The sequence below is a fragment of the Calidris pugnax genome, unplaced genomic scaffold (genome assembly GCF_001431845.1).
Source record: "Calidris pugnax isolate Ruff unplaced genomic scaffold, ASM143184v1 scaffold75, whole genome shotgun sequence".
Classification (NCBI taxonomy): domain Eukaryota; kingdom Metazoa; phylum Chordata; class Aves; order Charadriiformes; family Scolopacidae; genus Calidris; species Calidris pugnax.
In genome coordinates this window covers 646351-715647 of record NW_015090908.1, presented here as the reverse complement: position 1 = coordinate 715647, position 69297 = coordinate 646351, and the positions used below count along the sequence as shown (strand labels likewise).

The 69297-nt window shown below is 49.9% G+C and overlaps 2 protein-coding genes across 5 annotated transcripts in view; one reads left to right on the top strand and one right to left on the bottom strand.

The window, feature by feature from the left end:
- Nucleotides 1-27701: 27701 nt before the first annotated feature.
- On the top strand, nucleotides 27702-54480 carry COL6A2 (collagen, type VI, alpha 2). Of its 2 annotated transcripts, none has more exons than XM_014949220.1 (27): nucleotides 27702-27810; nucleotides 29443-30041; nucleotides 30635-30655; nucleotides 31123-31188; nucleotides 31769-31822; nucleotides 31937-31981; nucleotides 32152-32178; nucleotides 32469-32495; nucleotides 32599-32643; nucleotides 33939-33992; nucleotides 34652-34714; nucleotides 34986-35048; nucleotides 35958-36047; nucleotides 36832-36894; nucleotides 37287-37349; nucleotides 37493-37555; nucleotides 38098-38160; nucleotides 38676-38726; nucleotides 39110-39145; nucleotides 39506-39568; nucleotides 39973-40035; nucleotides 40327-40362; nucleotides 40615-40660; nucleotides 41591-41743; nucleotides 42002-42454; nucleotides 43680-43718; nucleotides 53648-54480. In XM_014949220.1, the coding sequence occupies exons 1-27, from the start codon at nucleotides 27705-27707 to the stop codon at nucleotides 54253-54255; spliced, it is 3060 nt and encodes a 1019-aa protein (XP_014804706.1). In that variant the 5' UTR covers nucleotides 27702-27704; the 3' UTR covers nucleotides 54256-54480. The 2 variants fall into 2 exon arrangements, with proteins under 2 accessions (XP_014804706.1, XP_014804707.1); XM_014949221.1 differs by lacking the exon at nucleotides 53648-54480 and adding an exon at nucleotides 48083-49631.
- A 7960-nt stretch (nucleotides 54481-62440) lies between these two features.
- Nucleotides 62441-69297, bottom strand: part of FTCD (formimidoyltransferase cyclodeaminase) — a 7874-nt gene continuing 1017 nt past the window's right edge. Inside the window, exons 2-14 of one of the 3 annotated variants that reach the window (XM_014949214.1) lie at nucleotides 69237-69297; nucleotides 68754-68882; nucleotides 67657-67745; nucleotides 67235-67414; nucleotides 67009-67146; nucleotides 66559-66690; nucleotides 65841-65902; nucleotides 64282-64411; nucleotides 64002-64163; nucleotides 63708-63751; nucleotides 63488-63626; nucleotides 62785-62880; nucleotides 62441-62588 (exon numbers count right to left, since the gene is read on the bottom strand). The exon at nucleotides 69237-69297 is cut by the window's right edge and continues 123 nt beyond it. In XM_014949214.1, the coding sequence (XP_014804700.1) occupies nucleotides 62502-62588; nucleotides 62785-62880; nucleotides 63488-63626; nucleotides 63708-63751; nucleotides 64002-64163; nucleotides 64282-64411; nucleotides 65841-65902; nucleotides 66559-66690; nucleotides 67009-67146; nucleotides 67235-67414; nucleotides 67657-67745; nucleotides 68754-68882; nucleotides 69237-69297 (1449 nt within the window). In that variant the 3' untranslated portion in view covers nucleotides 62441-62501. Of the gene's footprint in view, nucleotides 62589-62784; nucleotides 62881-63112; nucleotides 63404-63487; nucleotides 63627-63707; nucleotides 63752-64001; nucleotides 64164-64281; nucleotides 64412-65178; nucleotides 65241-65840; nucleotides 65903-66558; nucleotides 66691-67008; nucleotides 67147-67234; nucleotides 67415-67656; nucleotides 67746-68753; nucleotides 68883-69236 lie in introns of those variants that run through there. The other 2 variants (XM_014949215.1, XM_014949216.1) reach the window with 2 other exon arrangements.

Below are 69297 nucleotides of genomic sequence, written 5' to 3'. Positions count from 1 at the left end.
TCTGGCTTTGGGCTGGTTTACAACTTCTTGCTAAAAAATCAGGTAGCAGGAGGGATTTTTTTCCATGGGCTTCCCCCTCTCCCTCCACAACCACACCCTTAGTTTCTCCCTTTACTGAAAGGGGAAGAAAATCCCAGACCAGCAAAAAATTCCAGTTTCCAAGCCTCAGTTCTTGGAGTGTTTGTAAGTTTTACCCATGAGAAAAATTTAAACATTCCGTTTAAATTCCAGTTTGCCCAGAAGAAACAGTTTTAAACAGAGCCTGCTGAAGAGCTGTCTTCCCCGGAAGACAGGGACCAGCAGGGATTTTTCAGCAATGCCCAACCCCTTGTGTTTAGGTGCTGCCTTATCTCTTCCCACACTTGTGCACTGTCCAGGTAGGATTGTGGGAGCCTTTGTCGGGTGTTCAGGCCAAAGTTGGCCCTGATATGCTGGATTCAATTTTGTCTTCCATTTTGGGTTATATTTACTCCTTTCTTTTCAGCCCTGATTTTTATGCTTCCATTACAGGGAAGGTCAAAAATGCCTCTGCCTCTGGGCCTGCTTTGTTAAACTTCAGATGTTCTCCAGATGTTCAGCGAGGGGGTTTATGTAACAACAACAGAATTTGGGCCACATTTTTCTGTTTTCCTCTGACTAAATTCTACTCATTTGAGGCTACACTGACTCACAGCCCTTCATGGGAAGTTGGTGGCTGGGAAAGGAGAGGATCACCGAAGCTACGTTACCAATGTGGTAGGACTCGTAGAACACGTACCTTGCAAGCAATGCAAAAATCAAACAATGCAACAGGCAGGGGCAGTACTGTGGGACTGCAATCCTAAAGAACAGAGTAAAAAGGGATGTAAGAGAGGTAAACTGGTAAGCGAGAGATTAATATCCTGTCCAGTTAGTTCTTGTAAATGAGAACATAAGCTCACACCTGGGAAGCTACAAGAGGTTCAGCTACACCCACCCACTGGCACTGATCACCTCTGGAGACCTATCCAGCTTTGCAGCTGCAGCTCTTGAGCAGATCTGCAGATTAGTTGATTGCCCTGGTCATTGTTTCTCTGTGGGCATCAAGCGTGGTACAAGGCCCTGCACGGCACCATATGGTTCTCCGTAAAGCCCTGAGGTCTGAGTCATTTCCCTGCACTGTGGTCAGTGCTTGGTCCCACCACAGGTGGGACACCAATGGGAACACCATTTCCACAACCCTGGGCAGCCCCATTCCTCAGAGGCACTGCCCTGGAGAGCATGGGGCTGCTGGAGACCACAGGGCTGTCAGGGCAACTCTTCCCACAGCTTACAGCCCTGTAGCCCAGCCAAATTGCTCTTGATGATGTTAGCTCTAGACCTCAAGATGTGTAGCAATAAATAGTTGCTCTAGGATGATTTTGAATTGCATTTTCAAAAGTATTTAAGAGCCTTTCCTGTGCCTTTGGTTTTCCCAAGGAGCAGAGGTCCATTGTCTATCCTCTCCTCTCCTAGCTGTAACAGCAGCATAACTGAATGTTCAAATGCCTCTCGCTATCCTAGGGTTTGTGGTTTGTTTTAACTCTACTATTCCCAAATGTGTTTTAGCTTAAGCTTTGTGATATTTTATCCAATTGCATGGATCTCCCCCTTAAAAGAAATCACATTGTATAAGGAGAAAGAATCATGCTGTACGTAAGCTTGTGGGCAAACAGCAGAAGAAAGACTGTAACCCATTAAGAAATACAGGGTTGACACAGAAATATTTCTGAGCAAACTCAAGACCACAGAGGAAGACCATGCCCTCCCCCACAACACACACTGTCGTCATCGTACTTCTCCAAGTAAAGGATGTGAGAAACTGATGGCCTCCCATAATGTTGCACAGCACAGGGGAGCATCACGAAAGCATGGTGCAGCTCTGGGAGATCTGTATATAACAGTATTAGAGTTTGATAATTCCTATCAAGAATTAAGTCATTTAGAGTCTAGGTGCCTATATAATAACTAGACTAAATAAGTTTTTGCATTCTATTTAGGCTAAGACCTTAATTAGACAGTGAATTTTTAGATCTGCACTTAACAGTGTCTTCTTTGGTTCCCCTTACCTAAGCCCACATGCAATAAGCACACTCTGCCAGGGTCTTTTCCCTGAAACTTACTCCTCACTGTCTGCCAGGAGGTTTGGCTGGGTCCAGAGTGTCTGCTTTACATGCTTTTCTGCAGAAAGCATATGTTCCTTCAGCCCAATTCCTTGGATGACCCCGGCAGGCTGTGGCTCCTGGGAACTGTGGCAGCAGAAAGCTCTGGAGATGTACGGCTGGGGGGAGCTGCAGCCAGGTGGTCCAGCATTGCCTCACCAAGGAATTGAGACACTGTTAATACACTTCTGAACTGAGCCATTGATGCAGTTTTATTTCTTTTGTGTTTGTTTGTTTGTTTTCCTGTTTCATTTCTTACCCATGAGGTCATCCCTGTCAGACACGGAAACTGCAGAGATGCTCCCAAGGAGAACACGGAGACAATGACACGGCATTTCCAGCGAGGACTGGGAATGTCTGGAGTGACTCATCCCCACGAAGTATCGCTGCAGCCCTTCCACCTGACCACCATCTCAGCAGAGCAGCGCTCCTGGTCCCTCACGTTGCTGCAGACACCCACGAGAAACACTTCTCAGCTTTGTCATCTCTGTGAAAATGCTGGAGTTCGACGTCCAAGTCGCCGAGCCAAACGAAAACGCAGCTGGGGTATCTCTTCTTGATGGTAATATATTAAAAGGGAAAGTAGAATAAAATAACAGATGCTGGAGGCAATGCAGACAGATCTTACACCATCCTACCCACCCTGCTTCTTGAGAAATTTTTTTGTTCTTTTTTCTTTGCTTTTGTTTATGGCACGTCATTCTGGGTGACTCCAAAGGTCTTGGGAGATAAACTGTTTATTGAAGTGAGGTGAGTTTTCTAGTGGGAAAAAATCATGCAAGAAACTTTGGAGGCCATCTATTTTTACAACATCATCTGATTTGACTGCAAAGTGTATGCTGTAGAAGTCCTGGTATAGCCACGGACTAAAGCCTCTGTCTAAAAACTTGATTATTTATAATTATTTTTTTTTGTTATGATCTGTTGGCCAAATAAAAGAGGCTGCCTCACCAAACTTAGGTTTCTTTAGTCACTGAAGCACCAAGGCACGAAGAGGTCATTAAGCCCATTTTCTACCTTAAAAGTACGTTTTACCCCACAGGTCGCATATTTATTCTCCTGTCAGATGGGTGTTTGTCCAGTCTTAGAGCTCTGAACACGGAGGCTTTGACATGTCTGCAGACAGTCTGCTTTAGTGCAAATCACTGTTGCTATTTACAGCCCTACAAATAATGGAGCTGGTGCTACTTCTGGAGAACACATCCCAGTGTTCAGCCCAAGTACCTCTTGCTGCCATTAAGCCTGTTACTTCTTGTCATCTCCACCGTGGGCACAGAGATCATGTTCCTCCTTCCCTTACGATTCATTCACCAGCTGAGATCTCTTACTTGTGGATTTATTTTTTTTCTCATGACCTGAACACCTGGTTCTTGTTCATGGTGCCAGAAGCCTGTGGGAGCACTCAAGGGTAAGGCTATGGCAGAAAGTCCAGAGGGCTCTTCCCAGCCATGGCATCTATGGAGAAGGTCCTGGTAAGCAGACATGGTCATCACAGCAGAAATGTGGAAAAACTTCTCCAAATTGGTAAGGGGTCTCATGGCAGTGGGGGTCCCCTTATTCCTTACTCCAAATATGGGGTTGTTTTCATACGTTATCAGTCTGCATGGGCAACCTTTCTTTGCCAGCTGGCCCATGGGTTAGTTACATGATTAAATACTAACAATTATCTAATTTTGAGATCTCTACCCATCATTAAAGTATTTTAGGGATGGGGCAAAGCCTTTCTAAGCCCCCGTAGAGTAAATTAATAACCCAAACTAGACTTCTGGCAAGAGAACCTCGAGACATCTACTTTGCACAGTTGTCCTAGAGACTAAAAAGGGATTGAGGCACAAATTATCTGTATACAGGCAGCTTTGAAACAACCTTAGTGGAAGGCAACTCCTGGTTTACGTATGGATCAGCAGAACATGCTTAGAGTTAGCTATCTGCAGTCACAAGCTTATGCCAGCCAGCAGCAAATCATTTCTGAAGCTGAAATTTGAAATCGGGCCTGTTTTCCTGGAAAATATGGACCTCAGAGAGCTCCCAGTGACAGAGGTGAGGCCAGGAGATGCTTGACAAAAGGAAATAAATAGCATCCTTCTGCAGAAGCAAACTGAGGAGGAGAGACAGCCTGCTGCACCTTGTGGTGCCCACATCCCTCAGATGTGGGGGTGAGTCTGGCTGCTGCAGCAGCACACAGGGGTGGTGGGGACCAGAAGCCAAGGATCAAAAGCTATCAGTGGGCTTTGTGTTTCCTGAATCACTTAGTTTCAAAGCAGCCAGGTACAATGACCCGCGTGTCCCAACGCTCCCTCTCCCTCCTGTCAGGGCATGGTTCCCTACTGGGGCTGTGTCCCGTGGGGGAAGGACCACAGGTTGCTATGACATGGAGCATCGGTGCCAACGGCCCCAAAAAACCTCTGCAAAGAGGATGAACTCTGCATGACACAGAACAAAATATACGCACCTGCAAGTTTTTACATTAACGTGTGAGAGTCCCCAATGCCACACACTCATTTCAGGAACTTACCAGGATTCTTGTCCTTCCTATGTATGCCAGTTTGTGCTTTGACCCCTCAGGAAGACATGAAATGAAATAACAAAGTTGAATTATGTACTTCATAGACTGGCTGGGACAGGCATCGGCAGCTACCCACCCTGCCCTCATCCAGCATCTCTGGTGGGAGGACAAAGCCACTCATCTTACCAAACCCTGTCTTTCAAGCTCCCTCCCTCTAAGACCCTATCCTTTCTCGAGATGATCTCAGGATTATCCCTGCTACTGCATTTTTTTTCCTTTTTCCTGAGGATGCTCCCTGTTGGCTGCTAGGCTGAAAATCACTAGTCTGCTGTCAATCCCTCCTTGCCCTTTGTATGGGGGGGTAATGGCTCTTTGATGTTCTTCCAGCTTTCCAGAAATAAGCTTTTCTCATGTTAGGACAGGGGGATTAACTTCTACTGGTGTATTAGACCTCAGATGCTGCTGTAAGCCAGAAAAGCAGTTCTGCAATGTCACAAATGCATCTCTTGCAGTCAGACTGAACCAAATCAGGTAACAGAAGACTAGCCTCACATTGTGTGACCTTGTACCACCTTCAAGGCACATCCAGCACAGACACTGGCTAGCCCTGGCAGCAGGAGGTCCTTGCCCATGGAGGTCAGCCAGCAGTTTCAAGATGTGTCTTGCAATGGGTGTTACAGTCAAGCAAGGAGCCTGCAGCCCCCTTTTGCTTGTGGTGCTCCTGCCCCGGTCCTGGCCTGAGACAGCTGATGTGGAGAGGCAGTGGAAGGACAGACTGCAGACAGTGGGGGTCTGGAGCCCCCCATTTTGAAAGTAGGCTTTTCTACATGGCACAAATCTGGTGTAATGTGACCCTAAGGATCCTAAACCTGATCCTAAGGTTGCCCCTAATGTTTTTGTCTGTCTCTCTTTTCTTCTGCCCCAAGAACCAAACCCCTCAACTAACATTTTTCATGGCTTAAGAGAGAGCAAACAGAGCAGGAACAAGCCTGCAAGGCCAGCACCTAGATCCCACAGTTTTTCACTGCTTCGAAAGTACGGGGAAAAGGCGTAACTCTTAGAGCCTGCTGGACTTTCTTTCCTGATTCAGTTCCAGAAACCTTTATAAACATGGATATTAACTCAAAGTGCTTGTCTATAGCTTCTGAAATCCCTGAAAATCTCTCTCTTGCCCTAAAGGAATCCAAACCCTCATGAGCCGCAAAGCATTCGCTCCTTTGTCTGAGTTGTGCTTATTTCTACCTAAATGGGCAATTCAGCCCGGAGTATTTCTGAGGGCTCTGGATTTCGGATAGTATCTCTGGTGATAAAGTTATCGCTGCGTATAAAATTATGTCTTGATTAATGTGAGAGCTAAACAGAATTACATACAGTATTTTCCACAGGACCTGAAGTACTTAAGATTTTTCAAAGGCAGCTTGTAAAACCAGCATGTTTCTTTTCTAGAACAAGCCCGTCCCGGATAAAGCTGAGGCCATGAGCAGCAGACTGCAGTTCCTCCTGGCTCCGAGAGCCTAGTGTGGAAGTGCTGGGCATGTACTTAACAAGACACGGCCGAGAGCGGCTGGATGAGTCCCATCTGGAGCTCTGCAGCTCCTTTGGAAAGTGTGTCAAAAGGGGCCTGGCATGCCGGGGAAATGAGAACATGTGGCAGATCACTGCACTTGAAAACAGCCATCCCGACAGCAGCCTGGGATACAACCCCCTTCCTCCCCCCAGACACTGCCCATGGGGTCTTGATGAAAGTCTCATTTACTACCTTGCAAAACAAGGCAGGAGCAGACTAGACCTACATAAATTTCCCTCTGCAATAGCCCTGGGTGCCCTGGTAAAACAGAAGAGACTAGACCTACATAAATTTCCCTCTGCAATAGCCCTGGGTGCCCTGGTTTCAGGTAAAACAGAAGCAATTTTCTGTTCAGTAATTTTACTTTTCAGTTAAGCTTCTTCTCACTGACTGACCTCTCTGAAATTAACAGCGTATTGTGCAGGCACTGCTCAGTCCCAGAGTGGTAGGGACAGATTGTTTAAAATTTATGCCAAGGAGTGGTGTGCAGAGAGGCTCCTGCTTATGCTTACTGCTATAACAACCAAGGTCAGCTAATTTCATTATTTGCCCCGTTTGAGGGTCGGAAGCGGGAAAGTGTAGAGGGGTCAGCACCTGCAGGGAGGAGGGGACAGGAGAGGTGACCCAAACCTGACCAACAGGGTGTTCCATCCCATCTGCATCATGCTCAAAGGATGATCCTCTGAGGGATCAAAGGGTCAATCCTTTCTCTTCAGTGGCCAGCGTCCGAGGAGCACTCTGTCTGCCTTTGATCCCAATATGTGCATTCTCGAATTCACATCTGGAATCCAGTTCCTGACCATCACTGAGTCCAGTCTGGGACTTTCCCAGTGCCTGTTGGTGACGTGACTCATCCTGGGAGCTCCAAACTGGTTTTATATGTACAGTATATATTTCATTATTTCATTTTTATCATTTTATTAATATTTCATTAAAGTAATGTAGTTTCTTTGAAACTCATAAGTCATTTTCTCTCTGTTCCTCCTCTCCCTTCAGAGGAAGGTAGGGGAGAGCATCTGTCATTCGTCTCAGTAGCCAGTTTGACCCAAACCATGACACTGGGTCTCACAGGTCAGATCCCATGGGGAGACCCATACTGGGTCTTGGAAGACCACATGCCTGCCACGGTGCAGGAGGAGGGCTGCATGCAAAGATGGCAATATTGCTCTGAGGCTGCCTCTGCTTCAAGCTTGTGCAATCTGGCCAAGGGCCTCAGGATCCCCAGGGCTTCCAGTTCCAGTTGATGTCTCATCCTCTAGCCCACACCGTCCCCTTTGCTACGCAAGCTGGTTTTCTTGCTGCTTCATTTGCAAGCCGGTGGGTAGTAGGAATTTAGTGCTGTCAAACCCAAATTGAGAGGCTCCACTCTTCGTAGTCATGAGGGGATTTGGGATTTCCTGCAAATCCAGGGTCCCTTGGGTTCACATTGTGGTATGGTCTGTGCAGGGCCTGGGAAGCCCCTCATAGAATCATAGAATCATTCAGGTTGGAAGAGACCCTTGGGATCATCGAGTCCAACCATCTCCCCTACTCTACAAAGTCCTCCCCTACACCATGTCCCTCAGCACTGCATCTAAACGGCCCTTAAACACAGCCATGTGGCAAGACACGGCCAGGAAACAGCTGGCTGGTAGATGCTGCACAGCTGGATGGTGAGTCAGCTGTGGCATTCTTTAAGCAGAATATAGGCATTGCTACACCCCAGGAGTTTTATCATCCCGTTGACGACAGGCTGCTGTGTGGGCACCCTGGCAGACTCAGTCTGGCTGCTAGACAGGTACCACTCAAGCATGGAAGGTAGAAAGTGTGCAGTCTGGGAAACTTTTCTGTATCCTCTTTGGTGTAGGGAAGGGAATTCTCAAGAAAAGGCAATTTTGTGTGAGAAACTGTAAAACAGCAGTGTCTGGCCTGCATAACATGGGATCAGGAAGGTATCACACAATTCAAACGTTTCTGCTCGGAAATCAGAAGATCAGTTTCTGACAGTCTTGTGCCTGGTCTGCGGGTAATGCCAGAAGATACTTTAAACAAGGTGGTTAACAAAGCTGTTTGTGTAATATTTGTTGCTTGTGATGTCTGGTGGGTTATTTAGGTAAAGACAAGAGCTAGAAAAATATTTGGGCAGCTATTTGCGTGGTGGGGTGCTGCAAAACAAAGAAACTAAGGGTTTGCCCAAGACCAAAACTGTGGGAGAAATGGGAACTGAACCTCTCTCCCTTGATTTCCATGTGCAAGAGATTCTGTGAAAACCCTCCTGAGTGCATGGTGGACATAAGGCAAAGGCAGCAGTGCATAAAAAAGTCAAGGTCCTGTTCAGACATACTTCTGGCTTAATGATTTCTGCTCTCTCTCCATTATGCACGGAGTATGTGAGCACCCCTTGAGATGCCAGCTGAATCCTGTACATCACTGCCAGGCCAGATGCCTTCTTTTACAGGTCTTTTGGGGAGGTACTAATTTCCTATAGCTTCAGCTTTCTTCAGTGAAGACACCTTAGTCTAAGCTAATTGTTAAGGACCTCTTCGCAGCAGGGACAAGAAATAAGCATGTCTGAAGTAAAACTAACGAGAATCGTATAAGACTGGTCAGAGGATGAGAAACTGGTCCATACAAGTCCCATTTCCCTCCACCGGCTATAAAGGGGGTGATGGTGGCTGTTTCAGAAGTGCACGGCTACTTACAATGCGAAAGCAGACGCTACCCTTCAGCAGTTGTACAGTGTTATCATGTGGTTTTGCGCAATTTTTCGTAAACTCAGATAGTTGAACCAAGCCTGCAACCACTCTGTCTCCAGGTTTTTTAGACTCCATTGATTTTGATAGCCAAATTAGAAGCATGTGTTCACTGCGCAGTTGCGACTTGGAACTGAAGTACTCAGTTGACCCACAAACACTGTTTTCTTATTGCACTTAAATGATTGGTTGTTAGCCACTGGAGAGGACGTATGTGCTGCATTACTAAAACCAGATTTATTACTTTGCATATTTTTTCCAGGAAACTTGCATCAAAACAGTCCAATAAGTCCTTTTAATTCTATTAAAACACTTATATGTAGTCTTATATGTTAAATAATCATTCAATTCATAAATGAGAGATTCTTACTGATTAAGAGAAATTTAGTAAGCAAGTAATTTTAGTAGGGTATTGTAAGGAACTCACTGCTGAATTGAAAACAATTTTTCTATCTGAATATTTTTACTCATCTTCTTTCCCAGCCTGGATGGTTTCTAGCAGAATTAGGTCTATGTCATGAAATATATTCCAATTCTAACTTTGAAGGTGCCCAACATGATGTGATGAATTCTGTAACTGAACATGAGGCAGCAAAGTGTCCTTGCAGCCAAGAAGGCCAACAGCATCTTGGGCTGCATTAGAAGGAATGTTGCTGGCAGATCAAGGGAGGTGATCCTTCACCTCTACTCAGCACTGCGGTGCTGGGTCCAGTGTCTGGCTCCCCAGGTCAAGAAAGAGGTGGGCATCCTGGAGAAGGTCCAACAAAGAGCCATCAAGTTGATGAAGGGATTGGAGCATCTTTCCTAAAGGGGAGAGGCTGAGAGAGCTGGGACTCTTCAGACCTGGGGGGTGTTACCCATGTGTATAAACACCTCATGGGAAGTAATGAAGAAGTGGTGCCCAGTGACAGGACAAGAGGCAACAGGCACAAAATGAAACACATGAAACCCCACTTGAACACAAGGAAACACGTTTTTGACTGTGAGGGTTGTCAGACACTGGAGGTGGTTTCCCAAAGAGGTTGTGTAGTCTCCATCTGTGGAGATACTTAAAACCCACTGGACATTGTCCTGGGCCTGTAGCTGACCCTGCTTGAGCCAGAGGGTTGGACTGGATGATCTGAAGAGGTGTCTGCCAGAATAAAACATTCAGCTGTGATTCTGCTGGTCCCCATTTTACCAGAATGGTAAATTTCTTTTTTTAATAGAAAGTCATCTGCTTTGCCTCTCTGCAGGTCCCTGGGCTAAGGACAGTTTCAGAGGAAAGCATTCCACAATCCTAAGGCATTGTATGAGGCAGAGGAAAATTCAAGCAGGATCTTCTCCCCTCTTTAGTGCATCAGCCTGGCTCAGAAGGGACTCAGAAAGTTGGGGGTAAGGTTTATAAAGTCTGAAATGGTTCCTGACTCCTTATTCCAAGCCAATCGTGCTGCATTTGGGACTAGCCCTGCTTCAGAGAGCACCTGGAGCCTGGCTTCAGGAGCCAGGGCACCCTGGTCTTTACTATCTCCTGGTGTGGTCGTGTTTCTGGTTACCAGGCTCTGGCTGGGAGGGTGAGGAGTGGAAGGGGAGCTGCGTGGGTGCTGTCTGTGTGAAAGAGCAGCAGCTTATGGAACGTACAGTATCTTGTGCTGACTTTGCTGCTTAGTCATACTGCAGTAACCGTAGCTTGGCAGCTGGTCTTAACCCCTTTCCTTTGCAAATGTTTCCATTTATGGCTGCAATTTTTGATTTCCCTTTGCCTTCAATGACCACACAGATGAAAAGTCTCCAAAAGGGGAGAAACCTTTACATCGGGAGATGTAAACCTTTACATCAGGAGAAACGTTTACACTGGGAGAAGCCAGCTGTGTGTATTTATACCTTGCATTTCAGGTATCTCTTAGAGAAGCACACCACCAAGTATGCTCAAGGGATTCATTAGGGATCATTTTGGCCAGAAGCAGGTGCTGTGCCTATCTGGTGGCAGGAGCACGGATGTCATTGTGGTTGTAAATATTTTCCTACCCCAGATATACTGAGAAGGAGAAAGTGTAACCATTTGACCTGGTTGTCCATACTCACAGCTGAGTCCTGTGCCTGGTCCTTCCAGGGACACTGGAGAAGGGGCAACCCCACAAGCAGGCTGTGCCGGAGATCCTCAGGGCTGTGCCCACCCTCTTTCGAGATCCATAGTCCCTGAATACTCCTTGTTGGCCTCCAAAAGGAGAGGATCCAGTTAGAGAGAGAGAGAGACAGCATGTGGGATCCACCTTTTCTCCATGCGTTACAGATGTGCAGGTTTATGATGCAGTGTTCTCCAGCCAGCCTATGGGAAAAGAAAGAAAAAAAAAAAAAAGAAAAGAATTCCCAGCTTATGAAGAGCTTTAGAGCAGATAAAGCAGAGTTGTGACCTGAGCTGGAAAGGGATGTGCCTGCTGTGAGCTTATCGTGGTGGCTGGGTTGGGAAAAAAAAAAAAAAAAAAAAAAAGAAAAGCATTCCCAGCTTATGAAGAGCTTTAGAGCAGATAAAGCAGAGTTGTGACCTGAGCTGGAAAGGGATGTGCCTGCTGTGAGCTTATCGTGGTGGCTGGGGCCGAAGCCTCTGGAGAAACAGCATTAGGATATGTCACCCCCATCTTGCTCTCACACCCCTTCTTCCTTGCTGGTTCCCTACTCCCTGCTCCATTCCCTGAGAAAAAAAAAAAAAATCATTTTCCTTACCCAGGGCACTAGATTGGAAAAATAACTGATCTTTAATTTAAGGCCAGACTTCAGCAAGGCACTGAAAACCCCATGCTTTTTGCTCCCACTCCAAGTACTTTTGTGGAGATTAAACACGTGCCTCAGGGAAATCTGGACTGACCAGCCAGGGGTGGCTGCAGAGTAGAGTGGGGCTCCCCTCCTGCCCCCAGCAAGGGTGCAAAAACTGGAGCAGTGACCTGGCAGCTGTCTCTTCATCAGGTTATGGATAACTTCTCCATGTCTGAATTGTTTCCTTCCAAACGTTTGGTTCAGTTCTGTGTATTCCGTAGAGACATGTGATTTCTGCAGAAATCTTTTATAAAACAGACCATCGACTTTTCCAACCAAAAAAGCCTAATCCTTGCCAGAGCCGACTCCTCTACAATCAAAGCATTCAGCTCCTATGAACTGAGAGTCGCTGTGGGAAAAACAAATGTGTTGTTACTGCCCGGCCCTGCTGATGAAGTTCTATCTACAGCTGTTGGCTTCCTGGCCTCCGTTATGACAAGGCTTCAAGAAAAGAAGACAGGAGCCATTTATTACATCATATTATGTCACGGTGTAATATCCCTCACCCCATGCCTCAGGATGCAGAGCATGTGCATTTCTGAGAAGCTCGAGTCCTACCAAGTTATTGCTTTGCCTAGGTAGGGAGAAGCATGGGAGAGAAGCTCAGGGATGTGGGAGACCACATAGAGCTCTCCCCAGATGGGAAACCAGACCTGAGATGGGTCCTGCTCCAAGCCCTGTAGCCTGGACCATCACCATGTGCAGGATGCAGAGGCATGAGCCTGGGAGCCACAGGGGGGCTGCTTGGCAGGACTGAAGAGTCCAACTGATGGCCCGAGGAGGTGCAATGAGTTGCTAACAGGGGCACTGGTGGGGGCTTCTGGTTGGGAATCAAGCACTGAAGCTGCCCCCATAGCTTCTGCAGTGACCTCCCAGAGAGGGACCCCAACACTCGGGACAGAGAAATCGGGAGATGCTCCTACAGTGGCTGCAGTGGCTGGAGCTGGTGGGGTGCAGCTGATGTCTCATGAGAGCAGGCTGGTGGGGCCCTTGGTGTCCTGTGCAGGGGAGGGACTAGTGAAGGGTTACGTGGAACAGTGGATCAGATACACGTGTGGAGGGACAGCACATGGTCCCTGCAATAAGTGAATATTCACGAGGCTGTGACGTTCTGGGATGTCTGCTCTGCACAGGCAAGGGACAGAGCCTACTAAAGGGTAACCTCTGTATCCTGCTCCATAGGGGTGAAGGGTGGAGATTATCATGTATATGTGTTTAAATTTGTAACCTGCTCAATTTTGGTGTTCTGTAGGGTGAGGGGGGCTGTTTTCTGAGTGCATGAACACAGTGTCTATCTGAACGGCCTGGGAGGAAATCTAGAGTTTGTGGCACGTCTATGTTAAGGCTGCGATGATGTTAAAATACTATGTAATAAATGTATATTCAAATGACACATCTTAAATATTTGTTCCCCCCAAATGTGGACTTCAGGCTGCATGAAGGCAGCTCCTGGTTCTGGAAATATGTTTTCCCTGAAAGCAGGACTCTTAAGTCATCATGATGCTATTGAAACTGGGGCTGATGCTGCTCGTGGATGTCAGCAGCTCAGAGGTAGCAAACCCAGGCTGAAATATTTAGTGGCATTTCTGGTTCAGGTGTTCTCTGGTGTGTGCTCCATCCCATCCAGCACCAGCCCCTGCTCTTACTGCTGGTGGGCAGGGAGCCCACACAGGTTTCTGTGGTGGCTGCAGCATCTACAATCAAGGCTGCAGAGGGACAAGCGTAAAGCTGGAGCCTCCCGTGCTCCCCTACCTCTTCCCAAAGGTTTCAAGAGCAAAACCCTGGACCAGAGGCAGACCCTGCTGCCCCCTCACAGAGACGAAACATGACAGAGGCTTTGCCAAAACAAACTGCTGTCTCCTGTTGCCAGATGCTGCCAGCCCCGAGTCCTCTCCCAGGGAGATGTCTGTACACCACCAGCCAGGCTGCGGTCTCTCAATGGGATCCATGTGTTCCTGATGAGGGGCCTAGAGAACTTAATTGTGCCTGGTCTGGGGTTTTCTATCAAGCACTCCTACAGCCCTCAATTATCTGGATTCTTCAGAAGGGATGTGGGAGGCTGACTTTCCCGCAGAGTTTCCAGCACCTCCTGCAAGTCCTTCTTTCCCCGTTTCCCCTTTTCCAGCATCCTTCACCCTTTTTGACTGTGCTTGTCCTTGTGCCTCCCTGAGGGTGGGCTGTGCTGGATCGTACCTCCATCACAGATGCACCTGGTATTTCTTCACATCTGACAGAGCTGTGCTAAGGAGGCAGGACATCAGTTCTGCGTTTGCAAGGCAGCAAAGTGTGCAAATGTGATGTTAAAACTGCTTTCAAGGATGCTCACCTTTGCCTGATCTCATACACGGTTCAGCTGTTAAGCCTTGAAGCTTCTCCTGTGAGCAGAGTGGTGAGCCTGCCACAGTTGCCACCACGATTTTAGGGTAGGCACAAACAATTTCCTTTGTGACTTCATGGCAGGGCATATTTTTAATGCAGTTACACTAGTTATGCTGCAGTGTGAAGAGGCACTCGGGTAGGCAATGTCAAAAATTTCAGGGCTATTCAGACTGCCAGAACGATGCAGGGGAAATCTCAGTGTAAAATGAAAATCTGATTTCTGTGCCCAAGAAGGTAATTATAAAAGAAAAAAAACAATGCATGAATTCTTGTTCATTTCTGATTCTCTCTTTATATTTTTATCTTTGTAAATGGAGGCCGTCAGAGTCTGGATGGATGAGGGACAGGAGGGAGGCTGAAGAACTGTACATAAAAGACAGCAAGTGCATGCCTGCACTTTCACTTCCCCACTGTTAATTTTGTTTGTTACACACCGAAGCTGGAAAATCTCAAGCCTCTTTGGTCCCTAAATAAGCATTCGAGTTCCACTGGCAGTCTTAAGGGAAAGTAGTATAAACATGAGATTTTATTTATTGTGCGCATGTGATCAAAATTATTTCATTTGATGTTGGGGGTTGGGCTTACATTAACGATTAAATGAAGAGCACAGATGTTCAGTTACCCCAGTAAAAGGGTGTGTCAGACTCCTGGCAAAAATATTTTTAACTTCCTTGTGACCCTAATCTCTTGGGCTGATTAAAGGTATCATCAAAAAAGAATCCAAGGAAGGATGAAATATTGCCCTCCTTCTGTACCTCTGTATTGCCTACTTGCTCTGCGGAGCATTTGCCTGTTTTGTCTCAGAGGAATACAAGTTAATAATGCAGCATATTTTGGGGGTTTGGGCCTTTTTTGTTTTATTTTGTAGAAGGATCTTGGAAACCAACTCAGATAAGAATCTTTTTCTGATTACATATTGATTATGTATCTAATTATATTTCTTTTCTTACATGCATAAAAATCCTGTTCAAATTTGTATTACACTTGGTGCAAATACCATTTTCCTTGACAGTAGTAGCCAGTTTGCCTGACGATAGAGCAGAATTGTATTAGGATGTTGTATCTGGCCAGGAAGTAACTTCCTTACAGAATTATATGTTTCTTGAGCACCAACCTATAGCTACCAATGAAATGAGAGCCACCTACGTTCTGCGTTAGAGCTAAAATTCAAGCGTATGCGTGAGGGAAGGAGGGGTGTTAAGCACCGTGCCAAGAGCAGACAGGCAATCCTCTGCTGTACGTGACCCAGGCCAAAGAGCTGCACAGGGTTCCCTGGATTCACATCAAATATGTGAAAAGCAACAGCCATCGAGCAGTGGAAAAACTCTGCAACCCGAGGAACAGCAGCTGGGTGGCTGCCCGCCACGGTTCCCGGCACAGGGATGTCTGGAGAACAGGACAGCACCCTCAGTCTCTTTCCCAGGGGAAGAAATCAAGTCCCAGGAGGGATCAGCACATAAAACCAGTCCGAGGAGGGCTGAAGACATGCTGGGCTTTCTCTTCGGGACATGGTAGCTGAGGTGGGCACAGATTTCAGAGGTCTCTGTGGCTCCAGTTCAGAGGCACATCCGTGTGCCTGTGGCATGCACTGTTAGCAAGACTTGAATTAGCCGCAAAATTTTGGTTTTTTTCAAATTATTTTGCAAATTATTATGACTGCAAATTTGTGCAAAATTTTTGCAAGTCATTGTTAGCTTAACCCATGACAAATTTGGCCCTGCATTCAGGTTATGAAAAAGGTCATGATGGAATCCCTTGCTCCAGGACTGCACTTGTCTTCTTCAGAGTTTGGGGGTGATGTTAGTGAGCAGCTAGATGAAGTTCCTCACCACAGCAGAAAATCCAGAAGATATTACTGTTCAGTCTTACTCACTGATCTTTACCTGTGCAGTGTCTTCTGTCCGTCAATCCACTGATTCATGTGAGCATCAACCAGATGCTCTTCCAGACTGCTGTTGGCCTCCTTGCTGCTTACATCCAACAGCTCCTGTGGTTTGGAAAGCAAGGGATTATATTTTTCTTTAACCTCTATAAGATAAATACTAAAAGCTTACTGCGTTGTTAGGGAGAGACTCAAGGGAAGGATTCTCAGCTGCTTTGTGCACCTGGAAGGCAAGACAAGCCAACTCCAGGTGGATTTGGAGATACTGCTGGCAGTGTACCAGCACGGTGCTACGCTGGCAGACCTTGCCTGCTGCCTTCAGCATTGACCTGGGCTCATTTTTGACTGCTACGCTATTGTCCCAATGTGCTAAAGCATCCTAAACTCATTTCTCAGCACCCCCTCCACAACCTGGGGGTTTGTGAGGATTACTGCTTTTTGAGACATTAAACTTAATGCTTTCTCTTGGTGAGCATCTTTAGTTACAAGTTGCAGCCTCGAAGTCCCAGATTGTCATTTAGGACCTGAATCACAGGTCCCTAAAGCCAGTAAAAAGCCGCTCATTGGCTTCAAGGTTTGTGGTTTTTTCACATTTTCTTTTTAATTCCTTTTTACTAGTCCCATGTAAATGAGAATTACACATAATCGATCCCAAGGATCCAGCTCCATACAAAGGTTGAGGTTGGAAACATTTAAGACCTAAGAGCAGGAGAACAGTGTGGTTACAGAGAGACAAAGCTGGGATTAAAGAGAAGATTAGCATTTGAAATAAATTAGCTCAATTGCTGAGCCCTAATGTGTCCTTGCCAGGCCACCAGACTCCTGAGGGAAGTGACTCCAACCCAGGGCCAGCCTCCTCCCTCCCCAACAGCCCACAATGCTGTACCCCCACATTCTGAGGAAATACGTTTTTTCCCTATCTGGTCCCTTTCAGCCCCCTCTTTTCCCAGGATAAGGCACTAATTAATTCCTTTCCTTTCTATTTATACCCGTTAGTCATTGCAAAAGTGTCCCCCAGTAGATTTATGGTTCAATATAATGAGTATGTCTTAAGGGAATATTATTCATACAGTTAGTTGAAATCTAAAAGAGAAAGTTTTTTTTGTAACCTTTGCCAGAGTAGTCATTTCATGTGGAGACAGTACCTCCAAGCTCCAGCAGTGAAATAGCAAATGTTTAGACAGAAGTTCAGCAGAAGAAGGAAACTGAAATGTCTTTCTTAGGTCTGTACATGGTGTTAAGGACTGTGGGTGGGGTTGGACGTGACTAAGTTTAAAAATGTACATTTTTTTGAACCATCACTGGTAAAAGGCTAGGGAGAGGAATGAGGTTTCCTCTATAAACTATGCGGGTTTTTTCTCTCAATTTCATGGAAACACCACTGCAAGTTTTTCCCTCTCGTTTCTCTGGTGACAAGAAAATAAAACAAATACAGCTGGGTCATTCTGCTCCTGCTGTATTTCACCACGAAGCTCCAAAGAAACAAACTGTCTTTTAACTCTTTCCCTACCCTGAGCTGTGAAGCTAAAGATGGTTTGACATCTCCTCAAAGGTAGCTTGGCATTATCCAGCATGTACTGCAGACCACGGCGGCATCAGCTGCCTCTCCAAGGTCCTGCCTTGCCAGGGAGCTGGAATGCAATTGCTTCATTACGCAAAGGCTCTTCCCAAGGAGCCAACAAGTTTTGGGACTCAACCATCTTGACTGTCTGCCTGGAAAAAATGTGCCGCAAGAGATGAAAGACACAAAAAGCAAGGATTGCAAAACTGGTAGAAGGGGGAGTATGCTGGGAGGAAGGGTGTCAGTCCATCCTTTCCCTACTCACTCTGCTCTCTGTCCACCCATTTTTTTGCTTGCTGGGTTCACTTAAGATCTTGTGTTGTTGCTATATGGCACCCCCCAGGCATCCTCACTTCCCCTTGTATGGAAATGTCTGAGATGGCTCTTCCACCCACGGCACGGTGGAGAGGAGACCCAGAAATGGTCAGCTGGAAGCTCTGAGCTTTCACACTGTTGGAGCACTGTAGAAAAGTTGACTCCAGGCAGTAAGACTCCAGACTAAGCAACCGAATGTAAAATACTAACAAGTTCTTAAGTATGGCCTCAGTTCCAAAAGGGCAAACTTCAAACACCCTAAGAAAGAGCCAGGAGCACGCTGTTCCCTTGGGTGGTTTCTCTCTACAAAACCTCTGCTGTGCCGAGCAGAACCAAAACTGGCCCTTGGTCAACCAACAAAAGCATGCTGCACCATGACAATGGTCTGCTGGTGGCGTTAAGGGTGGCTCCTGCAAGCTTCTCTGGAATCTGTGCGGCATGGGACCAGCTAGAAGATGGAAGACCACCACCTCCATTTCTGGCCGCTCCTTTTCCCCGCGCTGTATCTAACAATGTATTGTCTCTGGGATGTCTTTGTCCTCTAAGGATTTTGAGCTCTAGTGAAAAAACACAAGGTCACAGATATGGGCCTGCATCTGGCAAGGCTTCAATAATCCTGTAGGTTGGGAAATCCTTGAGACTGTTTAAAATAAAAGTCTAGAAACTCCAAACAGTGCTTCCTTATGTGTTAGCAAACAACAATTTTCAAGTATGCAAATGCTACATATAAAAGCAGGGAGCTAAGTAAACAAGAACTGCAATAGCATAGGGGACTTAAAAGTTAACATTGGAAAAAGTATGCAAAGGCTCAGATTGCACTTGTGTGTTCATGATGACTCTCTAAACATCCTGGAGCAATTGGCCTTAATGGCCTAAATCCCAAGAAATGCTGCTGAAATATGGTATCAAATGAACATCTGCTTTTTTCTTCAGAAAGATGCACCTTTGTGTCTCACTTTACCACAACTGAACATCAAACACAGTGGGGGCTGTTGTCTATGTACATGACCTGAGTTAATCTAGAAAAAGAAATGTGTTTTTTTCTTTTGTTTCTTTAATAGATGTCTTCTCCTGGGCACCAGTGACGATGAGCAAGACCTACCAGGAAGGTCTCAGAGCCAGCTGTGCCTGCACCCAGTGTCCACACAAAGGATGGTGAGGATGGGAGGGTGGACCAGCAGAGATGATGTTGTAGTAGGTGTCTGCTCCAGACCACCCGATGAAGAAAAGGAGGTGGATAAAATTTTCTTTAGGCACTTGGAGAAATCCTTACAGCCACCGGCTTGGGTACTCATGAGTGGATTTAACCACCTTGCTATCTGCTAGGAAAGCAGTGTGGCTTTTGACCACGACAAAAGGTTTCTGGAATGGTTTCAAGGCAATTTCATGATGGAGGTGATGAATGAACCAACTAGGGGAGATGCTCTTTTGGACCCTCTATTAAAACATGGGGAAGAACTGGCTGAAAGTGAGAAGGCTGGAGGCAGCCTTGTCTGCAGGTACTACAAGACTGGGGCACTTCAGGTACTGAGAGAAGTCAGCAAAGCAAACAGCAAGAATTACAACCCTGAGCCTCAGGGGAGGAGGGGATTGCCTGTTGCAGGGGAGGAATACAAATGCATTGTACATATTGAATTAGGAATTAAGAATTTCAGACAATGGCATATATAAAGGAACATAAAATCCATCCTTTCATTTGTCATCAGTGAAAAGGCTACAATTATCAATCACGTACTTACAATTGTTTGAAAACCAGCATTCATTATTTTCACTAAGCACTTAACAATCTCAGCCTCTTTTTTCTCTTCACATATTTAGGAAATAAGACCCTTGGAGATGACCGTATAATCTCAGAATCACATGAAGGGTGGATGCAATTGCAGACAGACACAAAGAAACTACAGTAGCTGTTTTCCAGAGAACCACAGCAGTCCCATAAAGCTGTTTCAGATGTATGTATGTGATTTAAAACTAGGAGATTGCTTTTTATTGGGGGCGACAACTCAGATGTAAAAATAAAAAAGGAGCAGATGCACGGTTTAGAAAGTAACAGCTAAACATACCATAAATCACATTTAAGTCTAAAGGGGATGAAGGTAATGAAAGGTAAATGAAATGGTAGCCATCCATGCCTGTCTGACTCCCTTACTCGAAACTCCATACAGAGTCATAGAGGACAGCAGAAAATCAAGCTGTTTTTTTCCTTCCTTCCTTCCTTCCTTCCTTCCTTCCTTCCTTCCTTCCTTCCTTCCTTCCCTTCTTTATTTCTCTCTCTTTCTTTCTCTCACTTTCTTTCTTTTTCTCTTTCTCTCTTTCCCCCTCCATGTCCTCTCTCTCCATTTAAAAAAAAAAAAGCAGCATCTTCTTTTGAGGTTATTTTGTCCAAATTTCTATGTAAAAAAGACATACTAACACTTTGCTATGCCTGTATGTTAGACCACCTGAACATAAGAAACGAACTCACCATTTACAACAGAGATGTGATATATTCCTACACATATACATTCCTACACATTCCTACAGATAATATTGCTACAACTGTCAGGAAAATTGATGCTGAGTTAGGTGAGAAAGACCAAGTTAGCCTTTTAGCCTTTTTTATTGAGGGAAAGGATGCAATAAGTGGTTGTTTTGTAAAATATATGAGAACCATGTGGGGACAAGGCGTTATGTCATGTCAAGCTGTAGGAAAAGGTTTTGATTTAATATGAGAAAATTCAAGAAGCATACATAGAAAGTTAAATGTCTTTAGGTCCTTTGGTCAAGCAACCGCAGACAAAAAACAACATTCACAAGACTGCGAGGAGGAAGATGGAGATATGGAGGTGTGGGCCTGTGCTCTTCTCCTTTCCACACTTTGGGCGCTCACCAGCAATGTGGGAGACAGAGGTGCTAATCAGTTGCTTGTGATAAGACGTTTTGCTGGAGAAACAGCTTCTGTAGGGGCAGATTTACCTAGAAACAGAAATAGGGAATTTGGATTAGAAGCAGCATTGATGGTGTCCCAGGGACAGGGTTAATTTCCACAGGCTGGGGCAGGGACAGGGACACAGGTATTCCTTCACGGTGGTGATCACAGAATCACAGAATCTTCTAGGTTGGAAGGGACCTTCAAGATCATCTTGTCCAACCGTCAACCTAACTGACAAAAATAGACACCCACACAACAAACAAGGAGCATCATCACTAAACCAGACCTCCCAGCACTACATCAACCCGTCTTTTGAACACCTCCAGGGGTGTGATGGGGTGGCTTGGTGGGTTCTTTGTTGCCGGCTGAGGCTAAACCTCAACAGATGGGTACTCAGGGACACGACAGACCTTGCACACAGCCGCGAAGTAGGCAAAAAGAAATGCCCTGGTGTGTGGTGTGTTTGCTGGATTACTGGAAGGTGAATGCTTTACTTAAACATCTCATGTACCGCCTGGTAAATCACGGTCATCAGAAGCTGGACCCCTCGTCCTGCTTCTGTCACAGGGCTTTGAGATGAACGGGAAAACTGGCACACAAAATCCTAGCTTATGGCTGAGGCTCCTCTCGGTGCTGCTTGAGTATCATAGAATCAGAGTCACTTAGGTTGGGAAAGAACTTTTAAGATCATCAAGTCCAACTATAAATGTAACACTTCTAAGTCAACCAGAGTACTCCTGGTGAAGCTGCTGGTACAGAAGATACTCCAGAAATGTACATGAGCTTATGGCTGAGGCTCCTCTCGGTGCTGCTTGAGTATCATAGAATCAGAGTCACTTAGGTTGGGAAAGAACTTTTAAGATCATCAAGTCCAACTATAAATGTAACACTTCTAAGTCAACCAGAGTACTCCTGGTGAAGCTGCTGGTACAGAAGATACTCCAGAAATGTACATGTTTAAGCACTAGTAGCTACACAGAATTGTGTTTATTATTTTCACCTGGCAGTTTGTGTTTTTCACAAGCACAAACAGCCTAAGCAACGTGTTCCTGTAGATCAGCTCTGGTGGGTTAGCAGCTTACTCTTGAGATCTCTTGAGACAAACCCTTTGCTTTTGAAACTACTCGGGAGTCGGTAGAGTGAAATGAGAGTTAAATTAGATTTCCTCATTGTGATTGCCTTGTCTGGCAGCTGTACCCTCATTCTGTCCCCATCGCACTGTCCATTTACCCACAAGTTTGGGGACAGAAAGTCATAGCTCAAGGGACAGCAGGCCATGTTCCTGAAAGACAGTGCTGTTGTCTGATGTTTTTCACAAGCACAAACAGCCTAAGCAACGTGTTCCTGTAGATCAGCTCTGGTGGGTTAGCAGCTTACTCTTGAGATCTCTTGAGACAAACCCTTTGCTTTTGAAACTACTCGGGAGTCGGTAGAGTGAAATGAGAGTTAAATTAGATTTCCTCATTGTGATTGCCTTGTCTGGCAGCTGTACCCTCATTCTGTCCCCATCGCACTGTCCATTTACCCACAAGTTTGGGGACAGAAAGTCATAGCTCAAGGGTAAATGTAACATGTTCCTGAAAGACAGTGCTGTTGTCTGTGTTCTGTTGTGACATTTGCCCCTATATTTCATTCAGCAGAGTTAAAAGTTACCTGTGAAATTAAAAATTTTTTAAAAACCCAAACAAAACCAAAATAACAAAAAAAAAAGCCAACACAAAAAGCCAACACAACAAAAAACCCCCCCAAACCTAGAAGTGAATCAATACAGAGAGGTAATACTCGGACGACTCTGAGCAAGACTTGGGTATTTGCAAAGGCTGAGATGCAAGTTGCTGTTTTCTGAAATGTTCTCATTTTATTTGTTCCACTCGGGACACGTTACTGGGACGGGAAGAGGAGGAGGAGGAGAGGGGGAGAAAGAGGAATACTATTTGATGGTATAAATACGCGGGGCAACGATGCCAACTACGAAAAGGGGCCTCCCATCATGGAAAAATGAGCTTTTTTCCAGTTTGTTTAACACAGAAATGCCTCCGGCTCCAGGGCGGGAGCGCCAGGCCCCGGCCCCGCGTCTGCCCCGGGCGGGGGGCGGCCCTGACGCGGCGCCGGCGGAGCCACAGCGCCCCCCGGTGGATGTCGGCGGCTGCTGCAGATGGGGCGCTGCCGGCCGGGGGCGGGGGAGGAGCGGGGAGGGCAGTTCCCGTTTTCCAGGGAATAGAGGATAAACTGGGATTTGAGGCGCCTCCGCTGCTCCCGGACGCTCCTCCCCGCAGACGCCCCGAGCACCCAGAGCAGCTCAGGCTTCCAGCCCCGGGGATGCAGGAGGCTTCCTGATATGAGGGGCTCCACAAAGTCCTTTTCCTGACGTTTCGGAGGAAATTTTTACCACCTGTTTTTTTTCCCCAGGTAGGCAGAGTTTTCCTCTCCTTGTACAGCGGGTCGCGGGGGGATTTACTTAACGGTTCTCCAGCCGGGAATAAGGAGCCAGCCTGTGTTATCCCAGCCTGTGCCCCCGCAGGCTGCGTGCTTCCCGCCGCCCATCGCTCCAGCGAGCTGCTCGTTTCAGGCACGTCGTGTTTTAGACACTGTCTGCTATAAAAGAGTATGTATTTTTCTGTTGCTTTCAGCTTTGGGCTAGTTTGGTGCGTTTTTCCAAGCGTTTTTCCCAGGTGTGGGTAATGTCAGCCGCAGTTTCCAAGAGTTTCTCTCAGGTGTGGGCAGTGTGAGCCACAGACTCTCATCTGGTGGGGCCAAAGGTCTAGAAGATCCCTCCGGGAGGACCCGTTGAGCCAAATTCTCCCCTGGGGCAACCGAGTTGAGTTCCCTGGCTGCCGTTGCTGTGTAGCAGAGCAGCCGTTCTGCTCCCCGGTTCCTCCGTGGTTTTAAGAGGGGGATAAGATATCCCTCTAAGGGATTAGAGTAACCTGTGATGCGTCTCTTCGCCTTGCTGTGCTGGGTTTCATGGGCACCAGCTCCTCTATTTTGAGGGCAAACAGCAGGTTTGGGAATGCCTGACAGCAGATTGCCTCCTTGGGTCAGCTATGGTTTTTGATGCAGAGTCTATGTGAGTGCCCTGGCTGCCAGCCCCAAAACCCCTGGGGGGCTGCAGAGCCCTTGGGCAGCCAGAGCACCCAGTGGGGGCTGCTCCCCCAGCCTTCCCCCGGCTGAAGTCCCAGGATAGTTGGAGGAGGAGCTGGAGGGCTCCTTGCAGCTGCAGGAAACCTTCCCCCTGGGTGCTGTGCCCAGGACTAAAACTACAGGGAGCCTTTTGAGTGGTGACCACCAGAAACATCGGAATTCCCTACTCATGCAATGTCCAGGCCATGGGCACGCAAAGAAGGAAGAGAAGGTGCATTTAGAAGAGCTTTTGTTCCAAATGGATCACTTTTTTTTTTTTTTTCCCCCTGATTTTATTTTATTTAGCGAACATTTGAGTGGAGTCAAACGCTGCCTGCACATGTGGATGGCACCGCAGGCACTGTCCAGTGGGCATGGCTGGGAAAAGGCTGGGAGTGGGTCCGTGTCTGAGCAGCAGTGCAGTTTCAGACTTTATTCTGCGTATGACGTAGCTAGCATAATTCTCCTTTCTTGAGAGTAATTCATTTTTTGTGTCTGTAAATAAGCTCCTTGCAGGCAGAGTTATCTTAGAGTGTGGAGTGCCTGAATTTTTGTAAATTTGGGAACAATTTGCCCAGCTATAATAGGTGCTGTAGTATTGAAGGAGAAATACACAGTGCACCAGGAGGAACTTCAGAAATATCAATGTGTGGGATGAGACACGCCATGGCTCTGCCTGGCTAGGCACATGAGGTGACCTGTCTAGTCCATTAAAATCAGATCTATCTGATAATCATATTTGAGAGCGCAAATAAGCCAACTGTAATTGGCACATTTGAAAGAGTCGTTGCAAGTGATTTGTTTGCCATAATATTACATTCAGTTCAGTTGCTCAGGGTGGGAAGAGGCACCCACAAGCAAGACCACCATTTTTGCAGGGCTCTGTGCAGATAACTCCATATACCTTTGCAATTATGTGGGTAACACACAGGTCACTTGGGATCTGAGTGTGGAAACAGCAGAGAAGACCGTGCATTTTTCTGCTGAGCACCTGAGGCACTATGTAGGATCATAGACCCTAATGCAGGGAGGATGGTGCAAAGCAGCGCCCTCAAAATCTGTTCAGAGGACCCAAAACCCCAGGTCAAGATGCTCTGTTCTTTTTTCCCTTACGTGCATCTCTTGGTGAAAGAGATGCATCACTCAACAATACAAATAGTGAGAGAAGGAAATTTCAAGAGGAATCCTTGGTAAGGCCTTGGTCCTACAGTGTCATGGTCCTGCTCTTGCAGAGACAAAAAGGTCAAGGAAGAACAGGATGGGCAGACCCAATTATTCAAATGTAATGAGTTAACTCCCAATTTGCTCTTTCCATCGGTTTTCTGGACTGTCAGTGTTCAAAAATTGTCATTGACATTCAGAAAATGTGTTAGTCTGAAATATACCCCATTTGCTGGTGAAATCTGAGATTTCCATTTGAGCATTATGCAGCTTTAAGGAAAATACCAAACGTTGTGAGGTTTGTGAAAGAACCACAACATCCGCCGTTAATGACCGTAATGAGGGGCTGGTGTAGCAGAAGGCTGATGTAGCTGGAGGCACGGAGATCCCATCTGAGGGAGACGGTGCCTGTGGCAGAGTGAGGTGAAGGAGGCTGCCTGCAACAGGACCATAAAGCAGGGAAGAGTGTCTGGAGTTTTCAGCTGTCACTTTTGTGCCCCTGAGGAGGCCAGGGCCGTGGTGTCTCACTGGTCCAGCCCAAAGTCCCCCAGGTGTGGGCAGGAGCAGTGCTCGTGCCAGAGCTGGCCCTGGATGCCTGTGCAGTCGGACTGCTCCTGGTGGCTCTGCCTGGAGAGCAGAGGCACGAGGGCAGGAGGGAGGCAGGGAGGTGGTTAAACTCAGGACACCGTGATCTGTGAGTCAGGCACTTGGCCGAAGCCTCCATCCTCCCAGCCTCTCCAAAAGCTGATGTCTCCAGCTTCCTCAGCCCTCGCGTAGGCCCGGCTCTAAAATGGTGCTGCCTGAAGGCACAAAGCTGTTGTGTCCTACAAGAGATCAGGATCTCCTTGCAGCTCTGTGGAGGGTAAACAAGACAAGGGAAGGCTATAATAAGGCTGGAGGGAGGAAGTCTTGATCTTAACTAAAATGCCCCTTTAGCCTTGAAGCATTTTATCCTTGGGATGCCTCTGCTGCTCTCTGCAGCACAATGAAAGTTGAGCCACACTTACCTCTGCAGGGACTTCATGAGGCCGCAGTCAGGTCTCTTTGCAAACAGCTGTGCATCCCTCCTGAGCTGGGGAGAGGGGGAAAGGACCCACGAATTACTTGGCAGAGACATTTGAGTGCTGAGCTGGAGGCACGTGAGGGCCCCCAGTGTCAGAGGACTTTGCTGAGCCGTGTCTGTGAAGCCCCTCAAGCTGGCGTTCCCGAAGCTTTTGGATCTCTGTACGTCTTGTCCCCTTCCCCCAGGAGATCCCAAAGATTATGAGGGTTTCTCCTTCCCCTACCTAAAAGCTGGCCTGAGCTCTGTCTCTCTCAGGCTTGATAGCCTGCTTGGAAGCCTTAGTAAGGAGGAAATCTGTCCCCCGTTGTACGTCCCCTGTGACACTGCAGCGTGGAGTGTAAACTGGAGTGGGATGTGTCCCACCAGGGAATAGCTGGTCACCACGTGGAGAGAGGTCTCTAGAGAGATGCAGGGGGAGCTGAGCTGTCTGTATTTCCTCAGGTAGTGCAGTTTCTCATGCAACTAGGGCAGCAGCTCAACTGCATTACTAACTTGCCCCCCCCTACACTGCCATTGCAATTGAGTGTACTCGCAGTGTCCGTTCAAGCCTTGGACTCTTCCAAGAGCTACCCAAAAAAGCCATTTAAGGAAGAAGCTCTCTTTCTGGACTGGACTTAGGCCTTCTTTTCCTAAAAGAGATCACACATGCCCCTCTTGGGTTTGTGTTGACCACCAAGCAGAAAATCATCTATGCTACCACTTGGTCTGTGTGCCTTCAGAGTACCATGATGGTTAGTGTGGTTGTCCTCTAGACATAAAAGCAAGCATTGCCTCTTCCTCCATATTCTTTGCTGTTGATAAGGGTCACTTGGATTTATCTGTGAACACCCTTTGCATTTATATATACATTCCTAATAACTTTTCAGACTAGATCTCTAACTCTTCTGATGCTTAAGTTATCATAACCCTACACGAAATATACTCCCATGTGCAGCTGGGACCTCGGAGGCCCAGTGGTGGGTTGAATGCTAAAGATGTGCATTTCTTCCAGTGCTTGTTTATTCATCCCTTCACTCCATGGGTCGTACAGCCTGCAAAGCAGCGCTGTTAAGCTGGGGAATTTCGTACCTTTTCAGTATACACAGGCATCACCACACCAACATGGCAAGTTGGAGGTGAAAAGGACCCACTGCAGACCCTCATTGGTGACCTGGGTAAGTAGGTGAGGAAATGAGCGTGGATGCTTACATGGATCTGGGGTAATGGAGTCGGTGTGGTCATGGAGCAGACAGACACACCTGGAGAGAAACCATGAAGTCAGAGGATCCTGATGCGCTGATCCCTCCCTTCATACTGACAGAGAAGCTAAAGCACTTTTAAATAATTTGCCCGTACCCCAACAAAGGAAATATTTTAATTCTGTAGCTTTCAAGTCAATATAAAAATCTATGTTAGTGGCACAATGATGCATCACAGTGATGGGCGAGCTGTGTTTTTCACAAGGAGCATTGGCTGGCTTTGTGTCTTCCCAGCAGAGCTAGGAGGTTGTATATTGTGGTTAACGTGTAGCTTGCATTTTCCCACAGGCATCTAAATACACAGAGGAACTGCTGAGATGTTCCAAGAAGCCTTTTTTTCCACGCTCCTTTGTGTGGCTCTAGTTCCTCTCCACGCCCAGTTTGATGGTGATCCTGGAGATGTCACTTCAACCTCCTGTGCAGGTATTAACCAGATTATTCGTGTGTCTCTCTCCTTTGTAGGCAGCAATTTCACCAAAAGCAATGGCCATGCTCGGTTGTAGAGCCTGCTCACAAGGAACTGGCAGTGGCTAATTCACCTCTCCTGCCCCTTTGCGCTCCTGGGCAGTGCCCTGGGGTAGCAATCCATCTGTAGGGAACACCCTCCTCCAACAAAACTTCCATTTCTGGGTATGCACTGGAGTGCAGGGAGGTAGAGGTTGGAAAGCTGAGGTCTGCCAGTGGTGCTTTCTCCTAGCTGATGCAGTAGTAAATACCAGTCAGTCTCCAGAGTTCAGCTCTGTATCTGATGTCAGAAAGTAGTCCATTTTGACAACTTCCCTGCTTTTCAGTTGGAATGAGGAGCAGGTGGTTTATGTGTCCAGCCTGACTTTTACAAAAAATGGCAAGATTTTCAAGATTGATTCAATAGCGAGCAGATCTTGGGATTTTGAATTCCTGGGTGCTGGAGAGTCATTGACTCAAACACAAATGTATGTTACTGCTGGAGCTGATGAGACTTGTGCTCTTTCTGGTATCACACCTGGGTATGATCTTTGTGAAAATGTTTATAAATCAGAGAGCAACCAGCAGCCTGGCAGCCAGGGCATTCGTTTAGTACAGGAGAGCAAAAGTCACACCCTTGCTCTTCTTCATTCAAACCTGGCACTTAGTCCTCAGTTTCCTCATTTCCTCCAACCCAGGAGGAATGTGTTCTGATTAGTAAGAGCTGCAGCACCCTCGCAGGAGGCCGAACCTCGAACCTCATGCTGTGGTTTGCTCTCTTCACCTCTCTGTGCTGTCCTCTAGACACGTCTTGGTCCAGGTTTCTAGGGGACAGTGGAGGGTTTGCTCTCTTCACCTCTCTGTGCTGTCCTCAGACGCGTCTTGGTCCAGGTTTCTAGGGAACAGTGGAGGGGGTGCAGTGGCAGGGAGGTAGAGGTTGGAAAGCTGAGGTCTGCCAGTGGTGCTTTCTCCTAGCTGATGCAGTAGTAAATACCAGTCAGTCTCCAGAGTTCAGCTCTGTATCTGATGTCAGAAAGTAGTCCATTTTGACAACTTCCCTGCTTTTCAGTTGGAATGAGGAGCAGGTGGTTTATGTGTCCAGCCTGACTTTTACAAAAAATGGCAAGATTTTCAAGATTGATTCAATAGCGAGCAGATCTTGGGATTTTGAATTCCTGGGTGCTGGAGAGTCATTGACTCAAACACAAATGTATGTTACTGCTGGAGCTGATGAGACTTGTGCTCTTTCTGGTATCACACCTGGGTATGATCTTTGTGAAAATGTTTATAAATCAGAGAGCAACCAGCAGCCTGGCAGCCAGGGCATTCGTTTAGTACAGGAGAGCAAAAGTCACACCCTTGCTCTTCTTCATTCAAACCTGGCACTTAGTCCTCAGTTTCCTCATTTCCTCCAACCCAGGAGGAATGTGTTCTGATTAGTAAGAGCTGCAGCACCCTCGCAGGAGGCCGAACCTCGAACCTCATGCTGTGGTTTGCTCTCTTCACCTCTCTGTGCTGTCCTCTAGACACGTCTTGGTCCAGGTTTCTAGGGGACAGTGGAGGGGGTGCATGAAGTGCTCTGACATGGTCTGAATAATTGTTTCCATGCAGAGAAGAGGAACTGCCCCATCAATGTGTACTTCATCATTGACACCTCGGAGAGTGTTGCTCTGCAGACTGTGCCTATCCAGAGCCTCGTGGATCAAATAAAGCAGTTCATCCCTGAGTTCATCAATAAGCTGGAGACTGAACTCTACCAGAACCAAGTCTACATCACTTGGCAGTTTGGTGGACTTCATTACTCGGATGTGGTGGAAATTTACAGTCCTTTAACGAGCAGCAAAGACATATACCTCCCCAGGCTGTCTGCTATTAACTACCTTGGCCGGGGCACCTTCACGGACTGCGCTATCTCCAACATGACAGAGCAGATCCAGACCCAGATGGCCTCAGGTGTGAACTTTGCGATAGTCATCACTGATGGCCACGTCACTGGCAGCCCCTGCGGGGGGATGAAGATGCAGGCTGAGAGGGCACGAGACATGGGGATCAAGCTCTTCGCAGTGGCCCCCAGCCAGAACGTCTATGAGCAGGGCCTGCGGGAGATCGCCAACCTGCCACACGAGCTGTACCGCAACAACTACGCCATCACGCAGAAGGACACTCTGAACATTGACGTGGACACCATCGATAGGATAATCCAAGTCATGGTACGGAGTGCCAGCTGAGGGTGCAGGGCGTACAAGGGGGTGGGACAAGAGAAGCAGCACGTGGTTGGGGGGGGATGCTTTCTGAGCACCTCCCACATGGGGTATTAGGAGGTCTCTAGAGAGCATCTCTAGCAGGGAAAAGCCTCCAATTTGTTTCTCTTCCTTTTCTATGCCCTTTCAGCACTTACTGGGCAAATGGAGTCTTGAGCATCTCTGATTTCTCTGGTTAGATGCTTAACCAGGACTCCTTGGTTTGTGTCTCTGCTCCCCAGCATGTCTGCATATCTGGGCAGACTTCCACCCTAGTCCTGGCTCTTGCTCAAGGACAGGTCCATACCCCATCTGGCTCCCCATCCAGGGGCACATGGAAGAGTGTGCAGCACTGAGATGTGCTCACCATCAGCATGGTCTTTGATGCCCCACCTGTGAGGCACTGTTAAATGAGGATTCTACTGAAAACATCTTTAAAGCCATGGAACCTTTACCACCTCCTCTCCCTCACTGTCACACACGCCTCCAGGGGTGTGATGCTGCTTTTCTCGTGGGGCTGACCACTTTAACTGATTGTGTCCATCCTGTGTTCTCCTTTGCAGAAACATGAAGCCTACGGAGAGGTGAGTGAGCAGCGTGCCATTGCCATGCAACACAGGCTTAAGTTGCCTCCTTTAGAGAAGACCAACTCGTACCCTGAAGTAGCAGGCCAGATTTTTCAGCCAGCTGCACTGGATGTGTCTCTTCCCACCTGTGGATCAGTGCAGAGCTGGCAATCCATCTCTGTACCCAGTGGTTAACATGACACACGGGACTCCTCACTTTCTGGCTCCCTCTCACCCGCAGTGTGTTCAGGTCTATTGACCAGACTCAGTTTGTCACTTTGGAGGCATGTTTTGTAGGTGAAGCCCCTGCCCCGCTGGTATCACGTAGGCAGGGGTTGGCATACACAGGGAGGCGTATGGAGAGCGATGCTCCAAAGGGCATGTGCCTACCCTGATGGCCCCAGAAGCACAAGCCCACCCCACCTCACTTGACCCTAAGCACGTGAAGCAGCACGGGGATTACACGTGTCTCGTTTGTATTTCAGTGCTACAAGATGAGCTGCCTGGAGATTGCAGGTCCACCGGGTCCCAAAGGATACCGAGGGCAGAAGGTGAGTTGCCCAAACCCGTGGTAAGAGAATAATGCCACAGACTCTGCAGGATGCCCTAGATCTCCCCTCAGCTGCAGCAGCCTTCACAGGCGCAGCACCCAGATGGGAAATAACTCCTCAGCGTCTGACTTGGCCCTGGGAGACTGCCACGCTGCAGTCAGTGGAGCACACAGCCAGCACCAGTGTCTCCTCGCGTCCATGTGAGGCCGATGCACTGGCAGCAGTGCAGACAGGCATCTCAGCATCAGCTCTGCTAGCCACAGCTGGCACCTTTGGCCCCTGAAGACAACAGGAGCGAGGCAGCAGTTATCTCTGATTCTGCCATCCTCAAGAGCAGAGCTCTCACACGTGCAGGGTGTCTCACTCTCCTGCCCCCAGCTCCGTGTGCTTCCCTCCCCGTACAGCCTTTCCCTGGCTTCCCCAGAATAAAGCAGGTCCCACTCCACCAGCACGCTGCCCCACGCTCTGCAGGAGCTGCCAAAGCGAGCCTCGTGCTCTGCTCCTAGCATCCTCCTGCTCATGCCATTTTCTTACAGTCAGCACCAAGCCCAGGCTTACGTTGGGTGTTCTCTTTCCATAGGGTGCAAAGGGGAACATGGGCGAGCCGGGATCCCCCGGGCTGAAGGGACGACAGGTGAGTTATGGAACGTCCACCACCACCACCGCAGCCAGCAGTGCTGTCCCTGCATCCGCTGGGGCCGCGTCTCTGCTTCTTTCAAGCTAACTCTTGATGTCTTCTTCCCTTAAGGGTGACCCAGGTATTGAAGGTCCGATTGGATACCCTGGTCCCAAGGTAAGAATCCCATAGCCGGTGACTGAGCTCTCTGCGTTCACTGATTTTTGGTAAAGCAGGGGGAGCTCTGCTTCTCCTGCCTGTTGCCCACAGGAGACCCCTGCTCTCCGCTGCTTCTGCACCTGCTGATCCCCAGGCACTAACACAGGGTTTTTCTTCTTTTTGTCTAGGGTGTCCCCGGGCTGAAAGGAGAGAAGGTGAGAAAGAAGAGTCTGAATGGCATGTCTGTGCACTGAGATGGGATGGACTCCTTTCTGTTGCAAAGAGGGAGATTTTAGCTGTAATGATGAGAATAGCAACCCTATTAATGTGTAATTGTATTAATATGTAACTGGGGGGGAAGAGGGATTTCTAGGGGCATTCCAAAAGCCTGTCTCCTCTTTCAGGCATTGCTTTAGGTCTTGTGAAGTGGTGATGTTTTTACATTGCAAATGAGTGGGAGGTGATGTAGGCAGAGTTGATGACTCCTGTCCTCTTCTTCCCCCAGGGAGAGATTGGATCAGATGGACGGAGGGTAAGAAAGGACATTTTCTAACTTGCCTGTTGTTCCAGCTACCAACCCTTCAGTGTGTGTAAACGGAGCACCAATCCCTCTTTTTTTTTCCCCTTGATCCCAGGGTGCTGCTGGCTTGGCGGGCAGGAACGGCACAGATGGACAAAAGGTAACACTACTTGGGAGCACCCTGTAAGGTCACTGCTGCTGTTTCATTTCTTTACCCACCCTAGTCTCCAAAGCTTATTTTGTTGCTCCCAGCCCCTCTGACTGAGGTTTCTATGAACTTATTGCACATTATTCTGCCTGTCCTGTGCAAATAAGTGAGCAGGCTGGAGGTGAATTAATTCGGGTCTCAGAAGTGCTGTCCCTTCATCAGCAAGTTCTCTGCAGGAGCTGTATGTGGAGCCCGCTCCGTGCTCCTGCTGCAGGAGGTGATGCAGCCAGAGCCCTGGGTGCAGACATCTCATCTTGAGCGTTAGTGACCCCTACAGGACATGGACACAGAAAGTTTTGTGGAAATTTGAGTTTCAAGGCAGTTTGTCACAGAATCTGAAATTTCATCTCTAAGCTACTTCTTGCTCTTAATATTAGAGCCCTAAAGCCAGGTTCAAGTACCTTGTAACAGCCCAAAGCCAAGTTAAAGTCCCTGAAATCCTCTGTCCCCTCTATTGTGGTTGTAGAGGGCCTCAACCTCCCTGAGATCTGTATGCCGTGCAGATGTACCACAGCAGGATAGCCTAATCTGAGATGATTTCAAGCTAGCTTTGTCCACTGGCCAGCACACATTGGTTTTCATAGAATGGTTTGGGTTGGAAGGGGCCTTAAAGATCATCTAGTTCCAACTCCCCTGCCATGGGCAGGGACGCCTCCCACTAGACCGGGTTTTGCTCTGCACTTTCTCTTAAACCCAGCCAAGTACATGTGTGAGATAATACCAGTTCTTCTTCTCACTCCTAAAATGCCTGCTGAAGCTCTAGAACACAAAAGTCCTTCAATCCCTACTGCTCTGTAGCCAAGGTGAGTTGCCTAAGCACTGCCAGCAGAGCAGGGCGCAGAGCGAGGCAGTCTATGGTGTCCATCAGGCAGTGTGGTTCCTGTGAACCCGTGCTGCTCTGATGACAGATGCACAATGAGGACCAGCACAACCGTGGGCATGAGTGACCACCAAATCCAGCCTCGGGGGATGTGTCCATTACCCAGGGCACATGTGCAGGGTGAGCATGCTTGAATTCCCACCAATCCGTGCTACGACTTGGGGCGTTTCAACTGCTTTCTCCTCCTCCATTTGTCTCTGCACAGCACACTCCTGGTTAAGGAATACACTTGCTATTTATTCTCTAACTGACCACAGGTACAGTCAGTAGATGTTGTTAAAGATTAGTAACTGTTAACAGGAAAAGCTGTATTTTCCCTTCTGACACTTACATCTTTGTCTTCTTCTTTTGAATGGTATCTCTCTAGGGCAAGCTGGGGAGAATTGGACCACCAGGCTGCAAGGGAGACCCTGGTGACAAGGTAGGGATGCTTTACTCTTTCACTAGGCACATCAGATGTATTGTGCCAACTTTAGCTGCTGAATGAGTTGCACATGAAGAGACATCTAGCCAATGAGAGGTTACTAGCCCATTTTCCAGCCAATTGCATGATCTGATCCCAGGCCTGGGATCCCCAGAATGGGGAGCACAGTCTGAATTTTTTGTGCCTCTTTTCCATGGGCAAGGAAGCTGGGATCCCCCAGTGTCCCTCCCCTCCACACAGAGAGGAGGTGCTGTTCCTTGTATCAGTGCTAGCAACAAGCAAAAAATATTTTAGTCTCCAGAGTAACTTTCTAAACCAGATGATTTATTCTGCAGGGAAAGTGGATATTGTTGCCACTTTAATCATAGAATCATAGAATGGTTTGGGTTGGAAGGGACCTTAAAGATCATCGAGTTCCAACCCCCCTGCCCTGGGCAGGGACACCTCCCACTAGACCAGGTTGCTCAAATAGCCATCCAGCCTGGCCTTGAACACCTCCAGTGATGGGGCATCCATGACCTCCCTGGGCAACCTGTTCCAGTGTCTCACCACCCTCACTGTAAAGAATTTCTTCCTAGTATCTAACCTAAATCTCCCCTCCACCAGCTTAAAACCATGAATTAAAATGTATGGTTCTTTGTTCTTTCCCTCCCTAGGGCCCCGATGGCTACCCAGGAGATGCAGGAGACCAAGGTGAAAGAGGAGATGAAGGCATAAAGGTACAAGTCCTCTGAACAGCGAGCAGAATGTGGGCAGAGGCCACCCGTGGGGACAACTAAACACCTTTGCTTGTATTTGCTCTTAAATCTTTTGCCACTCATGGAGCCCATAGGCTCTGTCTACCTAGGGTCTGGATCCCATCACCAGACACAGGAGCCAAGGGAAGAGCCTTGCTGGCCCTGCTCCTTGGGCTCCCCATGGTGCACATCAGCGGTGCACAGCAGCATACTCATAACGCAGACAATGACCATTGCTTTCTGGTTGTTTCAGGGAGATCCTGGCCGACCTGGACGTAGTGGACCCACAGGACCACCAGGAGAAAAAGGGAGCCCGGTAGGTTCATGCAGTATTCAGATGTCTTCGGTGTCTTATTAGGGTCTGTTCCACATGGCGTGGAGCTGGAGTGATATCAACTGCTGGTCATGGGGCAGCTGCAGCACAAAGATGACTGCTTACCTGGTGATTCTGCAAATTAGTGCACCAGCATGGAGAAAGCACAAGCCCCTGGGTGGTTGAGTGAGCTCTCCTGCCATGCGTGTCCCCACCAGTACAGTGGAAAATGTCATGTGGGCAACAGGAGATGGAACTATGCAACATCCCTGCAGCTACCCAGAGCAAAATGAGAATAAGTCTCAAGCATTTGTCCAGAGCAGAGAAAAGCAGGCAACATAGACTTGAGAGGATTTACCTTTCTAGCCCATCCATTGCACTACATCCTTCCTTCTCTTCCCATCTTCTCCTGAGTAGAAAGACCCTGCTTGGCTGTGGTTTTCCCTGCCACAGTCTCATTATTTCCTCAGCGTTTGTGGCAATGCCAGTGTTTACAGGCTGTTTCTATTCGTGTGAATAAAATTTAATGATTAATTGCTCAGAAATCTAGTACAGGCTTTACCCACTGCATTTGACCTTATAACCAAAGGGTGCTGGTGGCCAGTTACTTCAGACATAGTGGAGGAGGCTGAAATAGCCCTCCATCTTTAGACAAGGCTTGACAGATGCTGTAAGGAAGAGTTGACAAGACTTTGGACTGGTTGATTGGAAAAAAGGTTACACAGCATCACACTGCTCCGAGACTGGAGCCTGTGCATGTGGCTTTGACATGTAGGTGTGGTGGGTGTGTGGAAGTGTGTGTACTCTTACGCACATCTGCTCAAGGGTGGGCTGCTTGACACAGACAAGAGGTATGTGTGTGTGCACCTTGACCTCTCTTCTGACAAATTATATTTCTCTTTCTTCTCCAAGGGACTTCCAGGAAATCCTGGAGCTCAAGGGCTTGCTGGAACTAAGGGAAGAAGAGGTGAAATAGGAGCTCCTGGACCCAAAGGAGAACCTGTAAGTGTCTGAATAGCTCTCTGGACAGTAGGCACATCACGGGAGCCTGATGCAGTTTTATGGATGAGCTCTGAGAAATGGCCCCATTTAGCTTGCCTGCCCTGTCTTCTGCCTCCCAAAAGATGGGCAGATGCTGATGTCCTTGTCTCCCCCATCTTCAAAGAGCAGTACTTCCATAGTCCTAAGCCTGATGTTAACAATTGCATCTTAGAGAAGCACCCTATATTCCCACATAACCACAGACTTGAGATCTGGTGGCTGTTACAGTATAGCTCTCTTACAAGGGCAGCCATGTCATGACATCGATGTGCCATGCAGACCCAAGCTAATGTGATGGGGCACTGTAAAATTTGGTAAGTGGGTTGGAGATGATGTTCCCTAGCAGAATACAGCAGCATGACTCCACTAGCACCAAGAAGCTAGATCCCAGCTGGCATGTGTCCTTGTGTAAGATATGGTGGGGGAAGCAACATAGAATGATCTGGAAGTAAAGCAACCTTCAGCCCTGAGGGAATGAATGGCAAGTGCTTGTGGTCACTGTGGTGACCACCCCCTGAAAGAACATTTTGTCTGTGGCTTCCCAAAAGTCAAAGGCAAGATCCCAAGATCCTTCAAGCAGGGCCAACAAGAGTATCTCTGCTACCCTACTGCCAGGCATATGCTTGCTAAGGGGGCAAGGAGACATCTGTAGGGCCAAGAGTGAGAGGGCAGGACCTTCAGGCATCACTGTTCAGGTAGCACCCATCTTCGCATCCCATTTATGTGACTTTCTGTGTCTGCCAAGGGTCGACGTGGAGATCCAGGGACGAAAGGCAGCAAAGGCACTCCTGGGGCCAAAGGAGAAAGGGTAGGTAAAGCAACTGTCCAAATCATTGCAAATGAGCCCAAAATGTGTGTGTGGTGCCCTACTGCCCAGCCACAAAGTGTCCAGCACCAGAGGTGGGAATTGCAGATCCCAGTGGGCATGTGTACTCTGCTCCCGCTGCGCCTGCTGCCTGCCCTGGTGACAGCAGGTACAGCCTCCTCTTCCAGGGCTTGATCCAGAGAGGGGGTGAAGGACACCAGACCTCAACGCTGAGAGACATGTGTGGAAGGCACACTGCCCTGAGACTGTGTTTCAAGTCAAGAAACAGCAGATTTGAAAACAGCATCGTACCTCCTCGCTTGAAGGATCACTGGCATGCACACAAATAGCATTGGAGCAATCCCTAACCAGGAATATCTTTCCCATCCTCACAGGGAGATCCTGGTCCAGAGGGTCCTCGTGGCCTGCCTGGTGAGGTTGGAAGCAAAGGAGCAAGGGTAAGTATGGAGCAGGGGCTGGAGACAGCCAGGAGGGAGGGAGAGTGCTGCTGCCACCTGGGGAAGCTCACCCAGCTTTCCTCCTCATGCACACTTGCCTGTACCTTCCTCGGCAAATTCTTGCATCTTGCTTTGCTTTACAGGGAGACCAAGGGCTGCCAGGACCCCGAGGCCCTCCGGGTGCTGTGGGAGAGCCAGGCAAGATAGTAAGTCATCCTGGGGCATCTGTGGGACTGTGTCCTCCCTCTGCAATGAGAGCTTGCCCTACTGACATAAACTGGCTGCACTGTCCCTCCCAAGGGGAGCCCGCCTGTCCTTTTCTCAGGGAGGCTCAAAAATGAGCCCAAAGGATCCTGGCTAGCCCTTCCCGGGGCAAGGAGAAATTGCAGGACCCAGGAGTCCTTGCTTCTTCATCTCTTCCGGTCCCAGATGTTCCCATGACAACATGGAAGTGACCACCTCAGAGTCAGTCATAGGGCCAGGAAAGATGGGGTTCTCCGGGCACCCATTTGTCCTGAGTTCATGGTTAGTCCAACATCCCACTGTGGCAGTAGTGCCATGACATCCATGGGATGTGGGAACCCAAGTGCTAAATCAGTCACTGTCACAGTAACCTCACTGGGAGGGGAGATGGTCTCACAGCATCATCTCAAGGGCTGGTTTCTCCAGCATGGTCCCCTGTGCGGCCGGGCAGCCACAGGGAAAACCCTCACCTGCTTCTTCCACTATTCCCAACACTATCCTGCAGGGATCGCGTGGAGACCCTGGTGACTTGGGCCCAAGAGGTGATGCTGGACCACCAGGACCAAAGGTAAAGTACCTGAATGCAACTCTGCATTTGAAAGGGTATTTTGATATGCTTTTTCTTAATTATTAAAAAAAAATAAGGCAATTCCCACTGCAGAAAATTGTGAGCATTGGAAACAGAATGCAACTCTGCATTTGAAAGGGTATTTTGGTATGCTTTTTCTTAATTATTAAAAAAAAAAAGGCAGTTCCCACTGCAGAAAATTGTGAGCATTGAAAACAAAATGGCTCAAACCTGAGCCTCCCTATGGGACAGAGATGCTCTGGCCAAAGCAGCTCTGATTACATCCCTTACCCTGCACAGATTCGGGGATGTCCCTAGCATGTGACATCTCCAAGACCCTGCAAAGCCTTGCTCCACACAGCTGTTCCCAATGCTTCAGGGCCAGCTGCAGAAGTCATGGCTCCTGGTGTTGTCTCACCCCAAGAGAAGAAGAAAACAGCTCTGACTGTCACTGGCATCGCCAGGTCAGAAAGGCCACTTTTGGTTTCTAATGGGTCTTTTTTTTTCTACTACAGGGTGACAGAGGCAGACCTGGCTTTAGCTACCCTGGACCCAGAGGACCACAGGTATGTGTGCGTCATCCAGTGCAGCTGTATGTACTGTGAGGAAGCCTGTTTCAGTGGAGGTTACTCTTGGAGCTTAGCAAGAGAGAGAAGAAGAGAGAAGGAGGATGAAAAATTATCAGGGTCACACAAACATGGAGCCTGCAAAGGGGACAAGGGAATTGAACATCAGGACTGACCCTGGACACAGCTCCCTCAGCCTCGTTGCAGAGGTTCTGGGGACTCCAGCTTCAACGGTGGTGATGGGGAGGTGGCTGTGCCCACCACCCCAACCATCAGCTTGAAGCTCAGCGTTGTGCCCCTGGCTGCAAACTGTGGATGTACGCGTGCTCGGTGCGGGGCTGGTACTGGTCAGGGGCTGACTTCTCCCTCCTCTCCCTTCACAGGGTGACAAGGGTGAGAAGGGGCAGCCAGGACCCAAGGTGAGTGTGTTTGTCTCTATCACCTGTTTTTTGTACTGACCGAAATTCTGAGCAGTTGTCACCTGATCCTCTGGGTGCCAGGCTGAGGAGCCTGTCCTTCTGGCGGCTGCCCTGGCCCCTGCAGTGTATCTCCCAAGCCCATCTCCTTTTGAAACCATCTGAAATATGCTTTGCACGACTTCTTTATTCTCAGTTAATGCCTATGTAAACACTGTTTATTTGCACTGAGCTGCTGGTTTAGAGGATGCTCTCCCAGGCCGGGCAGGCATGTGTTTTTGATGAGCTCGTAGCAGTAGTGCCTCGTCCTGAGCACATCCAGATGTGCTCCATGCCGGATCTGTTTCTCCTTCCTTCGAGCAGGGAGGAAGAGGTGAGCTTGGACCAAAAGGAGTGCAAGGGACCAAAGGAGAAAAGGGAGAACCGGTAAGGAGACTCCCCATACTGCCCACAGGGTCAGTGTCCCCCTCCCACACCTCTGCCAGGCGTGCTGGTGACAGCACTGCCTGTTCCCTTGCCTGCCCTGTGTCCCCAGCCTCAGTTGTGGCAGGCTGGTGACCAGGCTTAGCAGGGCTGTGCCTCATCAGGGGGAGCCCTGAACACCAGTGGCTGCATTGCTAGCCTTGCTGGGGAAATACTTGACCCTTCTTCACTTCTTTCCCAGGGTGATCCTGGCCCAGGAGGTGAGCCTGGGCCCCGTGGTGCAACTCTGGTGACCAGGCTTAGCAGGGCTGTGCCTCGCAAGGGGGTCTGGGGGAGCCCTGAACACCAGTGGCTGCATTGCTAGCCTTGCTGGGGAAATACTTGACCCTTCTTCACTTCTTTCCCAGGGTGATCCTGGCCCAGGAGGTGAGCCTGGGCCCCGTGGTGCAACTGGTGAACCAGGCCCCGAGGTACAGTACCATGCCACCATGTCTGAGCAGATGCTGCCGCTCCTCCTTCTCCTCACTACTTGTCCTCCATGCTCTAAAGCCCAGAGGACCACAGTGGGTCTCCCTGCAGCAGGGCTTGCTGGAGGAGACACCAACTGTCAGATATGTATGCTGGCTCCCAGCAAGGCTTTCCTACCCTTCCTGTGGCAGGCCTCTGCAAAAAACCCACGTTTTTAATGGCTCTGACATCTGCTTCTCAAAAAGAGAAATCATGGGAAAACTCTGTCTGAAATCCCTGTGCTCTTATTGCAGGGGAACCCTGGCCCACCAGGAGATCCTGGCCTGACCGTAAGTAGCCCTGCTCTGCAGCCCTCGGTGCTCTTTCTCCTGGGGCAGCTGTGGCTTTGCCATGCACAGCCTGAGAGTGAAGCATCTCAGGTCCTGCAGATGCCCACCAGAGGTGGCCTGTGGCTTCCCATGGGAGCCAAGGAAAGAGAGGCTAGCTGGGTGGGAAGGGAAGGGAAGAGTGATCAGATGGGGAGGGGGGGGAGTGGACAGTTAGGGGAGGGAGACATTCACCCTGCACCTTTTTGCTGGCAGGACTGCGACGTGATGACCTACGTGCGAGAGACATGTGGATGCTGTGGTGAGCAGACCATCACCTCTCCCCAGGGCAGGGGAACAGCCACTGGAGAGACGGGGAAAGGGGGGTCACTAGAGGCCACCTCCTTCTTCGGGGGCTCCCTTGAGGGGAGCCCCATGAACTGCCCTTTGCACTGAGCTACTGGCATGGTGGGCTCTCTGCCAACCTGCATAGTGCTGCGCCCTGCAGAGGACAAACCCCAGGAAGTCCTTCCCTGCTAACCCCAGTCCAGCCTTCCACTGAGTGTGGTGGCACTGCAGGGGCAGCCCGGCTTACCTCCCAAAATGTAGCTCTGCCATCACAGGAGCAGCGAGCTGTAATACAGAGTTGCGTGGTCCAGATGAATAGAATAGAATAGAATAGAATAGAATGGTTTGGGTTGGAAGGGACCTCAAAGATCATTGAGTTCCAACCCCCCTGCCCTGGGCAGGGACACCTCCCACCAGACCAGGTTGCTCCAAGCCCCATCCAGCCTGGCCTTGAACCCCTCCAGGGATGGGGCAGACACAGCTTCTCTGGGCAACCTGTTCCAGTGTCTCACCACCCTCAGAGTAGCCCTGCTCTGCAGCCCTCAGTGCTCTTTCTCTTGGGGCAACTGTGGCTTTGCCATGCACAGCCTGAGAGTGAAGCATCTCAGGTCCTGCAGATGCCCACCAGAGGTGGCCTGTGGCTTCCCATGATGATCCATAGATGATAGGATAGAGTGTACTACACGGCAAGATGAAAAAGGTTTCTTTTGATATACATTGACAGAAAAATTCTTGTAAAATCCTCCCTGTGCTGACAGCTGTGGGCAGCACCACAAACACTGTGGATGCTTTATGTGATGGCTGACTCTCTCCGTCTTCCCATAGATGGTCTCTTCTGCCCTGGTGGCTTTTGTTCCCAACGTGATTGGCTTTTGTGTTTTCCTCCTCCTGTCCCTCTCCCCAGACTGTGAGAAGCGCTGCGGTGCCCTGGACATCATGTTCGTCATAGACAGCTCGGAGAGTATTGGCTACACCAACTTCACCCTGGAGAAAAATTTTGTGGTCAACGTGGTCAGCCGACTGGGCTCTATTGCCAAAGATCCCAAGTCACAGACAGGTCTGGACTCTGTGGGGATAGAATGGGGCATGGGGAAAAGAAACGGGTCTTGGGTCTTTCCAGGTTCCATGTTTGTCTGTAGCTGCCCTGGGCTGCAGTCCATCTGTCCAGCATTTTCACAGCAGTTTCTGCTCTTCCCTTTCCCCTTCCCAGCTTTGTAGGCCAATTGGGCAGCTATTTGCTGAAAGGAAAGTTTTCTGACTTTCTGCACTTTTCACTGAGGATGCAAAGCCAGGTAATATGATGCTTCGTTGGCAGGTGCCCGTGTTGGGGTGGTGCAGTACAGTCATGAGGGAACCTTTGAAGCCATCAAGCTTGATGATGAGCGCATTGATTCACTGTCAAGCTTCAAGGAAGCAGTGAAGCGCCTGGAGTGGATTGCTGGAGGCACCTGGACACCGTCTGCCCTTCAGTTTGCCTACAACAAGCTCATCAAGGAAAGCAGGCGAGAGAAAGCCCAAGTGTTTGCTGTGGTGATCACAGATGGGCGCTATGACCCCCGGGATGATGACAAGAACCTAGGCGCTCTTTGCGGTAGAGATGTGGTCGTCAACACCATTGGCATTGGAGACATGTTTGATCAGCCAGAACAGAGCGAGACTCTGGTCTCCATCGCCTGCAATGAACCCCAGCGAGTCCAGAAGATGAGACTCTTCTCAGACCTGGTGGCAGAGGAATTCATTGACAAGATGGAGGACGTGCTCTGCCCAGGTCTGTACAGAATCACAGGATGATATGGGGTTGTAAGGGACCTCTGGAGATCATACAGTCCAACCCCCTTAGAGACAGGTCCACCCAGAGCAGGTTGCACAGGAACGTGTCCAGGCAGATTTTGAATGTCTCCAGAGAAGGAGACTCCACCACCTCCCTGGGCAGCCTCTTCCAGGGCTCTGTCACCCTCAAAGTAAAGAAGTTCCTCCTCATGTTTAGATGGAACTTGTTATGTTCAAGTTTGTGCCCATTTCCTCTTGTCCTGTCCCTGGGCACCACTGAAAAAAGACCGGCCCCATCCTCTTGTATGTATTTATAAGCATTGATTACATCTCCCCCTCAGTCTTCTCCAGACTAAAAAGACCCAAGTCCCTCAGCCTTTCCTCATCAGAGAGATGCTCTAGGCCACTTATCATCTTTGTAGCCCCTCATCATCTTTGTAGCCCTCTGCTGGACCCTCTCCAGCAGTTCCCTGTCCTTCTTGGACTGGGGAGCCCAGAACTGGACCCAGTGCTCCAGATGGGGCCTCCCCAGGGCAGAGCAGAGGGGCAGGATGACCTCCCTCCACCTGCTGGTCACACTCTTCCTGATGCCCCCCAGGATGCCATTGGCCTTCTTGGCCACAAAGGCACATTGCTGGCTCATGGGCATCCTGTTGTCCACCAGGACTCCCAGTTCTTTCTCCTCAGAGCTGCTCTCCAGCAGGTCACCCCCAGCCTGTACTGGTGCAGGGGGTTATTTCTCCCCAGGTGCAGCACCCTGCACTTGCCTTTGTTGAATTTCATCAGTTGGCCTCTTTGGCCAACTCCCTAGCCCACTTGAGCTTTTTTAGAAGCTCCCTGCTCAATCATGGAGGTCTCCTGCTTACTTTGCCTGATTTTTTGCCTCTTAAGGATGCCCCAATTATTTTTACCTGTACCTATCCTTGCACGGTTCTTACTGGAACTGGAGTTTGGAGTGGGGAAATACGTGGTGCGTTGCAACCATTGCAGAGACAGTGTGTCCCAGCAGGTTGGCCAGTAGCTCATAATCTGGGTCATTCATGGTGAGGGCTTTACGTACCCCTGGATAAGCAGTTCTTCCTCAGATACAAGGCAGCCTTTTGGGACAGACCTTTGGAGTCCTTTCCCCTTGTAAGAGACCTTGCCCTGCCACCCTGTCTGTGCAAACCATGAAGGGTGATGACAGCACGTCACTCAGTTTTCTTTGTTTCTTTTCCTTCCAGATCCACAGGTCGTCTGCCCAGAGCTGCCCTGTCAGACAGGTAAACATTACAAATAGCTTCATGCCATCTGTACAAAGTGGTAGGTCTGGGGGAGAGTGCACAAGGCTCAGGAGTGGGAAGGGGGTGTGCGACCCTGTTCATTCCCTTTGAATGGCAGGAGTTTGGGAAATAGTGTTACTTTACATGAGGGGAGGCTCCAGGGTTTCATTTCCTGCTCTTTTTCTGTCTCTATGAGTTCTCTGGGCAGGTGGGTACAAGTGCACCATGTTAGTGAATCAGTATGGCTCAGCCCTGATGTTTCTCCCTGTTCCAGTTCCTGGAAGACACCAGGTTTTGACCTCGAAACTTGGCAATTAATTTCTCACTTGTTCCATGTCTCTATTATACATGAAGTCAAAACCCCCTTGCTAAACTCTCCTACCCATGTGGCCTTTGAAATGTAGAGCTCAACCTGCAGCCCTGGGCAGGATGCTCCTTGGGAGTGACAAGGGCAGAGCCAGGGGGTAGGGACCATTTGAAAATGGCACCATGGTGGGCCCAAAGCTTCGGCTTCTCTAACACTGGCTGTATTTAATTAACAATTAACTAAGAGTGTTGGACTAAAGGAAAAAGTCTATAAGGATCCTCTGGCATAAAGGAGATGGCTGCTGCTCGCTGCAGGAAGCTTTACTTGATGACATTTTGCTTGTTAAGGCCCAGTGCTCCAGATGGGGCCTCCCCAGGGCAGAGCAGAGGGGCAGGATGACCTCCCTCCACCTGCTGGTCACACTCTTCCTGATGCCCCCCAGGATGCCATTGGCCTTCTTGGCCACAAAGGCACATTGCTGGCTCATGGGCATCCTGTTGTCCACCAGGACTCCCAGTTCTTTCTCCTCAGAGCTGCTCTCCAGCAGGTCACCCCCAGCCTGTACTGGTGCAGGGGGTTATTTCTCCCCAGGTGCAGCACCCTGCACTTGCCTTTGTTGAATTTCATCAGTTGGCCTCTTTGGCCAACTCCCTAGCCCACTTGAGCTTTTTTAGAAGCTCCCTGCTCAATCATGGAGGTCTCCTGCTTACTTTGCCTGATTTTTTGCCTCTTAAGGATGCCCCAATTATTTTTACCTGTACCTATCCTTGCACGGTTCTTACTGGAACTGGAGTTTGGAGTGGGGAAATACATGGTGCGTTGCAACCATTGCAGAGACAGTGTGTCCCAGCAGGTTGGCCAGTAGCTCATAATCTGGGTCATTCATGGTGAGGGCTTTACGTACCCCTGGATAAGCAGTTCTTCCTCAGATACAAGGCAGCCTTTTGGGACAGACCTTTGGAGTCCTTTCCCCTTGTAAGAGACCTTGCCCTGCCACCCTGTCTGTGCAAACCATGAAGGGTGATGACAGCACGTCACTCAGTTTTCTTTGTTTCTTTTCCTTCCAGATCCACAGGTCGTCTGCCCAGAGCTGCCCTGTCAGACAGGTAAACATTACAAATAGCTTCATGCCATCTGTACAAAGTGGTAGGTCTGGGGGAGAGTGCACAAGGCTCAGGAGTGGGAAGGGGGTGTGCGACCCTGTTCATTCCCTTTGAATGGCAGGAGTTTGGGAAATAGTGTTACTTTACATGAGGGGAGGCTCCAGGGTTTCATTTCCTGCTCTTTTTCTGTCTCTATGAGTTCTCTGGGCAGGTGGGTACAAGTGCACCATGTTAGTGAATCAGTATGGCTCAGCCCTGATGTTTCTCCCTGTTCCAGTTCCTGGAAGACACCAGGTTTTGACCTCGAAACTTGGCAATTAATTTCTCACTTGTTCCATGTCTCTATTATACATGAAGTCAAAACCCCCTTGCTAAACTCTCCTACCCATGTGGCCTTTGAAATGTAGAGCTCAACCTGCAGCCCTGGGCAGGATGCTCCTTGGGAGTGACAAGGGCAGAGCCAGGGGGTAGGGACCATTTGAAAATGGCACCATGGTGGGCCCAAAGCTTCGGCTTCTCTAACACTGGCTGTATTTAATTAACAATTAACTAAGAGTGTTGGACTAAAGGAAAAAGTCTATAAGGATCCTCTGGCATAAAGGAGATGGCTGCTGCTCGCTGCAGGAAGCTTTACTTGATGACATTTTGCTTGTTAAGGGGCAGATCTGCAACCTGAATTCATAGAGATCGTGTCTGTCTGAGTCTTTGAGCCTGTTTTAATACAATAGATACACTATTTGCTGATGTACACAAAGCTTGTAAGGGACATGGTGCTGCCCGTTCTTGTAGTTTTTATCTCTGCTCTTGCATTGAATGTTTTTGTGAAAGTCCTCAGCTTCAACTCAGGATTATACAGAATCTCAATTCTAATTTTCACAGAAGTCCCTTTGTTTCCATGCAAAGCAAAGGAAAACTGGTCCCAGGATGCTCAGAAATCTGAAGACAGAAAAGCTTTAATTATTGCCGACTAAAATATCTTGCTACTATTTTAAGTATTTGCACCTGGCCATGCAGAGAGCACAATTTCCAACCATGATGCTGAGCTATCCACACAGGCTCCTCTGCAGTGTCCTCTGAGGAGCTTTGCCCTGTGGATCCGTGCACAAGGAGATGACTTTGCCATGCCACACTGGTGACTGGTCAGGTGTCTTCAAAAGTTTTGGTCTTTGCAGCCTCCCCATGTCTGAGGAACACTGCAGGAGAGGCTGACCCAAGCAGTGGTGCACTCATGTTCTCCTAGGCTTGGGCTATCAAAGCCCTCCAAAGCAAAGTGAGGTTGGTGGTCCTTTCCCTGTTACGCACTTGGGTGCTTCTCTTCCTGAAGCAAGGTGACAACAGTTCTCTGGTACCTGGTACAAGTCCTGGGGACCAGAACAGAAATGGCCTGTGGAGGCATCTGAGGGGGTTCCCTCTTGGGTAAATCCGTCAAGCCATGCCGTAGGCAGGCCAGGTCGAGAGCAGACCTACACCTGTGCCCCAGAGGACATGGGAGGTGGAGTGACATGGCTTGGCAGGTGTGGGCCTCCTATGAAAGTTCTAGTACACCCATCTCAGTATGGGCAAAAGTTGTCCTGGTGTGCAGGGGTCTGTGCTAGGCCCTGTAGATCAAGTTTCAAGTGAGACCCGGGGATTCAGGGCCTTTTGGGCAAAGCGCCTTCTACCTGCCACACTGGATGGTCCGTGACGCATTGCTCTCATCAATTTGCAATGATCACATTTCCCTCATAGCAAGGGACGTGTTGGATGGGATGTGACGTAAGGCATGTGACACAGCTTGGGACTTCTCTGCTCAGTGCTCAGCTTCCTCTGGTTCTCCAAGAGCATCTCAAGAGTTGGTGCCGATTTACATGCAAGCCCTTTGGATGGAGATGGAGCCCTTCACAGGGTGTGTGAGTGAGCTTCACGCACATCCAGTGCGTGTCCAGTTGTAGACAAGGCAGACAGGTTCAGGACAGGGAGCCAGCCCTGTTCTTGGCCCCGTGGATGTCAGAGTTGCAGTCCTGGCACTTCAAGGAGCAAATCAATTGCTCATGCCAGGTGCCCCGGTTCCAGCCTGGATATTGTCGACAGAGCCCAGGGAGGGACAGGTATTATAGACACCCTGGCTTCCTCCCTGCTGCCTTGCAGAGCCAGGCACGTCAGCACTTCGGGTTCATGTCTGCAGCTGAAGGTGTGTTGCCTCAGTGCTTTGCCTAAGGAAATCCGGGTTTTCCTGTTTTCAGGGCAGACCCTTGTCTCAATTACTGCGGTGCTAACGGGGTGGTGAACGCTGAGCAAACCTGAACTGACCACTTGCTTCAAGAGAAACCGCATGGCGCTCTGTCAGGCTCTTTCTAACCCATGCAAAAGGCTTTGCTTTGAACTTTGGGATGTTATTTGAACTTAAGTTTAGCACAGACGGGTGGAGATGGAGGGTCTCAGGGGTCTGACTAGCCCAGATACCGCGCAGGAGCATCCCACACCCCAGGGCAGTGACCCTAGCCAAAGCCCAGGGGACTGAGTTCCAGGCAGGGAGTTCACATAATGCTGTCCCTTGGATGTCTCTCTGGCTGCACAGCATCATGTGTACAGTTTGCACGTAGCAGAGTTCAAAGCCACATGATGGCTTAATCCCATAAGAAAGAAGCTGGACCTTGTGTCCCTCTTCCTGAGTGCTGCTCTATCTCCATCTTGCCTGTGTGGGCACATCCCTGAGTGGGAAGTGGGCAGTTAAAGTTTCATGTCATTTTCTGAAGTCTCTTGATTGATGGGTGATTGATTTTGGTGCAAATCCTGTAGTTCCCCAGACATAAAAGTGACAGTCAGTTTTGAAATCGGGCTTTCATCTTTATTTCTCTGTCCCTCATTGGCTCTGTTCTTCTCTGGTGCAGTGCACGTAGGAAAGACAGGTAGCCTTCAGAGACACAGCCATTGCTAGCAAGCCCTGAAAATATTCTTTTGACGCTCACTTGCAGATGACAGGAACCCTGGGAACATAAACCCACTTATTTTCCGCCCCATGGAAGAGGGAGTCAACATAGATTTCCCCAGCACCATACATTCGATCGCCCAGTTCCTAAACTCCACGCGGGAAACCCAGGACCCCAGCACGTACACCCAGCTGGTGGCAACTTTGGCCTTTACCGCCGAAAAAGCCAAGTTTGCCACTGGAAATGAGCGGCAAGAGTGGATGGACTTGTTCATTGACACCTTCAAAATGGTGCACAGTGAGATTGTGGGGGACCCAGAAACCGTGCTAGGGCTTTGCTGACATCTCCATTAGAGATTGCATGAAGCAGGTGGAGGCAGAAGTTGAGCGGAGGTGGTAACAGTCTTTCCTTGAGTGCCTGTTCGACAGAGGGGACAGGTACATTGGTAGATGCTTTTAGTTTAGGAGAAACACAGGCAGTGAAGCGGCTTGGTGGTGCTCAGCTGGGGATGTGACACAAGGGGCAGTCCTATCTGGCTTGGCTGGCTGATGATTATGGCGGCTTTCTCCAGCGATGCCAAGAGATGCTCTTGTTTTGCCCACTGCTTTTCTGCAGAGGAGCTGCGTTGCTTTGCTCTCTGAGCCAGCCATACTGCTCCCCTCCAGCACTTCCACCCTGCTCTGGGAGGACAAGTGTGTCCCAGCCCTCAGCCACACACGAGCACTAAGCTCCACCAGGGATCCTGCCAGCACGCCTGTGGCTGAGGGCCTGAGCGAGCCCCTCATTTGCAGAGAGCCTAACAATGTGCTTTTCCCATGCTTTCCTACGTATGTGCTTGCTGGTCGCTTCTGCATCTTCTTGCTGGGTTACCGTGAGGGCTTTCTTCAGGCTCTGCAAACCATTTGTGTGGCAAGACTGGCAAAGCAAGGCGCATCTCCTCTCGCCGCAGCACGTGTCTCTGTACGACCGCTCAATGGGCAGTTGAGAATATTGAGGGGAAAGAGCAAACAGGACAAGAGAGGGGTCAACCCTGACTTTTGATCGAGAGCACCAAAACCTGGGGAGTGCTTCTCTCCGAAGCTGTATGTGCTCCCTCTGCCTTTTTTCTCTGCTTCTACATTTGTGTTTCTTCTGTCTCAGTTAGGAACGCCTTCCATTTCATATCCAAGAGGTAGACGCTATGTAGGACCAGGCAGTCCACAATATAGTAAAAACTCTGCGATACATTATGTGTGCTATTCAAAAGCAAGGATTTAAAATTGTAGTATAACCCGTTCAATCCATACTCAGGGCTAGTTTGGTTGAGAAAAGCTACAGCCCCACCTCTTGCACTGTGAGTACCCGCATTTAGACCAAGAGTGATATTTCAGCTGCCCCTGGTTTTCTCAAGAAGTCAGGCAGATGACTGCTATTCCTGCCTCCGCAGTAACTACTGCCCTCTCAAGCTGTAATAAAAGCAAACAGCATTTCATGTGCAGACACAAGAGTAGAAGTGTTTACTGCCAGCAAGTGAATTTTTCAGCCTCTCTAACTGACATGATATTTTTGCAATAAAGTATACTGAGCAACTGTTATATTTAATGGGCAGAAAGGATATATACGGTCTTCAAAAATATGGTTGGGCTGTAATATTTCCAGGTGTGCAAAGTGGACCTGGTTGCCAAGCTCAGGCATAGGAAGTGGAACGTGGAACTTGTCCACTTGTGGAACCTCTTGAAGTGTTTTCAACACCTGGGGCTTGCCAGTCTAGGCTAGAAGCCATCTGGAGACAGTCACGCAGGGGAGGTGTTTGTGTCACTCGGCACATGATCAGGTCAGACATGCTGCACAAAAATAGTCTTCAGCAGCTTTTGCTTCCAGTCTATAGGGACAGGGAACTCCTCTGTCAGCATACAGTGGGGGAAAAAATTGTTCAGAGCGCTTTAAAATGGTGTGCTTGGAGTTTTAGGTGTAGGCAAAAGTATGAGGATCTGCCAGTGCCCAAGTCAATATGCTGGTGTCTCATCATAATCTAAGTGTTCCAGGTAGTCTGTGCAAAGCCAACTCCCTACTCTCTTTTGATTTTTACCCCCAAAGTAGCATGTTGCTAGCTTGCTGGGATGCAAGTAAGAAGACTCAGTATAGTTAAGCTGCTCCAGCCATGATGCTAGAGGAAAAGCACCAAAGAAACACTGATCTGAAGAGAACATAGAGCAGGAACATCTTGCTGAACAAGACAAGGATTCAGCAAGACTTCAGCAAAGAGGAGTTAGACATCATCATGTAGTGACTCTTTATTTCATTTCCTTTGGAAATATTTCCTGGCAAAGCACTGAAACACTGGAAACAAACGTTTTTTACATCTTGAAAACCTTCAGCTCACTATGGGGAAAAAAAAAAAAAAAGAGAAAATATCTCTTTGCCTGAGCAGTATTTGCACTGGCCCTTGTAAGACAGAGGCAAGTGGGTGTAGTGGTGTTTTGCTAAAATAATCCTGGCTAATCCCTCTGATAAAACCAGAGGGATTATGCTACATTTCGTCATAGCAGCAGTTCCTTCAGTGAAGCTCTTGGGCAAACAGTCCTGCCTCCTCAGGGAGAGGGAGAGTGGGTGTGTGTGGGTGTGATGTGCAAGGGGTACCCCTAGGAAGGGCTGGGAGGTCAGTCCCCATCTCACTGTTGCTTTCATCTCCTCAGTCAACACTGTGAAACAATAGAGGAAATACAGGTTACCCAGGCTTTAGAAGAAGCAGGAACATGATGTGAATGGGTGGGGTTACTCTGATATGCATGTAAATATGTGGGTTGCTAATGGCAGGAAAATCGATGGTATTTCTGCTTTTTGTGCTGTCTCTGTTAGATGTCCTCATCTGTGTCCTAGCACACAGTGTGCAGTGTGGTGAGGATTTGTGCCTTGCTGTAAGCTGCATGAGAAGGACTGGTGCTCCAATTAGAAAAGCACAATGTGAGGATTTCAGTTGGCCTGATTTGTGGTGGTACCTCTGAGAGCTTATCTCCCAGTTAAGGATGAGAATCTTGTTCCTTGCTGCAGCAAAGGGCTCTTGGGTCCTCAGCCTCCCAGAAACAGGAATTAAGTGCCACTGAAGCATGACACTGAACAGGATAAACCCACAGTTTTGCTGCGCTGCCTGGCATGTGTTATGTTCTCATGGGATAACTCGTATGTGAAGGCATCTTATCACACATTTTGAAGGCAAGACTCTCCAGCTGTGAGGACTGAGCTGCCTCTGGGGAGTGCTCCTGCAGTATAGGCTGCCTCAAGAGCCAAATGTGCATTACGCTCTCACTGAAGCTCTACGGAGTGATGCTACTCTTGGCCATGGTCTGCTTAAGTAGCAGCTCTTAAGGCTTTCTTCAGCTCATGTGGGGGGCGGGAGGATCTTGCTGCTTGTGTCAAGAAACACAACTACATGTAGACAAGCATCAGGGGAGACAGACTGGTAACACTTCTCCGATGTGATATGCAGCCCCCAGTCCCACCCACTTCCTTCCACCTGTTTTTGGAGAACCCAATGTTCCTGTTCCATCAGACTAGATGGTTGCAAGGGGCACGCCTGCCTTCCTTTTCCCCTCCGTCCTTCCACCTGTTTTTGGAGAACCCAATGTAGAGTTCAGACTAGATGGTTGCAAGGGGCACTCCTGCCTTCCTTTTCCCCTCCATGACCATGACGCAGGTGAGGACCAGGAGTGCAGGCACAGCCAAGGCAAAGTGTCCCTGTGCCTGCAGTGCCTGCACACTGGGAACTGCAGCACCATACCTTTAGACACCATTTCTCAAGGAAGGTCGGGCAGAGGTGAGTATGGACTTTTATTGTTTTAAAGGAGTGGAGTTTCACAGTTGAATTTTGAAATGCAGTACTCATGGGGGAAAAAGCATCGCTTGGAGATTGGTTTCTACTGCAGTTGGAACAGACATTGCAGAAGCCTGTTGCTCACAGTAAGACAATGTGAAATAAGCCCCATTCAAGGCATGCCATTGTTGTAGATATGTTTTACCGTGTGGGCTAAGGAGAAATTCCAATGTACATGGTCAGGGAACATGAAACAGAAACAACCATGGACTTGTGCAACATCCAACGAGTTAGGTTAAACCACAAGTACCAGCAGAAGTTCCTACATCGGATTTGACTGTTTTTGCGTGAGTGGAAGTGGTACAAAGAGTCTGCAAACTCAACAATATGCACCATCAGAGCTTCTGCTAGACTATCTTGTGCTGTTGGATACTGTCTCTGTAGTCTCAAGAGTGTATGTATCTATTTTGCTAAAAATAGAACTTCACTGTTTGCCAAATGTTGACTACACGCATAGTACTAATCTACTAAACAGCAATTCATCTGTTGCTCAGCTCATACAAGGAATTACGCCATATTCAATCCAGGTGTAACAGCATTGAGCGCCGAGGAAGCACTTTGTCAAGTTGGATTTGCTCATAGTACAGAAATTCAACCTAATGTGATCCTCCTATCCCAAAAGTTACCCCTCATTGCCAGAAATGGATGCCCAAGATGGGCCTGCTCCACAAGCTCCTATTCCTTGCCAAGTCATGCAGCACAGCATGACATTGGCTCCAGGACTTCACCCTTTCAAGATTGAGTCTTAGACCCAAAGAATTGCTTGACAGTGATATGGCCATTGCCCTGCTGCGAGGTCAGGGGCTGGCCAGCTGCAGCACGTGCATCCCAAATCAATGCTGCTGTTGCAACCATATTCCTGACTAGTGCTTTCAGCAGAGAGAGAAACTCAAAGAAGAAAATTCAATAGTGGTTTATTTCTCGAGTGTTTCTCGGAGAAGCAAGTGCATGCAGAGGAACACCAAAGGCAGTACCTGTAACTGCTGCAAAGGAATGAAGTAATGGTCCCTAACTAACCACTGTCTCCAAAGGTTGCTATTTTCTTCTCCCTTTTTTTTTCTGGGTTCATTCACTGTGAATATTCATATGCCCACTTTGTGGACACGTGCTGTTCTGACTGACTGAAGAACAATGTCCCGCTGTGTTTCACTCAAATATTGGTCTGTTATATATTACAAAAGCTGCTTTAGGTACAGGTGTGTCAACAAGGATAGTCTTGTTTTCCAACCATATGACCCAACCTTTATAAGCTCTTCAGGAATTAGTGATTGCTGATTAAACTAATCTGGGTGAAAGCTATGAAAACAGCTTTCATCCTGCAAATCTGTGTGTGAAGAGTAACTCTGAAAGTAAAACCACTCTCTAAAAGTAACTGAGAGGTTTGCAGACACAGCCTGCCAATGATCTCTGGATATTCCTGTTACAGGTAAGAGCTGGACATCATTGCTGTAAGAAGGTGGATGTAATTCTGAGACTGAAATGCACAGACCTGTCTAAGCTGATGGATGGTTGTGGAGGTCTGTCATAGGCCCCAGAATTAACTTTCTTTAAGACCTAGTGACCAGGAGCTGAAAGAATCAGAAACAAAGTGTCTACATTACCAGCTTCAAAGACAGACTTTGGCAGCACAGTGGGGCTGGTCCTTCTTTGGGCAAAGATGCATAGAGGCAACTCTGGACCAAACTGCCCAAGGCAAGCTCCAGCTTTATTGTATAGGCTTTCTTATGCTCCCAACTCTTGTCTTCCTCTTTCTCCTACAGAGCTTGCAGTGGCACAGTGCACACAGCGCCCTGTTGACGTCGTCTTCTTGCTCGATGGCTCTGAAAGGATCGGAGAGCAGAATTTCCACAGGGCCCACCACTTTGTGGAGGAGGTGGCCCGACAGCTCACCCTGGCCCGGAGCAACAATGACAACATGAATGCCCGGATTGCGCTGCTGCAGTACGGCAGTGAGAGGGACCAGGATGTGGTCTTCCCACTGACCTACAACCTGACGGAAATCTCCAACGCCCTGGCGCAGATCAAGTACCTGGACTCATCCTCCAACATCGGGTCAGCCATCATACACGCCATCAACAACATCGTGCTCAGCCCGGGAGGTGGGCAGCGACTCGCCCGGCGCAATGCTGAGCTCTCCTTTGTCTTCATCACTGATGGCATCACAGGAAGCAAGAACCTCGAGGAGGCCATCAACTCCATGAAGAAGCAAGACGTCATGCCCACGGTAGTGGCTCTTGGGAGTGACGTAGACATGGATGTCCTGCTGAAGCTTGGCCTTGGGGACCAGGCAGCCATCTTCCGGGAGAAGGACTATGACAGCCTCTCCCAGCCCAGCTTCTTCGACAGGTTCATTAGGTGGATATGTTAAATGAAGGGAGTGCACATGTCCTCCTCTCACCAGTATACACCCCCCTGATATTACCTGTTTCATTTTCTTCCCTCTGTATGGTTGCTAGCAGCTGAGCTGGCCCAGAACAGCTGCCCTCTGGGTCCTCCTTTCTAGCCAAAATCCAGAGCTCTTTTTTGATTTTCATGATGAAAAGTTGTGTATCTTACATTTATGGTTGCTAATTAAAACCAGATCAAAGCAGGATACAGAGCCATACAACATACTTTTGTAAAGCTTTACACACACTAAGCCTTACAAACATACTGTAATCCTAGAAGGGCTTGTCAGAGAAGTGAGAAACCTTTCCAGTGTAGTAGGACAGATTATCATCTCTAATTTTCAAAAACTCTCAATATCCCTCAGCACATTGTGAGGAGCTTTACGGTTGTGACATCCCCCATTCTTTAGCAAACCTTTTCCAGATTATTTCATCTTTTTAGTTCTCTTGGTACTTCTGACCTGAGACAACCAAGTGAGCTTACGACACATCACATGCAACTTGGTTTCATTTTGCATGGCCTTGCTTCCTCCTCTTTCTTAGGAGCAACGGGATGGTGAGAGGTTGTGCTGCCTTCTACAGTTGTCTGCAGATACTCCTTTTGGGCTTCTATCTATCCTAAATCTCGCAGATTATCTTTAAGATTTTCATTTTCCTGTGGGCCATCTCTCCCTTGCTTCCTTCTGCCATTCTGACCTTTATCAGAACCTGTTCATTTATTAGTGCACCCAAAATCCTGTCTGAGAGAGGCAGAATGCCTCAAAGCATCTCACAAAATACTGAGCAGCTGCTGGAGCTGCCTCCCTGTCATCCCAATGTGCTGAAAGCAACAATGGTGCTGCCTTCTCACCCGTATCTGCTGAGCAATGTCCAGATTTGAACTTGAATTGTGCTGTCTGCAAAAATAAAGAAATAAACTCTTTTCACCCTATCCTGGAAAAGCCTCTTTGTTCTGTAGTGCGTCTCTTTTTTTTATTATTTTAATTGAGCAGCTTATTCTGGTGCTAAGCTGTTAAATCCAGATAAATTTGTATTCTGCCTCTCCTTGCAAATGCTGGAGCACAAGGCCAGGGGTCCCTGCAGCACAGGGGTCACAGGGCACTGCTGACAACCTGATGGACCACAGGATGCTGATGGGTCCTCTCCATCTCTCCCCGCTGTCTTGAGCAGTCCCCTTGCAGACCTGTTCCTCTGCCCCCTGGCCCTGCACACACACACCCCAGTGCCCATCAAACTGTCATCTCTCAGCATGATAAAGACTATGTCTTCATTCCTCACCTGCTTCATGTTCCTCACCTGTTCTTGTGTGAGGAGAGCAGAGTTCCACCAGTGCCTCTCTCTGAGGAGGGCTGTACCTTTCCCCACCATGAAGGTGCCGTTGCACCTGAGTCAGCCTCTACCCATGCTTTCTTCAGCCCCTTTTGGATCCAGGAGGTGTTGGCCTCAAGCCAGGACAGCCAGGCAGGGGAACCTTCCAAGGACAGGGGCATTTCTGTAAACTCACATGTTTCCGCAAACCGGCAGATAAAACTTTCTAAGACTCAATTTATTGAGTTTCAGAAAGCAGGCATTTTTTATTGTGGTGCTAGGTGCATAGGGGATCACTCCTCCTATTGTGCACACCGAATGCTGTCATCAAGCCGAATTTATACACGATGGGTATATATATTCAATGTAATTCCAAGAAAACATTAGCATATTCATTACATCTCCAAGAATTAATTTACATTATAATGAGCTTTGGGGCATGCATAGTCGTGCCTTCTGGTGGTCCTCATTTTGAGTGAGGGTTGTTTCTTCCACAATCTTCGTCTTCTTCATCTGTCCTTTGGCTCACTTTTCATGTTGGCAAAACATTCTAACTGTTTAGTTGATCATTAAAACCGATATGATCTTCCTGCTACCACCTGTTCGTCAGACAATGTCCATATTTATTGCATCCTTGTCTTAGGCCACCATGTTCTCAAGGCCACATACATCCGTTCTTGTCTGACTAAGTCCTTGAAACGATTTAGGATGGTTACTAAAATAGCTACGTTTCTTCTCTGAAAGAACACTCCCTACAGTTTAACCATTTACGGAATACATGAAGTCTGCTTTAAGTGTCACACATCCATGGTGATGGAAGTGGGGCATGGAGGAGAGGATGGGCAAACCTTGGGTGGCCCACGGGGGACCCCAGGGACAGGGTGCAGAGGAGCCAGCAGCATGGGTGCAGAGAAGGGCACAGCAGTGGGGAGCTGTGGCCACGTGTGCTGCAGTGCCACGGCCCTATTTTCCCTGCTTTGGAAAGGAGAGCTGTAGGCAAGCTTCAAGGGGCACGGGACAAAACACGACTGCATCCAGAGAGGAGCTGCAGGAGTGAAATCCCACTGCCCCAGCAGACACACACACACAACCAGCTGTGCAACCAGGACAAACAAGGCTGCACTGGCAGTAAATCTGGGTGCGATGGGCTGCACCACCTCTCTGATTCCCTCTGCCACAGTGAGCTGCTTGTGGTTATACCGCTGGGTCCAGCAGCCAGTCACGCTGGCTGGGAGCAAAGCCTTCTTGATAATGGGGCTGGGAAGGGTCCTCTTGAGCCATGACAATGGGCAAAACAAAAGTAAAACAGCAGCAAAAGCAGCTCTGTGTTAAAATTGTGGTGAAATCCCCGCCAGGCTTTTCACCTTTCCTAGCGAGCACACCACAGTCCCATGGCCATGGCTCAGGGGCTTCAGAAAGAGAGATCACTACTTTTTCCTATTAATTGTTACCCTGGCATGGAGAATGGCACCCCATACATCTCAGCAAGGGGAAAGTTATGGCATTCCTCAGCCAGCCCCTCTGCTGCAGCTGGGAAAGGTCATGCAAAATATAAGGACTTCTGTGGATAGTGGTATCCACAGTAGCAGACGGCATCATTGCACAGCAAAAAACCACACGGACACCAGCAGACTGCAAACCAGCACGTGATACTCCCCATGCTGCTACCTGCAGCCCCAGGGGTGACTTTCAGTGGACTCTCCTGAAAGACAGAGGATGGAGCTGCTGCGCATCACCCCACAGTGATTCCAGGTCAAAGAATTTACAAGCTAAAAACAAGAAAATCACTCAGTAGGCAAAACACCGCTCTAAGAGGAAGGGGAAAGGAGCAGAACAACATGCAGTTGGTTCCCATGGGGCGTTCAGCTTCATGTTTCATTGCTTCACTGCGGTGCAAGTGGGAGATGCCCTCTTCAGTCAGAGTCAGAACTGCTGCTTGAGCTGCTTGAGCTGCTGGAGTGCTGGAGGAGATAAAACAACTTTAGGGTAGCATGCAAACAATCATCTTTCAAAGCATTTCTGATAGTTGTTAGCAATCCTGTGGTGGGTGCCCATTCCCAGTGCCCAGCTAGGTCCAGGTTGAGCATGCAGCAGTGGTGGCTGCAGACCCACCTCTCCCCAGGTGTCTTTGCATGCTAGCAAAAGGGATGCCCTCAGGTTTGCATGCTGGCTGGATTGCAAGGCAATTAGTTAATCACGGAATCATGGAATTGTTGGAGTTGGAAGGGAGCTCTAGAGACCATCCAGTCCAACTCCCCTGCCAAAGCAGGGTTGCCCAGAGCACATCACTCAGGAGCATCCAGGTGGGGCTTGAAGATCTCCAGAGAAGGGGCCTCCACACCCTCCCTGGGCAGCCTGTCCCAGGGCTCTGACACCCTCACCCCAAAGAAGTTCTTCCTCACATTGGAGTGGAACTTCCCATGGTCCAGCTTGTGCCCGTTGCCCCTCGTCCTGTCACTGGGAACCACTGAAAAGAGTCCATCCTCCTTCAACCCACCCTTTAGATCCTTGTAAACGTAGATGAGATCTCCCCTCAGCCTTCTCTTCTCCAGACTAAAGAGTCCCATCTCTCTCAGCCTTTCCTCACAAAGGAGGTGCTCTAATCCCTTAATCATTTTTGTTGCCCTGTTAATGAGAAAGGCCACAGGGGCCATGCAGAGGATGAGCCTGGGTGGGGGTCAGCACAGCACCATTGGCCTCAGACACCAAACCCCAGCTGGGGCACCTCGAGCTGAAGAGAAAATGGCTACTAACAACATCAGCGCAATGTTTATTGCAATGCTGTTACATCTTAGAATTTGGTGCCATTGCTTTTCTGTGTGGAGAATACAATTACGGGCATATGGTGGGAGGGCTAGTTTGTTTATTATTATTTTACAAGGCTGTTCAGGCCAAATTAAGCAAACTCCAGAAGGGTTCTGCTCTCTGCAGGGACAAACATCATAGCAGGTCACTTTCAGAGCTGTTACACAGTGAGAGGAGCTGTTGGTTTGCTTTGTTTGGAAAATGCTTCTACTGGGAGCATTTAAATGGTGGAACTGGGATTTTGTTTAGCAGTCCCTCCCTCAGACCTGCTCCAGATGGTGCCCATCCTTGGAGTGGCATTTTCTGCAGCATCTACTCTGGCACAGAGAATTACTTTTCCTTTTTGGGGGGTTTTGTTTGTTTGGGGTTTTTTTGTTTTTTAAGGGGGAACTGAACTGCTCCTCTGCTGCAGGACACTGAGAAAATGTCCTTTACAGAGGCATGACTTGCTTTCCAGTGAGCAGGACAAAGTCCTGGGATTTAATACACTGCGTGGTGTACCCTGAGCTATGTAACTGTGTCAAACGGCTTCAAGGAATTTCATGAATCACATTTCAAAAGACTGGCTTGAAATGACTCATGCTTGCCTATTTATTAACCAAACAGGAATCTTCACATCTAAAAAAAAGATGTCAACAGCCTGCTCCAGCCACCACAGGGTAGAAGAAGGGAGCTCCAGCTGCCCGGGCTGGGTGCTCTGGTATGTGGTAGGGGGGCCAAAGGATCTCAGCAGAGATTCAGAAGGGTCCGCTGCCACCTCACTCTTACCTTGCCTCCATGGTGCTTGGAGTGCTTCTTCTTGTGCTTCTCCTTGTGCTTCTTATGGTGCTTCTTCTGGCAGCCAGGGGGGCAGCCAGGGGGGCACGGTGAGCACCCTGGCATTCCTGGCTGTCCCGGATGGGGGTGCCCATGGGGATGATGCCCGTGTGGGGGATGCCCATGGGGGTGCTGCCCTGGTGGGTAGTGGCCAGGTGGAGAGGGGCCACAGGGATAGCCAACTGGGGGTGCTGGGGGACAGGCTCCTGGGGCACCAGGTGGCACTGCAGGGTACCCGGGTAAGGGACCTGCTGGGGTACCATGAAAAGGGTATCCTGGAGGGGCAGGAGGGCAAATTTGCAGTTGTGGTGGTGGAACCCCTCCAGGGGCACCTAGGAAGAAGAAGGTGGCTATTAGCAAGCAGAGCTGGGCTCTCCCTGGACAGGCAATGCAGGAAACTGGTGCACCCTTGCACCCAAAGGACCCCCTCCCCAGTCTACCTCTCTCCTCACAGATGATGCCCCACTCCCCTTTGGTACACAGGTAATCAATCCCTCAGGGTGCCCGTGGCAATTGTGTGGAACTCCTCTCCGAGCCCCAGTGCCTGCGTGGTACCCACAGCCCTGCCCGGCCTCGCAGCCCCTCACCTGGGTTAGCGTTCCACATCCTCCACGGTCACCAAGCTGCAAGGGAAGCACAGGCACCGTCAGTGTTCCCTCACGGCACCTCCTGTCATGGGGAGCTCATGGCCCTGCCAGCAGCCGGGGCCGGCTGGTCTGCCCCACGTATCTGCCCCGCACAGAAACTGCACTCACTCTGAATCATAGAATCACAGAATCATAGAATGGTTTGGGTTAGAAGGGACCTCAAAGATCATCCAGTTTCAACCCCCCTGCCCTGGGCAGGGACACCTCCCACCAGACCAGGTTGCTCCAAGCCCCATCCAGCCTGGCCTTGAACCCCTCCAGGGATGGGGCAGCCACAGCTTCCCTGGGCAACCTGTTCCAGTGTCTCACCACCCTCAGAGTAAAAAATTTCTTCCTGAGATCTAAGCTGAATCTTTTTTCTTCCAATTTAAAACCGTTTCCCCTTGTCCTATCATTACACCTCCTGGCAAAGAGTCCCTCCCCAGCTCTTCTATAGGCACCCTTCAGGTATTGAAAGGTCACTATAAGGTCTCCCCGGAGCCTTCTCTTCCCAAGGAGTACTGTCCCCCGGCAGACCCCAACAGCTGCCTCGTCCCTTCGAGTGACAGTGCCAATCCCGAGAGCGACTGTCCCCACCTCTGGGCACACCCAAAGCCCGGGCATGTGGTTCCCATCATTAATTGGAAATAATAAACCAACTCAGGCTGAGGCTGGGTGCCCAGCCCGTGTCCTTGGGGACCACAAGGGGCTGGGGACACCATATCTTGGTGCAGCACCAGCCATGGTGCCCGCACTCCCACCACCCTGCGTCCCCCCAGGCACTGCAGCCTCGGGCAGCCCCTTTCACTCACCCAACCTGCCAAAAAGCTCCCAGCAGAGGTGATGCTGGCAGCACCCTCTGGAAGCACTGCTACCAGCTGATCTTCGTCCTCCGCACGGCTCTCCTGGGGCGGCCAGCACCCGATAAATAGCAGGGCCCTGCCCCAGCAAGGAGGGGTGCAGCGGGTAGGGGTGACGCTGCACCACTCCCTGCACCACGGCCGTCACCATGGGCACGCAGGTAACGTTAGCACACCACTCCCAGCTGGGACAAAGGTCCCACAGGGCTGATAAAAACAGGGACTGGAAGGGTTTCTCCTCCCAGCGTCAGGTGGTGGGGTGAGTCAGATGTCCCCGCCATGAACCCTGGCTCTGCGCTCCCAGCGTGGCCACGGTGCCCAGGGAGAGGGGGACAGCACAGAGGGGTCACCTGCCCACAGGCCCTGCTGTGGGACAGTGGAGCTTGGGGTCCAGCTGATGTGACACTGCTCAGATGTGGTGTGCGGATGGAGGAGGCGATATCTGCCATCATCAGACCCAGTCAACAGAGACAGGAGGCAGGACTGGATGCTCCAATGGTCAGGTCTTCCTCTCGGGGGGTCTATGAGGAGGGGGTAGAGCTCCTCCTTCCCATCCCCATCTCCCCTTTAACACCCTTGTTGGTGCCCCATGTTTGGCAACACTCTCTTCCCGGGCCAGCAAGCAATGGAACAGGCTGGTCTCATGATGTACCATCAAAAAGACACCTGGCAGAAAGGGACTGCACCAGGTCTTGTCCCAGCCCTTACCATCCCTGGAGGTGTTCAAAAGATGGGTTGATGTAGTGCTGGGAGGTATGGTTTAGTGATGATGCTCCTTGTTTGTTGTGTGGGTGTCTATTTTTGTCAGTTAGGTTGACGGTTGGACAAGATGATCTTTAAGGTCCCTTCCAACCTAGAAGATTCTGTGATTCTGTGATTCAGAGAGAGGGGTGTCTCAGGGGGAGGGTGGGATGGGTACTGGGCACAGAAACACACAGGGGCATGTTGGGTCAGGAGGTGCCCACACACAGGGATGTCCTCCCAAGTAGCACCTCCACATCCCTGCCGTCCCCTCCGTTGGGAGCCCTGTAGCCCCAGGCACTGCCAGCCCAGCTGGCTCCTTCTACACCAGGAATGCAGACTGGAGTCCGAGCCCCAGACAACAAAAACCACCGTTGGCCAAGGAAAGGCCAGCAGGAGACATGTTGCTGAGATCTGCCTGAATACTGTGTCCAGTTTTGGGCCCCCTACCATAAAAAAGACATTGAGGTGCTGGAGCGGGTCCAGAGAAGGGCGACAAAGATGGTGAAGGGTCTGGAGAATAAGTCTTATGAGGAGAGGCTGAGGGAGCTGGGGGTGTTCAGCCTGGAGAAGAGGAGGCTGAGGGGAGACCTTATTGCTCTCTACAACTCCCTGAAAGGAGGGTGTAGAGAGGTGGGGGTCGGTCTCTTTTCTCAAGTCACAGGCGACAGGACAAGAGGAAATGGCCTCAAGTTGCGCCAGGGGAGGTTCAGGCTGGATATTAGGAAAAATTTTTTTCACTGAAAGGGTTCTCAGGCATTGGAATGGGCTGCCCAGGGAGGTGGTTGAGGCCCCATCCCTGGAGGTGTTCAAAAGACGGGTTGATGTAGTGCTGGGAGGTATGGTTTAGTGATGATGTTCCTTGTTTGTTGTGTGGGTGTCTACTTTTGTCAGTTAGGTTGACGGTTGGACAAGATGATCTTTAAGGTCCCTTCCGACCTAGAAGATTCTGTGATTCTGTGAATGGAGCAGCTCTCCCAAGGCGGATACCGAAGGAGCCCAGGCAGGGATGAATGTGTTTTCCAGCTGTATTTGCCACTGCAGAGCCCCCAGTCCATCCCCAAACCCCTCTCAGGGTGCCCGCTTCTCCAGCAGTGCCAGCACAAGTGCCGAGCCTTGCTTTGCCTCCTCCAGCAGCCCAGAGACCTTCTGCGACATCTGCACGGGAAGGGACAAAGTGCATCATTCGCCACTTGACAGGACAGAAGAGCTGTCCACCATCTACCCCATGCATCCCGGTGGTGGCAAAGGGAGAGGGCACCTGGGCATAAGGGGTGCTAAGGGCTTCATCTCCATCTCTGTCCCACCTCACCCCCACCACCAGGGTCGAGGCACATGCACAGCCCCTGCTTACCGCAAGCTTGAACTTCTCATCCGTTATGTCTTTGAGGTTGATCATGACATTGAAGTAAGCTCCGAACACAGCCGCTTCCAGCATTTTGGCTCCCACCTAGAAAAAGAGGCTTGCGAGAAGCTCTCCTGCTGAACCAGAGCACTCGCATACAGTCCTGCAGCATAAGGACCTGCCCTGCTGCAGGACTCCCACCCTCTGTGACCCAACAGCACGGTGTTCAAAAGACGAGTTGACATGGTGCTCGGGAACATGGTTTAGTGTTGTTTTTTTGTGGGTTTTTTTGTTTGTTTGTTTTGGTTGTTTTGGTTGTTTGTTTTGGTTGTTGTTGGTTTTGTTTTGTTTTTTTTTTTTTTGTGGTTGGACTCGATGATCTCTGAGGTCCCTTCCAACCACTACGATTCTGTGACTCTGTGACCCAACAGCATGCAACACTTTCCAACATGGTATTTTCAGGCTGTGGCTCTGGCAGTGGGAAGCATTCATGGCCTTGCCGCACAGGTGGGAAAACTGAGGCAAGGGCTGGTGGAAGTCAACTCTCCTACAAGGGTTGCAAGCTGCCAAGAAGTTAGTGGATGGAAACCACGGGCCAGTTTGTGAAGCGCGGCTTGAGAGATGCAACCTGGAGGTCAGGACAGGATGGGAGACTGTGCAGGGAAAAGTGGTGAGCCTGTCGGCCTCCAAAGCCCCAAGCCCAGGACCATACCTGGATGTCAGATTTGCAGGCCAGGTTGCAGTGGCGTGCCAGCTCCTTGAGAGGAGGCCAAAGCCCGCTCACCTTCTCTGCCAGGGCACAGGGCACCCTCACAGCTGTCTTCAGCCCCTGTTGCATGGCAGCTGTGCGTCTGGGAGGGGGGACAGCCCCAGGGTGAGCACTGGGTGGCTGTGCTCCCCTGGTTCTGCAAGTCCCCACCAGCCCAGCTCACCTCTCCCGCTCTTCAGGGGTGCTTTTTGGCAGCTTCATAGCTTCCTGCAGGCAAAGAAAAGCAGATTTTTACTTGCTGTTTGCTCCAAGACCTCGTGTGTCTTGCATCAGGGGGCCAAGGCAGACCTGATAGCTCCCATGCTCTTGAAAACCTCCTTTAGGTGATGATGGTCCTGGCTTGTGCCAAGGTCACTGCCCTGTTCCTAAAGGCACTGGGGGATGTGATGCTGGCCCCCCTCCCATCTGGAAAGTCCCTCGCGTCCCTGTGGGACGTCTGCTGCTGGTGGAACCTCACCATGTAGCTGCTGAAGGCACGAGAGTCAGCATCCACCATCGCCACAAGCTCGTCCATGCCCTGGTGGAAGGGGGGGATCAGCTTCCTCATGATGGGGTCCAGCTCCTCAAACTGCCGCTTTCCATAGCTCATCAGCCCCACCATGCAGCCCAGCGCCGCTCCCTGCAAGGGCACGGTGGGAAGTCCTCCAGCAGCATACACGCTACTGCCATGTTGGCTTGGCACACCTGAAAGGACCCTCCAGGCAGGTAGGGACCTCATCCTGGTGTAGGGCACATACCAGGGCACCTGCAGCTGCAGACACGGAGCCTCCTCCTGGCGCTGCCGACCTCCCACCAACTGCTCGCACGAAGGCGCCCAGTGGCTTGGCCACCAGCCCCTTGTCCTGCTCTCCTGCCTGCACCAGGTACCTGTGGCACAGAGACCCTGTGGGTCAGAGCACCCCCCAGGTTCAGGGACACCCACCAACACCACCCGGTCTCTTCTTGCCCGGCACTGCCCTCTCCAACAGGTTTTCGTCCACCCCTTGGCTCTGCGGGTGGCTGAGAAGGAGACTAGCTCCCAAAACCCAGCAGGGAGGTCAGGGAGAGGATATGGAGCCCCATGGAGACAGAAAGTCAGCTGGGGAGTACATGTGCTGGTGGTATTGGGGGTTGCTCTGCATTAGATGGGGTGGGCTTGTGCAAACAGCATTTGGTGGGACAGAAACGCCTGCAGCCATGTCCCCAGGGGGGACAACAAGGACTTGAAGTACATGTCCTGATTTCCCCTTGGCACGGGTGGATTTCCTTTCCTGTACCCCCACAGACATGCACTTCACACCAGGCGCTGCATCACGGCATCTCTCCTTGGAGAGCAGCACATGAGCCAGAGGCAGCGAAATTTGGGCTGGGGTTAGGGTGGAGGATTTAACATGCTCAAGTACGTGCTCAAGTTTGGCCATGGAACCTGCTCCCGCTGTCTGCCTGAGCCACCCCACATTCACAAACATCAGCACTTGGGAGCAGGGACCATCCTGTGCCTGCACAGCACTCGACAGAGATGTCCCCTGGGTGTGAAGAGGAGTTGGGTGCAGGTGGCAGTCCCAAAGCAAGCTGAGCGCAAGAGGCAGGCAGCAGGATCCCCCCATCTGGGCAGGGATGGGCACCGTGATGAGGAGCAGGATGGGGGTCCCTACTCGATGATGCGCTCCTGGGGGTGAAACGGAGACAGGGAGTCCAGGCCCAGCCGGCTGACCACCTGCAAGGAGCAGCACCACCATGATAAGTCCCGTTGCATCTTCATTCCCTGCTGTTAATTAACCATGGGTAATCCATCCCTAGGACAGCGTTGCTCAGGACACCACCCAGGGAGAGGACAGCTGGCGTCACCAGCCTGTCCCACCCCAGACTTAGAGGTGGCATGTGGCTGTCTGCAAATGACTGGAAACCACACCAATAAATAATTAACTTGCTCTTATCTAGCACGTTCCCCATAGGGTGGAAAAGTCCCTCCCTCCTACAGCTGAAAGGCACAGCCTGTCTCCTTATTTCCAGTTTACACTGGTCCTGGGGCAGTTTTCCATAACACCACACGCTGTCCTTGAGCTCTGGGGAGGTCTCCTTGCCCTCCTGGCCCCCATGCAGGCAAGCTGGGCAGCTGCTGCCCACACTGTCCTCACAGGATGGGCTCTCTGCTGCTTGAGCATCTCAGCGTCCTCAGGACGATAAAGCAACTTGTCCCATTTGCTGTGCCCTCACAGCTTGACAGGCACCATTCTCGGACACAAGTGTCATGCCTAGGGGCTGCTGTGGCCCCAGGGATGGGCACCGTGATGAGGAGCAGGATGGGGGTCCCTACTCGATGATGCGCTCCTGGGGGTGAAACGGAGACAGGGAGTCCAGGCCCAGCCGGCTGACCACCTGCAAGGAGCAGCACCATCATGATAAGTCCCGTTGCATCTCCATTCCCTGCTGTTAATTAACCATGGGTAATCCATCCCTAGGACAGCGTTGCTCAGGACACCACCCAGGGAGAGGACAGCTGGCGTCACCAGCCTGTCCCACCCCAGACTTAGAGGTGGCATGTGGCTGTCTGCAAATGACTGGAAACCACACCAATAAATAATTAACTTGCTCTTATCTAGCACGTTCCCCATAGGGTGGAAAAGTCCCTCCCTCCTACAGCTGAAAGGCACAGCCTGTCTCCTTATTTCCAGTTTACACTGGTCCTGGGGCAGTTTTCCATAACACCACACACTGTCCTTGAGCTCTGGGGAGGTCTCCTTGCCCTCCTGGCCCCCATGCAGGCAAGCTGGGCAGCTGCTGCCCACACTGTCCTCACAGGATGGGCTCTCTGCTGCTTGAGCATCTCAGCGTCCTCAGGACGATAAAGCAACTTGTCCCATTTGCTGTGCCCTCACAGCTTGCCAGGCACCATTCTTGGACACAAGTGTCATGCCTGGGGGCTGCTGTGGCCCCAAATCTCTGCCCAGTGCCACTTTGGGAGGCTGGGGGAGTGGGAGGGTGTCTCTCTCATGATCCCACCCTTGGCTTGGTACTAGGAAGAGCCACGTTACCAGTCTGATCTTCTGTTCCTCCTCTAGGATGAAGAGTTTTTCCTTCTTTATGTAAAACTCAGCTGCGTCCAGCATGGCCTTCTTGGGGACAAGCCCCACCAGCTGGGACCCCACCACGGGGAGGTTCAGTGCCTGCAAAGGACATCAGAAACATGAGTTTCCCCAGAGCCACCTGCCCTGGTGCAGTTACCACCCCAGCCTGGGTATTCTCATCCCTTCCCAGGACCTGGGAAGTTCATGAAAAAACCTTCAGTGGAGGACCTGGGAGCTAGCAGGAAGTTGCTGAGCTTTTAGTGGTTTTGTGCCATTCAGCACTTTGCCCAGCCTGGCTGAGCTGAGCATGAGATAAAGCAGAGGCTGACCTGGAGGTGGGAAGAAAAACTTGGAGGAAGACGCTCTCTGCAAAGCCCCCACTGAAACAAGCATGGTGTGCTGCACCATGCCACCCACCTCTGCGTCTCGGCAGACCTCCTCGTAGACAACGTGGAGCGGCGTGGTCTCAAAGTCCAGCAGGTTCGTCGAAACCTGGGCTATGTTCTCTTCCTCCAAATACCAGCCGATGCCCTGCACCTTCTTCAAGCGCCCGGGCTGTCAAGAACTGCCACAGTCAAGGCATGGCCCGGGAGGCATGGGGGCAAGCAGGTCTGCTTCCAGCATGCCACCGGCACGGGGGTACCTGGTCAGCGCCACGACCCTGCTCGCGGATGTTGAGGGCAATGCGGTGAGCCAGCTCCTTGGTGCACAGCAGGTTGATGTTGTAGGCGATAAGGAAGGTCCTGGCACCTGTCACTGTGGCCCCCCACCGAGGGACAAAGGTTGGGGGCCCAAAATCAGGAGCCCACTCTGGTTTTGCAAGCTGGGGAAGAGGGAAGAGAGTGCGTGGGCTGGCACTGCCAAGCAGCGTGAGCCACCCTCCCGAGGACAGAGTGTTCTTCCCCAGCCGGCACCTGCCATGGCCACCAGCAGCACCCAAAGTGTTTCACGAGCTCCTCTTGGTGTGAAGGGACTATGCCAGCCCCCAGCCCTCTCCCCGAAGCCAGGGAGGTGCAGCTCAGCTCTGCCCGGTCCGTGCTGCCCACCGGGCGCTGTCAGACTCACCTTCTCCGGCAGCGCCTCGTACTCTCCGGCGCGGATGTTGGGCAGAGCCTTCCTGCTCTCCTGCCGCGCCGCCTCTCCGTACAGGTACACTGCAGGACAGAGCCGAGGCTGAGCACCACCAGGCTGGTGGCACATCAACTTTAGTGGGGTCTGGTTAGCATCATTTCATAGAATCATAGAATCATAGAATCATTGAGGTTGGAAGAGACCCTTGGGATCATCGAGTCCAACCATCTCCCCTACTCTACAAAGTCCTCCCCTACACCATGTCCCTCAGCACTGCATCTAAACGGCCCTTAAACACAGCCAGGGATGGTGACTCCACCCCCTCCCTGGGCAGCCTGTTCCAATGCCCGACCACTCTTTCAGTGAAAAATTCCTCCCTAATGTTCAATCTAAACCTCCCCTGTTGGAGCTTGAAGCCATTCCCTCTTGTTCTGTCATTAATTACCTGTGAGAAGAGACCAGCACCAACCTCTCTACAGTGTCCTTTCAAGTAGTTGTAGAGAGTGATGAGGTCTCCCCTCAGCCTCCTCTTCCTCATACTAAACAGCCCCAGCTCCTTCAGCCGCTCTTCATATGATTTGTCTTCTAGGCCCTTCACTAGTTTCGTTGCCCTCCTCTGCACTCGCTCCAGCACCTCGATATCTCTCTTGTATTGAGGTGCCCAAAACTGGACACAACACTCGAGGTGTGGCCTCCCCAGTGCTGAGTACAGGGGCACAATCACCTCCCTACTTCTGCTGGTCACACTATTTTTGATACAAGCCAGGATGCCATTGGCTTTCTTGCCCCCCTGGGCACACGGCCGGCTCATATTCAGCCGTTTGTCAACTAGAACCCCCAGGTCTCTTTCCTCCAGGCAGCTCCAGCCACACTTCCCCCAGCCTGTAGCGCTGCAGGGGGTTGGTGTGGCCCAAGTGCAGGACCTTGCACTTGCCCTTGTTGAAACTCATGCCGTTGATCTTGGCCCAGTGATTTGGGAGCAAACCTCATTTTTCCCTTTGTTAAGTTTTTGCAAAAGGTGTGCAGTTTCTTCACAGCTGGAAGCATGTGGGGTGGGACAGGATGGGCAGAGGTTTCTGGCCCCCACTCACCAGGCACCCCCAGCTCTGCTGCCAAGCGTTGCCCGAAGACTTGGGCACAGTTGACACACTCCTCCATGCTGACGTTCATCACCGGCACAAAAGGGCAGACGTCCAGGGCCCCCATGCGAGGGTGTTCACCTGGGGACAGGGCAGGTATGAAGATGAGAGCTGGGACAAGCAAGCAGACAAAGAGGGAGGACAGCCCTTTCCCAGCCTCTTTTGCAGACTGAGCACTGCCGCTGTGAGGAAAATTGTGTTTGTGGCAGTAATGTCTACTCCACAGGAGGATGAGCAAGGGCTTTGCACGGTCCCAGCACCATCCATCCATCCATCCCAGCAGTGCTGCTTGCTGTAGGTGCAGTAACGTGCTGTGCTTGGCTGTCAGTGGATGATTTCAGCCCCAGCCATGCCAGGTGCACCTGGAGTCAACCACGCACCACAGCCAAGGGATGTTCTGCACCAGGCTGGCTCCTGTGCCACCCCTGAGCTCACCTGTGTGTCGGCTCATGTCGATGAGCTGCCCAGCCACGCGGGCTGCGCTCAGCGCCCCTTC

What these genes read in the sequence shown, in the direction of transcription:
- COL6A2 (XM_014949220.1), top strand. Translation starts at nt 27,705, where the DNA reads ATGTTCCAAGAAGCCTTTTTTTCCACGCTCCTTTGTGTGGCTCTAGTT. An exon ending in CTGGACCCAAAGGAGAACCT is followed by an intron (nt 36,048 to 36,831) that starts GTAAGTGTCTGA and finishes GTGTCTGCCAAG; the next exon opens with GGTCGACGTGGAGATCCAGG. An exon ending in CAGGAGATCCTGGCCTGACC is followed by an intron (nt 40,363 to 40,614) that starts GTAAGTAGCCCT and finishes TTTTGCTGGCAG; the next exon opens with GACTGCGACGTGATGACCTA.